At 42.5% G+C, this 72,089-nt stretch overlaps 1 protein-coding gene and 1 pseudogene across 2 annotated transcripts; both read left to right on the top strand.

Annotated features, from left to right (window-relative positions):
* The first annotated feature begins 9,168 nt into the window (after positions 1–9,168).
* On the top strand, positions 9,169–10,411 carry LOC137224402 (14-3-3 protein gamma-like; annotated as a pseudogene).
* A 25,207-nt stretch (positions 10,412–35,618) lies between these two features.
* CLDN18 (claudin 18) lies at positions 35,619–57,772 on the top strand. Of its 2 annotated transcripts, none has more exons than XM_067737215.1 (5): positions 35,619–35,838; positions 53,350–53,514; positions 54,134–54,251; positions 56,259–56,369; positions 57,363–57,772. In XM_067737215.1, exons 1-5 carry the CDS (start codon positions 35,619–35,621, stop codon positions 57,532–57,534), a joined length of 786 nt encoding a protein of 261 aa, XP_067593316.1. In that variant the 3' UTR covers positions 57,535–57,772. The 2 variants fall into 2 exon arrangements, with proteins under 2 accessions (XP_067593316.1, XP_067593315.1); XM_067737214.1 differs by lacking the exon at positions 35,619–35,838 and adding an exon at positions 45,099–45,395.
* Positions 57,773–72,089: the final 14,317 nt, after the last annotated feature.

Genomic DNA, 72,089 nt, shown 5'->3' with positions numbered 1-72,089 from the left:
CAATGACAATGAACCCCTTTAATTAGGCTTCAGGGTCCTATTGTTATGACCCTGGTAGTCTTTGATAGCTTCTTTGTTATCTATTGTGACAGATGTTCCAGGCTCATTTTGTACATTTTCTGCCCCAAATCTGGACTCAGCAATTCTTCAAGAAGCTGTGATTCCTTTCTGTGGGAATGATATTTAGAGAAATGTATTTTTTTAATGGACAGATTGGAAATAAATTAGTTATGTGGTCATTTTAAGAAGCTAGAAGCAAAAAGCCCTTTAAAAAATAATGGAAGAAAATAGTAAAGTTAAGGGCAGAAATTAGGAACTAAAAGATGGTTCCTTGCAAAACTAACAAAAATAGTTTAATAATAACAAAACAGACAAAATTTTAACCAGAATTTTAACAAGACTAAGTAAGAATGAAAAGGCAGAAATAAGCAATACTGTGGAGGAAAAAAAGAAGAAAAAGGTACATCTACAACAGAGTCTAAAAATCATAATTTAATACTATAAATAATTTTCTCTCAATATATTAGTAAGCAGATATATTAGAAAAGTTCCTAGGAAGAATCTAAAAAACAAAGTGAAGACGAATAGGAAACCTGAATAAACCGAAAAACTATGAAAGAAATTGAGTTGAAAAGGGGAAAACTCTTCTTCACTCCCAAAGACCCGGAGCCAGCGGCGTTTGGTCAAAGTATTAAGGAATGTGTAAAGTGAGACTTTTGCTTATCCGTTACCATATCGCCAGAAACTAGAAGAGGGCCTGGCACATAGTGAGTACTCAATAAGTACGTGCTAAATAAACAATGTTGATCACACATAAACTGTTTCAAAGAATGGAAAAATATGGAATGATGGAAATTAACTGATGGTGTTACCGACTCCAAGCTCATACTGCTCACCACATGACAGCCCAATAAACCAAGAGACAAGTTGCTGGGGCAAGGAATGGCAACTTTATTCCGAAAGCCATCAGACTGAGAAGATGGTAATCTAGTGTCCATCTTACCCGAGTTAGAACTCAGGCATCTTTTATACTAAAAGGGAGGGGTGTGGCTAGTTGTTGCAAACTTCTTGGTGCCAGAATCCATTGGTCCTGCCGCTGTCCATGTAGGTCTGGTCACAATGTTCCTGTAAACCTTCAACAAGACTATCATTATTTTCTGTTCTGCAACTTTTTATCTCTACATGAATGGAAAAGTGTTATACCATTAAAGGTCAAGCCTGGGAAGCAGAGCCCTGAGAATGTGCTATTAGGTATATTTCAGGCTACAGGCAACATTACTTTACAAAGGTGCAGAGCCAGCAGACTAAGCACAGGCAACAGAGCACAAAGGTGAGAGCTAAAGGAATAGGTCCAATATGGAGTCAGGCTTGTTCTTCATTGTTACAGTGGGGGAGGACACAGGCTCAGCACTAAAATGAGGGATGGAAGGAAGGAAGGAAGGGAAGAAGGAGGGAGGGAGAGAGAGAGGGAATTATAGATCAATCTCATTTATAAAACTAAATGGAAAAACTTAGGTAAAATACCATTAAATTGAATACAACAGTATAATCTGATAAGATAGGGCATATCCCAGGAATGCAAGGAAGTCTATTCATATAATATACCACAATACCAGATTAAATGAGAAAAACTATGTGATTAGCTTAGTAAATACAGGAAAAGATTTGATGAAATTTAACACTTAATCAGGATTAAAAGTAACTTCTAATAAAATAATTATTATTCTTTTAGAAAATAATTTCTTTAACACGTGACAGGGCATTTATCAAAACCTAACACAAATAATATGCTTAATGGTGAAACATTACAGGTTGTCCCTTTAAAATCAAGAACAAGGCAAAACTGCCTCCATCATCGCTTCTATCCACCATGGTACTGAATACAAGCAATTCAATTCATACAAACATAGAACTGAAAAGAGGAAATTAATTTGCAAATGAGAGAATTCGGCAAGCTTGCTAGAGCTAGGAGTTATATGCAAAAATCAATTGAAATTCTATGCAATAGCGATAATCAAATAGAAAACATAATAGGAAAAGTTCACAGTACCAAAAGATTCAAATCTGTAAGGAGCCTTGGAATAAAGAGATGTGCTTTACGAAAAAATTATAAAGTATTATTGAAGTACATGAAAGGAGACCTGAACAAACAGAGAGATACTCCACGTTCATAGACAGGAAGACTTCATCTCATAAAGATGTCAAGTTTTCCCCAAAGTAACCTATAAATTTAATGTAATTCCAATCAATATCCCAGCAGGGGTTTTATTTATGGAATGTGACAAGCTCATCCTTAAATTCACATGTAAGAGTAAAGGGCCAAGAAAATCATTGATTGTTCTGAAGAAGAGGAGTGAGGTGGGTAGGTGTGGAGAGGGTGGGACTGAGAGATGGCAGCGGGGCAAGGCAGGAAGTTACTTGCGCTTCCATTTATCAGACTTTCTATAAAGTTATCGTGATTAAGAAATAGTGTTACTGGTGCCAAGATGGACAAGTAAATCCAGCTCTGCCACTTATTAGCTATGTGACTGGGGCAAAATTCTTAGCCCTCTGAGCAACTTCTTTCATCCTATCTGGAAAGTTAATTTTATATCATCTACATCATAGGTGGGTTATAGAAACTACATAAAATAACAGATTTCATTACTGTCATTGCCTTTCATTTCTTAAGACATAATTTTCCTCACCAGAGCCAAAATTAGGTCAGAGAAACCAGGACTTTGTTACTAAGGAACAAGAATTATAAATAATTTCTTTTAATTGTGTGAGTTTTAAACTTATTACACGTAGCATGTATGCCTTTAACAGCACAGAATTAAACTGAGGCTATTAACTCAGAATATCCAGTTAGAATAGCAGGCCAAGGTCAGCCAGAATGAGGATAGCAACTAACACTTTTTACTGCTTCTCGGAGGCCAAGAACCACTTTTTACAGCTCTGGTCTAAAGTTGGTGAGCAGGGCTCTGGGACACAGTCCTGACTGGAACCTCTAGACCCCAGAGATTCTCACACCTTTTTTCCCACCACTACACACATGATCCATGATGTCTCCTTGAGGGTCAACGCCATGGATGTACTCCGATTATGGGCAGCAGCGAGATAAAATCGACTACGGTTTATGAGTAATGCCTAGCAATTCCTTTCTCTCCTTCTCAAGAAAGTCATTAAAAGCAAATGAGATGGGTTTTAAGGGGAAAACTCTGAAACGGCTCTAATTTTTATGAATTAGACTGCTCAAATGAATTAGATTGCTCAAAACTTTATTACAGAGTCCAAGCTCGCTCTGCTTGCCTCATGACAGGCCAATAAATCGGGGTCAAGGTGTTGAGGCAGGGAAGACGACTTTAGGAAAGCCCCGAGAAGATGGTAGACAAGTGTCTCAAAAGAACCATCTTATCAGGTCTGGATGCCAGTTTCTTTTATAGAATCAGAGAGGGAAGTGAAGTAAAAAGGCAGAATAGAGAGGGCGAGGTGGGGAGGAAGTAAAGTAAAAAGAGCCATCAGCTCCTGGAATGGCCAGCCTTGGGGAGGGGATGTGTTAATTTCTTCTTTCTTGCAGCCATTCACAGGTGGGTAGGGTTCCCTGAGGCAGAACATTATGTATGATTATAATAACAAAAGCAACAAAAAGCAAGGGTTAAAGTCAAAGAAACAGATCCAACATGGAGTCAAAATTGGCTCTTCCCTGTTACAGCTTCACACCTTTCTTACAGCAATCATTACTGTCACAAGAGCACAGCTGAGCGCTCTAAACATTTAGCCTCAGGTATCACCTCTCCTAGTGACACTGCCTTCCAATGGCAGGAACAACCTTCTTTTCTCAGTCTTCACAAATCTCCAGGAGGAGCCTGAACTCTCTCTCTCTCCCCACCCCCTGGGTGGCGGTGGTCACTTCCAGCAGGTACCACACATCTCTGTATCGCTTGGGAACTCTCATCACGATGTCTACGTTTCATAAAATGAATTCTGAAGGTTGGAAATCAAAATCCTATCTGGGTTGAGTTTCAGGTTTCCTGGTTCAAAGAGGAAACGGGAATCTTTTGGTTCAGTGGCACTTTTCAAAAGAAGTGTAATTGAAGTCTGAAATGTTGCATAAATGGAAGATATAAGTTTTAATTGAAAAATAATTATAACCACTTAATCATTTTTAAATGAGGGCTGTAATTGCAGTCAGCGCACAATAGCCACATACAGACACTGAGATTTGCGCAATAAAACAGGGATGGTACAGCTCGATTTGCTAATAGCACTTCCACTTCTCCTCCCTTTGTCTCAAAGATTAATTCAGGCAAGGGCTATTAGTGCTGTTAATTGGTTCTGCAATTTAGACCTTGTGCCTGTGAATGAATGACTGATGTAGTCGCTCAGCCAATAAATGGGAGCACTCTGTCAACGCTCCCCATTGTCCAGCAGGGCACCGTCCTGCTGCCCAGCTTCCCTCCCGCCAGCCCTTGGAGACAAAAGAGGCACAGCGCCTATTCTGGGTCACAGCTTCAGCAGGACCTGAGATAGGTCAACAAGATGACTTTGAAATGAGGCTGACTTATTGAGTCTAGTGGACACTCAACTAGCACTCTTCCCCCTCACCGGAGGAAGGGTTTTCTTTTGATTTGAACCCTCCTCTTACTCCATGGGAAGGAATAAGAGGCCCAGTTGTTACGGAGCTTTGGCAAAAGAAAGCGCCAACCGTAACATTAGCTTGAAGATAAATGCACCGCAGAGCTCAGGAAGAAAACATTCTTTAATTGCCGCAGCACCTTCCTGGCATGGGCACGGCACCCCCAGGGACGCTTTGGAGAGTTATCAAACCCAGTGGGGGTCCATACAGATTGTGCCAACCCCTGAGGACTTTGGAGCTAATTGCAAGCTGAAACACCACCAAAGAGGCATCCTGATTGAAGACTCACTCACCAGCGTGGTCATTTGCAAAGCCATGCTGGATTTCAGGATTCAGAAAAATTTCCATTGCTCTACGAAAGAGTCCCCCTCTAGGACGGCAGGTCCCTCCCTCGCTGCCACAGATATTCAAATAGATGCCCTTCAGAATGAAGACATTGGGAATGAACGGGCACCTGCCATTTTAGCTCCTGAGAGCAGCCTCAGGCCAGGGATTGGCAAAGAAGATAGTGTGGAATGCCCTGAAGAGGGGAGGGGATTGGAGATGAAAGGGGCTTCTGTGACCCACTTGACATTGAGCGTGGTTGTTCCCTGAATTCTGTGCAAATCGTGTACTGAGGTTACACATTCGTGCTTCTGCCTCACCCACCCACCCCAAGGGGGGGCGGGGAAGGCTGTGCTTGGTTTGGATCCCATTTACAAAGCGATTCTTCTCTCCAAAATAAAAGTTTAAAATCTCTTCTACCCATACAACGAACTACACTATACGGGCTCAGATGAGAGAGAGAAAGGGGATCAGCAAGAACCAAGAAGCTGTTTCTGGAACAACAAGCTACAGATTTCCAGCCACACACTCAGATGTTTAAGAGAGTAACCTTTTCCATTCTTTAATAACTGAGCATAATTTTTACTTTGAGCCCCATTTCACTCAACAACCGAAACTCACATCTTCCTCCTATGTTTTCCTGAGGGTTGAATCCAAGCTCCAGAGCTGATATGGTATCAAGGCATCAGGTAGGCATCGTCTGTAGAGAATTTAAAAGCAATAATAAAGTCTAATCCACGTCAATCTGATTTTTAGCATCATCATGTGACAACTCTATAGCATGTCAGTGATAAACTTCTCCCCCAAAAGTATCTTTTGTTGGTCTAATATCTAAACAATTGCTGTGGATACTCTTGAGTACTATATATGTAGGCTCCAAATTAGGATATTTTTATTACTTCTCTTTTAATACAGAGTTTCTGCCTGGAAGTTAGTTCAGAAAGTTTCCTGCTGCCCAGTTGGCCCCAACACACTCGAACTTAGCTGCACACATTCGTTTTAAGAGTAAATTTTAAGGGTTCAGAATCATTGTGTTTGCTTCAGGCACAGTTTAATATCTCCAACTCCTGTGGTACTTCATATCCCTGCATTTAATCAGTAGATTTGAAATAAGCCATGATAGCATGGTTATTGTAAAGATAAAGAACATATGTTACTTCAATTCTGTCGTTCTCTGAGACCACTTGGAGTTTTTCTTGGTTTAAAATTTAAAGCCGAGTGCAAACTACAGTGTAATTTTTTCTTTCTTTAAAATAATCATAACCTACGTAGAAAGTATTAATTCACTACTTTTCCCCTTTCCTGTATTGTAGTATTTGTTTTATTTTTACTTACTTTTTGTTACCTGACATGATTATATATGTCATGTTTGAGAAAAGAAAACTTTGAGACATTTGAGAAAAGAAAACTTTCACTGTTGACGTTTTTTTCTTTGGCCATTGTTATTATTTGTTTCCTTTCATGATTATACTGAAAATAATTTGGTCCTATAGAGGGAGAAAATGTTGACAAGTGATCCTCTGTGGGTGTCAAATAACAGTGGACACACACCGTAGTTAGAGTGGACATAGTGATCACTGAAATGGGACCTTTTCTTGGTCTCTGATTTGTGGACCTTTTGTGTCTAAGGATGATTGGGAAAGCAGGGTCTGCTTGGGATGTCATCCACGAGTAGTGGAGGACTATTCCAAGACTGGGTTTGAGTAGACACCGGGGAAGGAAAATTGTCTTAGGTTTGTAACCTGTGTATTCAGCTCCTTCACTGTATTTTGCAAAACATACTGGAGGGAAGAAAATCCCTGAGCTTTACTCTCATGATTACACTGGGCCCTTACACTGAACTGAAACATGACATACATCTCATGTAAAGATGTGTCTAGCACAGCAAGAACTATGGAGACACAAAGAAAAGGTTCCCAGAAACCCGGTCTCTGCCAAAGGGCCAGGAGTGGCCATTCTATTCCTCATCCCAGGTGAAGACTTTCAAAAACCTCCATAGTGAAGAGAAAATTGAAAGTGATGACAGAACCTATCGGTATATGCTTCATCAGATGGATATATTTAAGTTAACTGTCCAGCAAAAAAAGTTGAGTTCAATCTCATTAACAAACTTCTTTTCGGTCTTAATAAACATCCTCAAAGATTGTTTCAAATAGATCTGGATGGTCTGGCTTTTAGAATCAATGAGTAGGTCCCACAGAGAGGCAGCTCCCTTCCCTACCAAAGACCACATTAGCAACCTTATTTCTGTCTGAGTGAGCTTCACGCTACACTCAAATTCTTCTAAAAAATAAATAAAAATACCATAAAACCTTGAGTTGCACAGAAGATAAGAACCTGAAAAGTACTTTAATCTAAGACAGTAATTGGAGGCATTAATCATATATAATTGGAGGGTAGAGACCTCTGCCCACCAATTTGACATTAATTTCACTGAAAGAAGATATTAAGACACAACCTTGTAATGGAATTATTAATCTGATTAAAACTTTACTCATGAACGTGAACAAGCAAATCGAAAGAGAAGAAATAAAGATGTCCGCAAATACAGAAAAAGGTACTTGGCAGACAATAACCAAAGAATTACAGGTTAAAATGGGGCGTCACTTCCATCTATTCTTTCTTGAAAGTAGTAAATTATTGATAATCCTGTTTTTGAGGGTATGGAAAATTGTCATTTAAATATACTGTTTTTTAGCAGGAGTGTAAGCTGATCTAACTTTTTGAGAGGACAATATGATCAAAATTTTAAATATGTATTTTTTTTTATGCTCATACCAGATATTTCACTTCAGGGAGTTTATCCTAAGGAAATAATGAAACGAGGGGGAAAAGATTAATGTTCTAAGATATCAATATCATTGATGTCATTATAAATAATTATAATTTAAAAATTGGAAACAACTGGGCTTCCCTGGTGGCGCAGTGGTTGAGAGTCCGCCTGTCGATGCAGGGGACACGGGTTCGTGCCCGGTCTGGGAGGATTCCACATGCCGCGCAGCGGCTGGGCCCGTGAGCCATGGCCGCTGAGCCTGCGCGTCCGGAGCCTGTGCTCTGCAACGGGAGAGGCCACAACGGTGAGAGGCCCGCGTACCGCAAAAAAAAAAAAAAAAAAAAAAAAAAAAATTGGAAACAACTAAATATACATTATATGCGATTGATTATTTTTTAAACTAGCTGAATTTTTTCCTTTTTTTTTTTTTTTTTTTGGCGGTACGCTGGCCTCTCACTGTTGTGGCCTCTCCCGTTGTGGAGCACAGGCTCTGGACGCGCAGGCTCAGCAGACATGGCTCACGGGCCTAGTCGCTTTGCGGCATGTGGGATCTTCCCGGACCGGGGCACGAACCCGTGTCCCCTGCATCGGCAGGCGGACTCTCAACCACTGCGCCACCAGGGAAGCCCTTTCCTTTTTTTTAACTGAAGTATAATTGATTACAATGTTTCATGTGTATAGCAAAGTGATTAGAAGATATATATAGATATATAGATATATAGATATACATATATTCTTTTCCATTATAGGTTACCACAAGATATTGAATATAGTTCCCTGTGCTATACAGTAGGTCCTTGTTGGTTATTTATTTTATATATAGTAGTCTATAACTGTTAATCTCAAATTCCAAATTCATCCCTCCCCCCCTCTTCCACTTTGGCAATCATAAATTTGTTTTCTATGTCTGTGAGTCTATTTCTGTTTTATAAATAAGTTCATTTGTATTATTTTTTTAGAGTTCATATATAAGTGATATCATATGATATATGTCTTTCTCTGTCTGGCTTACTTCACTTAGTATGATAATCTCTAAGTCCACCCATGTTGCTGAAAACGGCATCATTTCATTCTTTTTTATGGCTGAGTAATATTCCATCATACCACATCTTTTATCCATTCATCTGTCAATGGACATTTACATTGCTTCCATGCCTTGGCTCTTGTGAATAGTGCTGCTGTGAACATTGGGGTGCGTGTATCTTTTCAGGTTATAGTTTTCTCTGGATATATGCCCAGGAGTGAGATTGCTGGATCATGTGAAATAAATTACAGTATAGACAAATGATGCAATACTACACAGGGTTTTAAAAGACTGGGGTAAATTTTGATGTAATAGCATAAAAATTATCCCATTATATTAAAAAAAATGAAAATAAAGAGGTTAAGAGCCGCCTCGCGCCGGGTCCCGCGGTCTCAGCTTGAGCCGCAGCCTTCACGCCGTCACCTCAGCCGCTCGCTTCGTGGGTCGGTCCTTCCGGCACACAGGCTCCAGCCGCGCCCGCAGCCACCCTCCAAGCCCTTCAGGCCGCCCCGGTCTCCTCGCCTGGCCCGACCCAGCCCGTGAAGATGGTGGACTGCGAGCAACCGGTGCAGAAAGCCCGGCTGGTGGAGCAGGCGGAGTGCTACGACGACATGGCCGAGGCCATGAAGAACGTGAGTCCCCCCACCCCCGCCACCCCACCCTTCGCAGACACGGGTTTTCGCTGGGTCGACTTGGGGACTAGTCGTCCGTCGCTCCTGCAGGTGACAGAGCTGAATGAGCCACTGTCCAATGAAGAAAGAAATCTTCTCTCTGTGGCCTACAAGAATGTAGTTGGGGCACGCCGTTCTTCCTGGAGGGTCATTAGTAGCATTGAGCAGAAGACATCTGCAGATGGTAATGAGAAGAAGATAGAGATGGTCCGTGCTTACCGTGAAAAAATAGAGAAGGAGTTGGAGGCTGTATGTCAGGATGTGCTGAGCCTACTGGATAACTACCTGATCAAGAATTGCAGTAAGACCCAGTATGAGAGCAAAGTGTTTTACCTGAAGATGAAAGGGGACTATTACCACTACCTGGTCAAAGTCGCCACTGGAGAGAAGGGGGTGACCATCGTGGAGTCATCTGAGAAGGCCTACAGCGAAGCCCATAAGATTAGCCAGCAGCACGTGCAGCCCACTCACCCCATTAGATTAGGCCTGGCCCTTAACTACTCCGTTTTCTACTATGAGATCCAGAACGCCCCAGAGCAAGCCTGCCACTTGGCCAAGACCGCTTTTGATGACGCCATTGCTGAGCTCGACGCTCTCAACAAGACTCCTACAAGGACTCCACGCTCATCATGCAGCTCCTCCGCGACAATCTCACGCTCTGGACAAGCGATCAGCAAGACGACGACGGTGGAGAAGGCAACAATTAAGGCCCCCAGGTGGGCTGGCAGCACACGCTGATGCTACTACTGCAGTCTTTATTTTTTTCCCATGAGTTGTGGGTCGGGTGGGGGAGGGAAAGGGAGCGATGACCTTCCTAGGGAGAAACCCACGACCTGTCCTGTCTTTGATCGCCTCTTTGACATTTTTGCCAAAATACCACTAGTGGAAAGTCAGGCTAGCTGTGCTGGTATTGGAATAGCAGCCTCACAGTGGCATATGGACTGTTCTGTAGACTAATGCAAGTGGAGCTGTCCTTAATTTAACTTATTGCTAGAAAATAGGGGTTTTTTTTAACATCTTTATTGGAGTATAATTGCTTTACAATGGTGTGTTAGTTTCTGCTTTATAACAAAGTGAATCAGTTATACATATATATATGTTCCCATATCTCTTCCCTCTTGCGTCTCCCTCCCTCCCACCCTCCCTATCCCACCCCTCCAGGCGGTCACAAAGCACCGAGTGGATATCCCTGTGCTATACAGCTGCTTCCCACTAGCTATCTACCTTATGTTTGGTAGTGTATATATGTCCATGCCTCTCTCTCGCTTTGTCACAGCTCACCCTTCCCCCTCCCCATATCCTCAAGTCCGTTCTCCAGTAGGTCTGTGTCTTTATTCCTGTCTTACCCCTAGAAAATAGGGTTTTAAGATGAAAAGAAAACGTAAACGGAATAGCCCCCATTCAATAAGTTCTGTGGTTCCAGTAAGGATTTTTATGTACATATGCTCTTGTCTTTTAAGTTCTGGGTACTTTCTAGCTCATCCGTTTTAGCTGTGCATTTTGTTTTTCAGGGTGTACTTTACCAGACATGGAATAGTTAAAATCCCAAACTGATAGACTTAGAACATAAGGTATATTTATCCTTGTGGTTTAGGCCTTGCCAGTTTTCAGAAGTTTCTGATTAGTTGACAGTATTAACACTAAATTGCAGTTTACAGTATTTCTACATTACAGCCATATATGACATCAAGCCATTGATTGTGTGTTTTTTCTTATTTTGGCTTTTACATCCTTATTCCGCCTCATCCAGGTTGGTTTTGCTGTTATCTGTCTCCTAGGCCAAAAGGCTTGCCTGAGGAGAATCAAAGCTACTTTAGGTTTTGTTGAATAGGTGCTTGGCAGGTGGCTGTGGGATTTTTGTCCTTCTTTCTTCTTAACTTAAATCCACCACAAAAATGATTAATCACTTTAATAGAAACGTTAAACACCACAAAAATAGAGGAAAATTCAGGTCTGTATGTCATTTATTGTGCTGATATTTCCAGAGAGATCCTGATTTTTTTCAGCTGCCATAGCTCCTTCCTCAGGGACTGCACTGCTGTCTCACTCCTCACCTGAGTCTTCCCTACTGTACCTTGTGCCCAGGGTATGCACTCGGGTGGGTTGAAAAGCTGTTGGGTCATAGAAGTTGGTGGTCGTTTTGAGAAAGTTTGTGGTGCAGTGTGTGAAAATTCAGGTGCTAGGAGCTTACTGGTAGAAAAATCCTAAAGGAAGAGCTCTATTCATAAACATTCTGTCCAATTTTGGGAGCCTTGGGTGTCAGTTTTTCCTCCCTGAAAACACTCCTTCCCCAAATAATCGTTGTAGGAAAATAAACTAAAATCATTATCAGATAATAAATATTTAACTCCTATTTGACCAAAACTTTTTCTATGTATTTTTTTTCTTTTTAATGAAAGCGTAGAAGTTGGAAATTGATTTGTACCATCTGTACACGTTTTAGAATTGAAGGAACCCACGACGCTATTTCCACAAGTTTGTTTCAGTTAGCCTTAGGTCCTTGGTTCTCATTTTGGATAAGTCTTAACACACGACCTGTTGCGTGTGCATTCAGCCTTTTTTATAAGGTCAGTAACAGCGTGAACTGCTGAGATAGGTAATGACACCAGACTTGTTTGTTTCTTTGTTTTATTTAGGCAGGGAGAGGAATGAATAGTAATTGAGGAAAACCTGACAGTTGCTTTTGCTAAAACCAAAAGGGAGCTTCCAGTTGTGAAATGCACGTGTTGACCAGGATCTAGGTGACGGTGAAGATAGAAGGGTGTGCCTATCCTCTGTAATGTGGCACAGTTACCCAGCATGACTTTCCTTAGAAGGCCCCCTCCATGTGCTAGAGCGGAAGTCCCAACAAACCAAACCTACCAGAAGAACTAACAGAAGAGAGCTTTATAGCTTCTGTGCCCTAACAGGGGCCTGAGGTCAATGGCACGGATGGGAACAGATTTGGTGGTGGGGGGGGGGAGCGTAAGTGGGGATTTCCTTAATTTATCTTCATGCCCTGTGAGCAGTGTTGGGTCCTTCCTTGTAGCGTTTGGAAATGATTTACTGGAACTACAAAACCTATTTTTCTTTTACATTTCAGTTTAGCTCTGGCTGCTTTTTAGAATAATGCAAGATAAAACCATATCTGAGGGCTAAAAATGGAGGGAATGGGAGACCTGATTTTTTTTTTGCGGTACGTGGGCCTCTCACTGTTGTGGCCTCTCCCGTTGCGGAGCACAGGCTCCGGACGCGCAGGCTCAGCGGCCATGGCTCACGGGCCCAGCCGCTCCGCGGCATGTGGGATCCTCCCAGACGGGGCACAAACCCGTTGTCCCCTGCATCGGCAGGCGGACTCTCAACCACTGCGCCACCAGGGAAGCCCGAGACTTGATATTTAAGCAGCTTGAATGGTTTATTTTCTTTTCTTTATTTTTAAAGAAATGCACTTGCCTATGATGCTGTCTCTCCAGTGAAATGATTACTCCTCCATTACCCTATTGATACAATACTGTGCATGCTAGTGTTGTAGTTCTATACAGTAGCTTGAAATTTAGTAACTTATACTGTAGGTGTTATGTATTCCTATGACAAAAAAGAATTAAGTCTTCAAATTTTTAAAAGTTTTTTTAATTTAATTTTTCCTTTTGGGGGTAAAGTTTGCTCTACCGAATAGTGACCGTAACAAATTGATCTGTTTTGGATGTTGCTATAGTGACATGCAGTTATATATTTTGTTTTTAAGGGGGGGGGGGAAGCAAAAGAAACACCAGTGTTAGCTTAATCTTAATGTCTGGTGTTTGTCATGGTGAAATTATAACTATTATAGTGTAGGAGAACAACGAATATATTCTCTGAATGAGGCTTTTTGTCATGTTATGCAGGTCTAATCAGTGATTTTTAAGGTCTATTCAGTGATTTTAAGGTCTAATCAGTGATTATTTTTCCAACTCCATGTTTCTCTAAGGAATTATTTCACACACGGACCATCCTTAGCAGTTTTCCTCAGTGATGGAAGATCATGAATGTGACTCATTATGTAGCTGTTGTACATTGAGCAAATAAACTTACAGATCTGAAAAAATAAATAAATAGATAAAGAGGTTAAGAATACTGGGTATGACCAGTACATTGAATAGTTACCAATGCTGACATAATAAAAATGCAATTTTATTTTGGGTCTGGTATTGTCACTTTAAAGTTTGGTCAGTGAGTGTAAATTTCCTCTACAACTAGATGAAAACTGTAGCAAGCCCTTGATTTTTCTGCTCACTCTTGGTTGACAATCCTACAGTCACTTTAAGATACAGTTACTGTCTCAAGTGTGAAAAATCAGAATGTTTAATCCATGATATGAATCAAAACTGCAAACTTCATTTAATATCATTTATATATGAGACCTGGTAAGATATTAACCTTTGGGCATTTGTCCTCTAGCTTTGTTTTTGATAGGTTTGCTGTAGAGCAAATCTGTTTCAGACCAAAACCTGCAAAGGTTGTCTTCTTTGTTCTTTCCCACATGGAACTTCTCCTCTTTCCTTCCTCTATGGCACACACCGCCTCCCATGAAGACCTGTCAGCTAAGTCCGGCTCCTTGGGGCTGAGTGAAGTGGGAGACAGGGTGGGGAGTAGGGTGGGAAGAGTGGTGAGGAGATAGAAAAGGCCACATTTGAATTAGCCTAAGGATAAACTCATTGCTCCATCAAAGAAACTGAATCCGAAACCAGGGTGGAGCAATAGGACACCAAAGACAGAATCTAATAAGTCCAAGGGAAGCAAGAAGCGCTGTTGGTTTAGCTGGCCCAGCTCGGACAGAGAAAGAAGCGGAGGACATCCCAATAACAGAAAAGGTGTGGAGTGGTTGGGAGGTGAGAAAGAATGGCCTGTGCAAGAAACAGTAGGAAGGCCAGGGACTTGGGAAAGAGGGGGCATAGGAAGGGATGGGGAAAGGATGGAGCATGGCTGCCCAGCCCTTACTCTGCCTTATATATCTTACCACCCCCTGGGCAGGGGTCTTATACTGTCTCCTTTAGCAATGGTATGACAGAGGCTCAGAGAAGTTAGGTAAACAGCAAAGCATGAAGTGAAGCCCAGGACCCCTGATTCCAAATCCCCTGTTCTTTCCACATGTCAGTCCCACACGAGCCACGAAACCAGTACCAGGCTGGCTTCTCAGAATCACCTGGAGAACTTCTTTAAAATTCATAATCCATAATCCCTGGCCTCATCCCAGAGCTACTGGAGCAGAATCTCTGGGAGGATCAGGAAATAGGATTTATGCGTAAGTTTGTTCAATGATCCTGTGGTACAGCCAAGTTTGGGAGCTAATATGTCAGGTGTGTCACATTACCTCCAACACATCTGCAGGGGGGCAGGCGGGGAATGAACCGTTACTCCCTGAGCACCTACGTCGCTTCATTTTCTTAGGAGTATCTCCTGGACACTAAGTATATCATCACACGTTGTCCTTTCTCGACATGCTTATGAGATTGATAGTATCTCCACACTAGTGAAGAAGCTGGCAACGGTTATGGGAAGCCCTGAAAGGGCGCTTGGCTCGTCAGTAGCAGAGCTGGAATACGACCCCAACCTCTAGGACCCCTGGTTCCTAGTTTTCGTACCTTACAAACTGCTAAGGGGGGAAAGACCTTATGATGGTGGGAGAGGGGAGATCAAGATACAGCCGAGGAAAGGGATAATTATGGAGCAACTTAACAGAGAGATCTGCAATAGCGGCTCGGGCTGTGGGAAACCTTGGCTGGGAAAGCGAGTGTAAGGGAAACTGAGGAACAGGTCCAGCTCGTGGATTCGTCCAGGTTTTCCCGAGTCCCTGCCTAGTGAAGACCGGGCAGCTTTGAGAAGCCTTTATTGCAAAGGGCTGGCTCCCTCTTGTGGCCGCTGCCGCTCATCACGGAATGATCTGTGACCAGGCAGCCCTGAAGAGCAGAAGTGGTAACCAGGCTGCACATTGGAATCACTGGAGCTTTTAAAGTTCATGCCGCAGGTCAGTGAAATAGGAATAGCTAGGGAGATTTGGACCTGAGCTGTTCAACACAGTAGCCATTAGCCACACGAGGCTACAGAGCACTTGAAATGTGGCTAATTCAAAATGAGATGTAAGTGTAAAATATACACTGGATATCAAAGGCTTAGTACAAAAAAGAGAATGAGAACTATCTCATTAATAATATTTATATTAATAATATGCTGAAATGGTATTTTGGATATATTGGGTTAAATAAAGTATATTCTTTAAATTAATTCACCTACCTCTTTTTACTTTTTAAAATGTAGCTATTAGAAAATTTTAAATTACATATGTGATTCACATTTGTGGCTCAGATCATATATAAGCTTTCCAGATTTAGGAAATAAAAATACTGGATGCCCAGATTAGTTTGAATTTCAAATAAACACAAATTTTTTTTAGTATATTTAGTAAATTTTTAGTATAAATATGTCCCATGCGCTATTTGGGACATACTTATTCTAAAAATAAAATTCATTGTTTATCTGAAATTCATTAATTAAACTGGGTGTCCTAAGTATTATCTGGCCACACTAACATGTCTATTGGACAGCACTGATCAAGACTCTTGCTACACAGAATGTGGTCTGAAGACAAGAAACATAGATCTAACCTGGGATCTTGTCAGAGATGCTGCATCTTAAGCCTCACCCATAGCTACAGAACCAAAATCTTTCATTTAACAAGATCCCCAGGTTATCTGTGCGAACATCAATAGTTGAGAAGCACTTAGCTTGAGAGCCACCAGCCAAGCAGAGGTGTATAGGAGAAGGAAGATGGGTCTGCCCAGTGCCCTTGACCAAAGCAGACAGTTCTGAATTCCAGACTCTGAACTGATCCACCGCTCTTCTCTATCCCCACAATGACCAACACATAAATGTCAGTTGAGTAAATGAGTTAAGTGGGAACGTGTGAGTGAATGAATGAATGAGTAGAGTATGAATGGATGAACGAATTAATTAATAAATGAATGAATAAATAAATACGTAGCTGAATGGGTGAATAAAGTATGGGCACGTTTGAGATAGTAAATAAATTCAAGAGCAACTAGAAGGATGATTGAATGGAGGATTTCATAGTGAACTCTGGACTACACAAGGCCCAGGAGAAGGAGGCAGATGGCTCAGAAAGAAAAGTGACCCAAAGGACTGTCCCTTCCTTGGCCCAGGATGAGCCCATGAAAGGAGGAAGGAAGGAAGGAAGGAAGGAAGGAAGGGAGGGAGGGAGGACGGGAGGAAAAGAGGGAGGGAGGGAGGATTAATTGAGTGAGTAGAGAATGAATAAATTCAAGAGCAAATAGAAGGATGATTCAATGGAGAAATACTTAATGGCCTCTGAACCACACAATACCCAGCTGAAGGAGGCAGTGGCTCAGAAAAAAATGAATTAAATGAATGAATGAATAAAAATAATTGAATGAATGAATGTCTCCTCTCTCTCTCTCTCTAGCTGTCTAAGCTCTGGCTTTACCCCTTCTATCTTCTTAGGGACTTCAATCTCTCAATTATCCCCTCTCTCTTCTGAACCTTATTCCTCTTCCTCTCTCCTGTTTATCAGCATTTATACACTAGCCATGCCTTCTCACCCACCCCCCATATTCCTTCAATCCCATATCCCTTTCTCATCTCTCCTTTCATGGCCAAACTTATGGAAAGAGACGTCTACTGCTGTCCTCTCCTTTTCCCCACATCCTATGCACTCCTCCGCTCCCTACATCTGACTTTCTTCCCTCTCACTAGACTTAAATTGCCCTCAAAAGAGAACAGAAGAGAAAAGAATGACCTCTTTATCATTCAATCCACTGGACGCCACTCAGTCCCCCATTTGCTTGACCTCTAGCAGCATTCGACACTGTCACACTCTCCCTTCTCTTCCAAACACTCTTTTCTCTTGCCTTCCATGACCAACATTCCAACTTCCTTCCACCTCTCTGGTCAATGCTTCCCAGTTCCTTTGCTGATGGCTCTTGCTCTGCCTGTCCTCTAGTGTTGGTAGTATTCCCAAGGTTCTTATCTTTGGCCCTCCATGCTACAGTTGCTGTACTCTATTCCCATATGATCTCATTCCTCTAATGACTGTCTCGTCTCTCATCAGGTGCCATCCATATACTGATAACTCATTAATCGATACCTCCAGGTGCCTACATCTAACTATCCAGGGGTCACCTTTGTACATACAACCCACAGATATCGCAAAGTCAATCCCTACCCCAATGAACTTATCTCTCCTTTCTCCAGCCTCCAAAGAGGTCCTCCTTCTGCCATGTTTTTACTTTAATAAAAATCTACCATGATACTCTCAGGATCTAAGCTAGAATTAGGGGCTTTTCTTAATACCCTCTTCTCTCTTACTCTCCACAAAATCATTCACCAAAGCCTATCAGCCCTGCCACCTTTGAAACAGGTACTGCAGGTTGACTCACTCAATGCCATTCCAATTACTTTCTAGCATGACTTCCTGTACAGAGATTGTACATTTCTCTTGCTTCCTTGCCACTAGGCGGGACCTATGTGATTAAGGTTCTTCTCATCAGATAAAGTTGCATGATGCTTTGATCAAAACTGAGTTATGTAAAAGAGGCAGGACGTGGGGCATCCATGTTGCCGATGTGGGTAGCAGCAGAGACAATGTAGTTCTGAGTTTGATAGTGACAGAAGCAGCTGTAGCAGAGGGATTTCTCTACCACCTCCTCTAGCGGTTTTTCTGGAAGCTCAGCCTAGAGTCTATTCCCTGAGTCTTCCTATACATTTTGTGAGCTACTTAATATCTTATAATAAATCCCTTCCTGCTTAAATCACCTGGAATGATTCTGTTTTCTGCAATTAATAACCCAGACTAATACAACCTTTTAAGTAAACCTCAAATCCATCTACTTCTCGCCATTGGCATTGCCACTCCTTCAGTCCAGGCCACCGTAAGTCCAGGCCACCATAAAAGGCTCCCTCAGAAGCCTTCTGGATTGCCTGTTGTTAGTAGTTGCCCACTAGTCAATCCCATTCTCCATACGCAACCAAAGTAAGTAAGCAAGATGTAAAGATGAGCTTATCCCTCCCCTCTCAAGCCCTTCATTGACTTGCCACCACACTTGGGATGGAGTCCAAAATCCTTAAGAGACCTATTAGACCCTTCATGTTTACTCCATGGCCTACAAGCCCTCCATGTCCTGGCTTCTGTCCAACTCCCCAACTCCCTAGCCCCTCTCTCACATTCACACACAGCCCTCTGTGCTGCAGCCATTCCCAACCCCCTTTAGCACCTGGTCCTCCCATACTTACTTTTCATTCTCAGCCTTTGCACAAACTACTCTGTACCCAAACCACTCTTTACCTCGTTCTTCCCACTTCCCACTTTTATGGCTCACTTCCAATCATCCTCCAGGTCTCTATTAGTTGCCATTTCACTCAGGAATTTTCCATAAATAAAAAGATTAAATGAAATTTTCTGGAGTATCACTCTGTACTTCATCTATTTCGTGTTTTTGGTAATTTGATAATTGTCTTAATCCTTCCTCTAGACCATGAGCTCTCTGATGGCCAAGACCACATCTGTATTATTCACCATTGAATCCCTAGCACCTTCCAGAATTATTAGGATGCTTACTAATTTTTAAAATAAATTTATGCTTTAGTAAACATACTTGAACATAAATTGTACCTAATCTCTCAGTGTCTCAGGTTCTTCATTTCTAAAGTTGGGATATTCCTATCTGATAGAGTTGTTATGAAGATTAAATTAGGCAATACCTCTGAAGTTCTTATAATAATGCTTGGTACAGTGTAAGTGCTCAGTAAATGTCGGTGGTCATTATTATTATTTCTCTACATAAGGATGCTCTATGTGAGTTAGTATCATGGAAATTGAGGAAGAAGCTGAATCTGAGATCTGAGTATACATGGTATGGGACAGGAACAGCTGCAGGGGAGCAGGATCCCAGAGGCAAAATTGATACAAGAACATAAGACTGTCAGGAAATTGCAGAAATTGCGGGCAGGGCTTTGGAGACCCAGGAGATGCAGAATGAGTGATAGAACCAGTCTTATTTAGATCGCAAGAGGCTGAGTGCTCCAGGTAACCACAGCATACACACACACACATGCATATTCATATCCAGGGAAACAACCAGCCTTCAGGCAAAAAGCAGTTTCATTCTAAAATGAGGGAAAAAAAAACTTTTTTTTTTCTTACTCCATTAACTTCTCCTTACAAAAAAAAAATAAAAATTCTACAGAGACAAGATTCTGACTCAGGCATACACCCAAAATATGTACTTTACCCATCAGGATACTTGGATTCTCAGTCTACAAACATCTATATTATGGTTGGTGGTGATACCACATTTTCTCCAAGAATAGTAAGTGAGTACTTTACATTTGTGTGATTATATTGTTAATTCCAGTGGTGCCCAGAACAAAATGCAGCCTGTCTTGAAGGAGTATTAGAGCCTCTATCGCTAGTGAAACAGAAAACTGCTTACAGTTTTCAGTGTTAGTTTTTTTAAACTTCTAACCATCAAGATTTCAAAAATCAGAGATTCTGGTTTTTCAAAAATCATATTACATGTAAAAAGTAAACACTACTGGGCTTCCCTGGTGGCGTAGTGGTTGAGAGTCCGCCTGCCGATGCAGGGGACACGGGTTCGTGCCCCGGTCCGGGAAGATCCCACATGCCGTGGAGCAGCTGGGCCTGTGAGCCATGGCCGCTGAGCCTGCGCGTCCGGAGCCTGTGCTCCGCAACGGGAGAGGCCACAACAGTGAGAGGCCCGCGTATGGCAAAAAAAAAAAAAAAAAAGTAAACACTACAAATAACCTAAATACTCAACAGCGGGGGGAAAGGTTAAACAAACATGGTACATCCACATGATAAAGTATTAAAATTTACACTTACAATAAATTTTTGATGAAGTATGAAAATATTTTTGACAGATATAAAGTTAAATAAAAAAGCTTGAGTAAAAACTATACATGTAGTATGATCCTAACTATTTAAAAACCATGTATTCAAGGAAAGAAGACTAGAAGGAAATAAAGCCAAAATGTTAACAATAGTACCTTTTAGAGATAGAGTCACAGTTTATTGTTTTATTCTCTGTGCTTTTCTTGGTTTTATTTTTTTGGATTTTTAAATTTTTTTCTTTTTCTTTTTGAAAAAATTTTATTACATTTTATTTTTTTAGAGCAGTCTTAGGTTCACAGAAAAACTGAGGGGAAGGTACAGAGATTCCTCATATAACCTCCCCCCCACACATGGATAGTCTCCCCCATTATCAACATCCCCCACCAGAGTGGTACATTTGTTACAATTGATGAACCTACACTGACACATCATTAGGGTTCACTCTTGGTGTACGTCCCATGGGTTTAGACAAATATAAACTGACAATATAGGATCCTACAGAGTAGTTTCACTGCCTTAAAAATCCTATGCTCCACCTATTCTTCCCTCTTTGGATTTACACATTTTTTTTATTCTGTAACATTTTCTACATTTTATATTACTTTTATAATAATAATAATAATAAAATACTGTCATTTAAAGAAACTCTTTTTTAAAGGAAAATGCACATTGGAGCTTTCATTTTCCCCAACTCAGAAACACTTTGAGAATAGTTTCAACTCCACTGAATAAAAGCACCAAAAGGTGAACATGCAGTTTCTGTGTGGAGTACCAGGAGAAGTCAGGGTACCTCTGGGCCCAGGCTAATCAAACAGAAACCAGCCAGCCCTCCCACCTTGTTTACTCTCTTGCCTCATTCTCTTTCGGAGAGCAGGAACCACAGAGTACCACTGCTTCCTGATTCTGAGTGTCAGCTCAGATAAGGTGTGTGCCAGTGGTGAATGAAAACTCCTACGACCATATCACTCCAACCACTTGCCATGTAGGGGGTGTCTTCTCATCTCATTGTATACATTAACTAAAGGTGACTCATTTATATTAAATTTTTTTCATTAAAAATTTTCGTTTAAATCAAAAGCGGGGGTGGGGAACCTGCCTCAGTTCACGTACATAATCTCTTTAGTTTGGAAAACAGTCACTGTACAGGACCTTTATCAGGAGTGTTCTGAAGCATCACTGCACTCCCTTTTACTAGCCTTCTCTCCTGGGAGGACTAACAGTATACTTACCTTTAGCATTCTTCAAAGTGAAAATTGGATTTCAAATTCTTAAAAAAGATGATTTCCACAGTACCACATTCCACTGGTTCATCTCACTTTTCTTGATCCTGTCCTTTGACACACAAAAATTTTATTCTAATCAAGTCCAGTTTCTTTGTTTTCTTTTGTTGCATGTGCTTTTGGTGTCATATCTAAGAAACCATTGCTTACTCCAAGATCACAAAGATTTATGTCTATGTTTTCTTCTAAGAGTTTTATAGCTTTAGCACTTAACATATAGGTCCATGTTGAGTTAATTTTTGTATGTAGTGTAGGTAAGGGTCGAACTTCATTTTTTTCCATGTGGATATCCAGTTGATCAGCACCATTTGTTGAAGAGATTATTCTTTCCTCTATTGAATTGTCTTGGCACTCTTGTCAAAAACAAGATTTTTGACTTATGACATTATGGTGAGGGTTTATTTCTGGACTCTCAATTCCATTCCATTATTCCTGTACCACACTGTCTTGATTACTGTAGATTTGTAATAAGTTTTGAAATTGGAAAGTGTGAACTCTTCAATTTTGTTCTTTTTCAAGGTTCTTTTGGCTATACCAGATCCTTTGAATTTCCATATGAACTTTAGGATAAGCTTATCATTTTTTATAAAGAAGTCAGCTGGAATTTTTATAGAGATTGCATTGAATTTGAAGATCAGATTGAGGAGTATTGTCACCTTAACAATATTAAGTTTTCCAAGTCATGAACAGGAGTTGTTTTTCCATTTATTTCAATCTTTTTAAATTTATTTCTATAATGTTTTGTAGTTTTCAGAATATAAGTTTTATACTTCTTTCATTAAACTTATTCCTAACCCTTTTGCTCTTTTTTATGCTATTTTAGATGAAATTGTTTTCCTAATGTCCTTTTCAGATTTTTCATTGCAAGAATATAGAAATGCAATTATATATTGACCTTGTAGCCTGTAACCTGCTCAACTCATTATAAGCTCTATTAGCTTTTTAGTGGATTCTTAAGGATTTTCTGTATATGAGATCATGTCATCCGAAAATAGAGATAGTTTCACTTCTTCCTTTTCAATCTGGACATGTTTTATTTCATTTTCTTGACTAATTGCCCAGATTAGAATCTCCAGTAAAATGTTGAATAGAATGATGAGAGTAGACATCCTTGTCTTGTTCCTGATCTTAGGGGGAAATCATTGTCTTTTTAGATATGATGTTAGTTGAGGGTTTAATAGATATTCATTATCAGATTTCAGGTTTAATAGATACTCTTTATCAGATTTAGGATATTTGAAATCACTATTTTTACTGTCTACAAAATTCCTTCAGAATTTCCTTAGTTATAGGTCTGCTAATGAAGAACTTACTCATTTTTTGTTTGTTTGAATGCCTTTTCTTTATCACAAGTCTTGAAAGATGTGTTTGCCAAATATAAAATGGTAGGTTGGCAGCTATCTTCTTTCAGCCCCTTGGAGACATCATTCCACTGTCTTCTGCCTTCCATTGTTGCTGACAGTCTACTGCTGCTCCTTTTAAATTACTCTCTTGTTCATCAGCTGCTATTAAAAAACTCTCCTTATCTTTGATTTTCAGTAACGTCATGATATGTCTAGGAATACATTTCTTTTTATTTATCTTGCTAGGGATTTGGGGATTTCTTGAATCTGTGCAATGGTGTCTTTAATCAGTTCTGAAAAACTCTCAGCAATTATCTCTTCACATACAGCATCTGCTGCATTCTCTCTCTCTTCTCTTTGGATTGCAATTATACATATGTTTATGCCTTATCACTGTATCTTGCAGGATTCTTACCCCCTTTTCTTTCTCTCTCTCTCTCTCTCTCTCTCTCTCTCTCTCTCTCTCTCATCTCTATCTCTAACTCTACCTCTATCTCTGTCATCTCTATCTCTCCCTCATTTTACCTCATACAGTATTGTGAATAATTTCTTTAATGGGTCTATCAGTTCACTAATTCTTTCTTTGACTATGTCTAATCTGCTGTTGTGTTTTGTTTTGCTTTGGTTTTTGGCTGGCTCTTTCTCATGGAGTCTTATTTCTATGTGTGCCTGGTTATCTTTGGCTATATGTTATATATTATATATTTTTTAATTATTTGAAGAAATAATTCAAGGCCCACAATAAAGAGATGTTCTGCAAGGAAGAATTTGAGTTTGCTTTATGCCAGGTGCCTGAGGTTATTGCCAGTCCAAAACAACCTTAAATCAAACTATCTGGAATACCAGGGAATTTTTTTATAGCTTAAGTTCTAAACTTCAGGTACACTCTTATCTTGAGGGTTTAGATTTTTGGATTCCCAGTTAATTGTGGGATAGTCTCTTGAGTCCTCATCTTTAGCTCTCATGGAACTTGGATTTTTCTTCTCCACACATACCTCACTAGGTTGTCAAAACAAAGGTTCTAATTTTGAAAGGTCAGCAAATGCCCTCAATTAAAAGTCACTTCCATGCTCAGTTATTTCCCAGGGTTCTGGTTTTCTTTCACTTTTGGCTGGTGATCCCTTTATTTTTTAAGAACCCTTTTTCCTAATATTTTATTCAGCTTTTTAAATAGTTTCCAGTGGAAGGATTGATCAAATTACATAGCTCACCATTTCTAGAAACAAGGAACCTCTCCACCTGGCATTTCTACCATTTCTACTGCCCATCCTGAGGACAACAGACCAGTTTTCTTACTCTTTTTTAAAGCATCCTTTCCTGAAGACTCAGAGATCCAAATTCTTCTCCCCCTCAGTATCTGCTACCATGTTTTCTCTCCAGAGCTGGATTAGGCTAACCAGGCAACTGATAGTGATGACAGTCCATATGGGATATTACACCATCACTGAATAAATTGGAAATATGATGTCATTTAACTCATGTTTCCTCACACAACTCTATACCTTGTTGGTGAAAAGTTAAATAGTCCCACTGCCTCCAAACTACAATGTGCCCTCCAGTAAAAGTTTTTCAAGTACATCTCTCCAGCACCTCTTTTGCTCTTGACTGTTCCAACCCAAAGCCAGCCTGCTAATGGCCACCAAAGGTCTCTGTCACAGAGAAATGAAATTATAAAACTGAATCATGCATAGCATAGTGCCATTTACTGAAATTTATTTTTAAAATTTTAAACTTTGTAATAAGCCTACCAAGGAGATGTCTGCTTCAGTAAATCATAAAACTATAGGGAAGAATGAGAACTACAAAAACGTTTTATGGAATGTTTTTAGGACAACTTTAATTAACAGAAGTAAATTTTTAATAAATATGTTTTCCTCATCACTTCTAAGTAAGTGTTGAACAAATACATAAAGACTTTTGGTTGGACAGAGGGCTGTAAATTATTATTCTCACTTGATTTCTTCTTCCCCTAGCTTACCTGCTCCCCAAAAGATGCTTACAAGCTAATTTTTAATATTTTTTTGAAGATTTTAATGTTAATCACTCTGCACAGAGGAATAAATAAAAATAAAGTAAATATAATGGAGTGACAAAAATCTAGAATTTTCCAAATTTCTTGTAGCACTGGTTCTGCACCCTTCTTGACTATTTTCTGAAATACTAACCGAGTTCCATTAGACATCAGTTCTCCACTTTTATTCCTGACTATTAAACTCCACACAACTACTAATTACTTCTTTTACCTTAGAGGAGGGCTAACAGCTATTTGTACCCCTTACCCCAAGCATCAAGATGCAGAATGAAAGATGTCTTCTGGATAGAACAATGTATATTTCCTTGTCTCTATCTGATCACCACAAGCTGTATTTGTCAGGACTCTATCAGTTAAAAGTTAGAAAAACCTAATTCAAATTGGCTTGAGCAGAGGGTGGGATGGTGGGGATGGCGAGATTTGTTGGCTCACATAACTGAAAAGTTTAAGTGTAAACTCTCTTTAGGCGGAGTCTGGTAGAGGGAATCAGACATCATCAAGATCATCAGTATCTCTCACTATCTCTCCTTTCTACTTTTTTCTAAGTTGATTCATTCAAGATTCCAATAAGTGTTTCCAGAATCTTCAAGTGTTCATCAGACTCAATGCCTGCAGTCCCAGTGAAAACAGCCCCTTTTCTTTCCCAACAACCCAACAAAATGCCTAGAATTGAGTCTCACTGACCTGGTTTGTATTTTGTGCTCATTCATAATCCAACCACTGTGACCAAGGAGGTGAAAGATACTGATTGGCCAGCTTCAGTCACATGTCTACCCCTAGAGAGGAAACCACTCTACTGGAACCTAATGGACTGAAAGTGATAAGAGGTCATTCCTCAAAAGAGCGAGCAAGATGCTCTAACTTAGGGTGATCAGCTGTCCAAATCTTCCCCAAACTGAGGGGTTTCCCAGAACCTGGGACTTTCAGTGATATAACTGGGACACTCCCAAGCAAACCAGGATGACTGGTAACTCCAGTGCTGGTATCAGATGATTCAAAAAGCTATCATTGAGCCACAGTGCCTTGTGACCTATATATCAGCAGCAGTGCAAGGTTCTCCCTGAAGACTTCTGGTTTTTCTTTATTTCAGGTCTCATGGAAGCCCTTCCCACCCAGTCCTCTGTGGTTGAGCACAGCCATCAGTCATCACTGTATTACTGTGTGGGGCTGAGTGGCTAAATCGCAGACCCAGCCTCATGCTGCTCACTTAGCTGGGTCTAAATGAGCCTGATCCACCCCACCTAAAGTTTCAAGCTCCCTTTCTGTTGATAGGCTCTGCCTCAAGGGTCATTCAACAGGTTTCTTGACCTCTCTACTTTCCTCCCAGGCCCAAGCTACATATTCTTCTCTCTTCTTTTTGCTTCATTTCACTTTTATTCACTCTTTCCCCCTTCTTTTCTCTTTAATCTTAAGGAACTTGGGCTACTCTCTTTGAGCCCCGTGTCTATTCCTCAGCCTTGTATTAATACTTCTCTATGCAAAGCCATCATCGCTCTGACTTAACAGTCTCTCTCTCAACTTGCTCACAGCTGATTTGGCCAGTAATTTCCAAATAGGGAAGCACAGAGTGCAATGACAGACAAAACAATACACTGGGATACAGGAAGATTATTTCAGAACTTATATTTACAATCACTTTGTATTATCCTCCTTTAATTTCTTGTTAGGCTATGTTTTGCAATGTAATACATAAATATAGTAGCACATATATATCATTTATAAATAATTTTACATATCTGGGAACAAGGACTGAATCTTATTTATTTCCAGATTTCCAGTGCTTAGTGTACACCTGGCTCCGCAATTCCTTTTTAGGCAAATGCATCCATAAATGAATCAAATAGGTCACACAAAATCAATCAATGATGTTCCTTAGTCTCTGTCTACAGAACATTCTAAATAAGTCCTTGTAAGGTTATAGTCACTGTCTTTAGGAACTTTTCATTGCTTTTCTTCCACGCCTGATGAGAATGATTTTTTAGCAGACACACTGCCCTTCCACCCACCTTAGTCTGTACACCCCCCACCAGATCATCCTGAATCCTCAAGATCTCCCATCTTTGCCCATATATATCTCCTCCCAAAGCTAACAACTCCCTTCAGGATCACCAAAACTCCCACCCTCACCTTCTATTCAATAATCATGCTTCTAGCCCCTATATCCTGGCATTGCTTCCCTTCCAGAAACCTTAGCAGTGAGCATCTCATTGGCTATAGGAAAACACCCAGTCCTCCAGCTCCAGGCTTCTGCAGCCATGCTGCTCCATGGACCATGCTGATCCATGATGATGGTTTTCCCATCTGAAAAGAAATGAGGGCCTTCCCTGGTGGTGCAGTGGTTGAGAGTCCGCCTGCCGATGCAGGGGACGCGGGTTCGTGCCCCAGTCCGGGAAGATCCCACATGCCGCGGAGTGGCTGGGCCCGTGAGCCATGGCCGCTGAGCCTGCGCGTCTGGAGCCTGTGCTCCGCAACGGGAGAAGCCACAACAGTGAGAGGCCCGCGTACCGCAAAAAAAAAAAAAAAAAGAAAGAAAAAGAAAAAAAGAAATGAGGGAAGAAATGAGGACAATGTGGATCATAAATCCAAATATATATATATATATATATATGCGCATATATTTCTGAGATTGTGGTTTTCTAGCTGTGTGTGACTGTCCTTTATTCTGAGATTATGTTTTTTTATATTTTTTATATCAAAATATTTTTCTCTTACGAATGATGGTGATAATAATTAGTTATTGTCTTTACTGGGAAAAATTAAAATTTGCTGGTCTCCTTTGTGTCCTGGAATCTTTTATATGAAAATTTACTCATTCATACAATCCAAAAGACTGGAGATCACCAAACCATTAACAAAAACACAATGTTTTGTTTTATTTGTCTTTTTAGGGGGAGAGAGGAGAAGTTGATTCATGGGGTAAAACACAGAGTCCGGAAGAGGTTACAAACTAAGCTTTGCCATTCAATCGTCATGCCTTAGCACATCTTTTTCCTGATAGCAGCTCTTAGAGCTGGGAGTGAGTTTGAGGAGCCTGGGGCACGGAGCATCAATGAGCATCAATGAGGAAGCGACATAGGTGAGGGCAGGGGAGTATGAGGATCATCTGTGACATCATCACACCTGCATGAAGGGCTGATTCTGTCCTAGAACATTTGCCCTAAAAGTGTTTCCTATATTTCAGGGGACACCTTGATATTGGTTTGTGCTGGCAACAGAAAAACATGGACACTGTGGATGTGTCCATATTCCTGCTGCATTTTGCTTTATCACCAAAGAAGGAAGGTTTGGGTTTCCCAGCTAAAACCCTGCTTGGCAGACAAATAGGGACCTAATTCTTGTCTAGCCTGAAATGATCCATACTGTCCAAATTCTTTTCCAGGTATGTTAGGCAAATTTTTTATTAAAAATCCATATGCAATTAGTCACTCCAACTAGGACTCAAAAATATAGCCAGGTCTAGAAAGCTGATGAATGCTGGGCAGTATATTGATTATTCTTGCTTACTGGCTTTAGAATTGAATCTTTAAACTCAAATGGGGTGGAGGACTTGAGTCGTTTATACCCACCACAGTCAAGGGAGTATAATCTTTTTACTCCCACAAGCCAAGCCAAATGGAAATGAGTCACCGTGTGGCTGAGTCCTGTCCTTGGAACACCCACATTAGGCTGAAACTCAGGGTTCAGCAGTCATTTCTCTGAGTCATAGCTAACTCAGGAGCATAAGCTTATGACAAGGACATGCTGAGTTTCTCCTGCAGAATCTGGGGTAGACATTTTACCTGGAAAGAGCAGACTGGCTCTCTCGGGAAATTTGAGTTTGTTTTCTCAGAGCCTACACTCAGTGCCAGAGATCTCTGCACGTAGTGGTATGCAGCCTGTTATTCTTCAAAATATTCCTTATTTCTCTGGGGGAGAGAGGTCCAGTTTTGGTAAAATGGTGTAAGTAAAACCACACAATGTTAGAGTTAGGACATGAACTTCTTCATATGTTAGCGTATATACTGAGATTGCTTTGCCTCTGATTCCAAGATTTTTTTTGATTTTGTTTGTTTGTTTTACATCTTTATTGGAGTATAATTGCTTTACCATGGTGTGTTAGTTTCTGCTTTATAACAAAGTGAATCAGTTATACATATATCCCCATATCTCTCCCCTCTTGCATCTCCCTCCCTCCCACCCTCCCTATCCCACCCCTCTAGGTGGTCACAAAGCACCGAGCTGATCTCCCTGTGCTATGCGGCTGCTTCCCACTAGCTATCTACCTTACGTTTGGTAGTGTATATATGTCCATGCCACTCTCTCACTTTGTCACAGCTTACCCTTCCCCCTCCCCATATCCTCACGTCCATTCTCTAGTAGGTCTGTGTCTTTATTCCTGTCTTACCCCTAGGTTCTTCATGACATTTTTTTTTCCTTAAATTCCACACATATGTGTTAGCATACGGTATTTGTCTTTCTCTTTCTGACTTACTTCACTCTGTATGACAGACTCTAGGTTCATTCCAAGATTTGATGATAAAAAAAATTCCTACAAGTTTTTTAAAGAATCCTTGACCACTGACCACCTGGACAGAAGGTTACATATAAGGAGTGTTCTCTTGGTCACAGACCTTAAGGTGTACATCTGGCAGCCAGAGGGTCAGAGCTACACGGAGCCAGTCTTGAAGTCACTGAGAATGTTTTGAGTCAGAATTCTCTCTTCCCAATTCAAGACTCACAATCGCCCCGTTACCCAGAGTTTGAAAGTGTTCTGACTTATGTCCTCCCCATGACTGAGCACATCACCAAGATAGTGTCCTTGCTTCTTCTGCTTGTCATGTAACTGAGATTTCCCCTAGGGGCTCCCCTGTCCCTGAAGACCTAAATGAGACTGTTTTGAGCTCTCATGCCACACCTTGAGAAAGTCTACTGCCCACTCCAAGATTTCTCAGAATTCCCAGCGATTTTACCTTTTCACGAGCACTTCTCATTCCAGCTCCCTGCCCCTGTGGAAGTCTTGTTCTCTGCTCTGCACTTCCAGAGCTGTTCTTCTATCTCCACTCAGATATCATCCCAAATACGGAACTCAGCCCTTTTATTAAAAAGAGACTTTATGTTTAAGAGCAGTTTTAGGCTCACAGCAATATGGAGAGAGTTCCCATATAAGCCCTCCCCCCCCACAGGCACAGCCTTCCCAACGACCTACATTCAACCCCAGAATGGTACCTCTGTTACAATCAATGAACCTACACTGACACATCGTTTTCACCCTAAGTCCATAGTTTACATTAGGGTACACTCTTGATGTTGTACATTCTATGGGTTTTGATAAATGTATAAAGACAGATACCCACCCCCCATTATAGTATCATACAGAATAGCTTCACTGCCCTAAAAATCTTCCGTGCTCCTCCTATACATCCCTCCTGAGCCCCGAGACCTTGGTAACCACTAATCTTTCTTACTGCCTCCATAGTTTTGCCGTTTCTAGAATGTCATATAGTTGGAATCATACAGTATGTAGCCTTCTCAGGTTGGCTTCTTTCACTTAGTAATGTGCATATAAGGTTTCCTCATGTCTTTTCATGCCTTTATAGCCCATTTCTTTTTAGCACTAGCTAATATTCCATTGTCTGGGTGTGCCACAGTTTATTTATCCATTCACCTACTGAAGGACATCTTAGTTACCTACAAGTTTTGTCAATTATGAATAAAGTTTTTATAAACATCTGTGTGCAGGTTTTTGTGTGGACATAAGTTTTCACCTCACGTGGGTAAATACCAAGGAGTGTGATTGGCTGGATCATATGGTAAGAGTATGTTTAGTTTTGTAAGAAACTGCGGAACTGTCTTCCAAATTGGCTGTACCATTTTGCATTATCACCAGCAATAAATGAGAGTTCCTGTTGCTCCACATCCTTGTTAGAATTTGGTGTTAGTGTTTTGGATTTTAGCCATTCTAACAGGTAGGTAGTAGTATCTTGTTGTCGTTTTAATTTGTAATTCCCTAATGACATATGATGTTGAGCATCTTTTCAGATGCTTATTTGCCATCTGTATATTTTCTTTGATGAGGAACTCTTCAGATCTCTTGCCCATTTTTTAATCAGGTTGTTCATTTTCTTCTTGTTGACTTTCAAAAGTTCTTTGTATATTTGGGGTGAGTCTGATTCAAAAATTTTTGGGATAAAAAATAATTTGCAGATATTTTTCTTTCATAAATATGTTCCTTTTGCAAATATTTTCTCTCCATTTGTGGCCTATCTTCTCATTGTCTTGAGGTTGATAGTTATTTTTATTCTCAATTTTTAAAGATATAGTTCTTTCACCTCCTGGTTTCTATTGGTGCAATTGATATAATGGCTATAATTCTCTTCTTTCAGATTTTTAAAAGGTTTCTCTCTTTATCTTTGGTATTTTTGCAATAGTATAATACATGCAGCTATTGTTTTATTTTTATTCACCTTTCATGGAACTACTGTACAACCTTAACATGAAAGTAATGCTCTTCACCAGCTATAGAAAATTCTTAGGCAGTAGCTTAGCACATATTGTCTTTCTCTCATTCTCTTTATTCTCTTCTTTCAGTACTCATACATTGGATGAATGTTGGAACTTCTCATTCTATCCTCCATGCCTCTTACTGCTATTTCCTGTTTTCTACCTCTTTATTTGTGTCTAATTTTGCATACTTTCCTCAGTTCTATCTTTTAGTTTATGAATGTTAACTTTAGGTGTATTTAATCTGCTAATTACCTGTTGTTAGTTATCGCTGCCATAACAAATTTTCAGAAACTTTGCAGCTTCAAACAACATCCATTTATTATCTCACAATTTCTGTAGGTCACAAGTCTAGCATGGTGTGGTTTGATACTCTGCTTATGGTCTCACCAGGCTTAAATCAAGGTACCAGCCATGGCTGTGGTTCTTATGTGGGGCTTGAGGTCCTCTTCCAAGATCACTGTTGGTTGGAGGAATTCAGTTCTTTGCAGCTGTAGAACTGAGGTCCCTGTTTCCTTGATTTATGACTCCTTTCATCTTCAAATCAACACTGGTGCATTGAATCCTTCTCATTCTCCTAATCTCTGACTTCCTTTCCGCTGTATTTCTCTCACTTCTCTCACTATCTGTCCTGCATTCCTCTTTTGCTTCTTAGGGCTCATAGGAATACATTGTGCTTCCTATCCTATAATCTAGGATAATCTCTCTATTTTAAGGTCCCCTGATAAGTAAATTGACATCTGTAAAACTCTTTTTGCCATATGACATAATATAACCATGGTGTAACCTAAAAGGCAGAAATCATCGGGCCAAAAACTGCACCTGTTACACTATCCACTGAGTTTTTTGTTTCACTGACTACATTTTTAATTTCTAGGAATTCTAGGTGGGTGGATAGTGGTTAAATCTTCCTGTTCTTTTTCTCATGGTGTCTTTTAGTTACTTGTGATTTTTGTTCCTTCTTTTATGTCTTTAACCAATATTATCTGATTTTCTTAGGGGGTCCATTGTAACCGTTTGTTAAGTCTTGTGATCTTCGTTGTAATCAAGTGATGTGCTGGAGTCAGCTTGTGGGAGCTGATTCATGCATCTCTTCCCACTTTTGCATTCAGTGGCCTCACGATGGTAGCTTGAAGTCAGCCATAATGGGAGTAGTTACGCCATGCAAATTGGCAAATGTTATAAAGTCAGCGATTTTTTTAAAGAGTTGGTTTACCACTGTTCATAATAGACTTAGAATTTTTGAGTTCAAGTTTGACAGCCTTAAATGTAGAAGTCTATTCAGTCTTCACTGAGGGCTGTGCAGTTGCCTCTGCAAGTCGTTCCTGAAGTTTTTTCAATCTGGAATCACCTTGTAATGCTATTTTCTTAGTGTGGGAGTTCCAGGACCATGATGTGGGATGTGTCCATTCAAACCCAGTCACATATGAAACAAAGTCTCATAGTCATATATTCTCAGAGGACTTTTTCTTTTTTTTTTTTCCATATGGAGACCAAGTCAGACTAAGCCTAACAAGCTTCTTTGTTTTCTCCCTGGGCCAGGGAGCTGAATTTTCTAGTCCATCCCTTCACTGTATAAATTGTTGAATCGATTATTGAAAGAATCTTGTCCAGTGGTTTTCAAACTATGTCCCCAGATGCCCTGAGGGATTCTAATAAATGACCCAAGCAGCTGCTTCAGGGAGCAAGAGAAAAGTGGGCAGATTCTTCCCTCCTGCTTCAAAACCAGGGTAGCACACCCCTCTCCTCTCCTTGCACTGCCACACAAGCATACACACACACACACACACACATTTTACCTACACGACATATTAGTCTTCCTGAAAATATCACAGACAACGAAAGGGGTTCCTCTTTTTTTAAATTATGAGATTTCTGAGATATTCCAAACCTTTTACATTATTTTTTCCTGGTACACAACATAGTGATCCAATACTTCTATACATTACAAATACTTTAATAATTTGGGGAAACTGAGGCACAGAGGTATTAGCCAACAATGTATAATATAGTTCTGTGAGTTGGTAAGAGAGTTGAGACTTGAATCCAGGGTCAAAGTAGGTAGAAATAATATTTGGACCAAAAAATTGTAAAACCTCTCTATAACTAGAGATACTTTGTGTGAGAGGCTGGGGTTTAGTTTCTGATCAATGTGAAGAAACACAATGCAAAAGTGATCCGTAAATTACTAAAGCTTTTAATTCTGCTACTATCAGTTTGCCCTAGTAATATTTGCTATTATTTCTGAGTTCAGAGCTCCACATGTAATACCTAGCATTTCACATGCATTATCACATTGAAGCTACAAAACAATCCAGGGAGATAATCACTCTTATTATCTCATTTTACAGATGAAGACAACGAGACTCAGAGAGGTTAAGCGATTTAGCTGTTGTCTCACACAGCTAGTGCCGTGAGGGTGAACCCAGGCTGCTGACTCCAGAGCCCAGGACCGTCCTGCTTCTTCCCTCTGCCATCTTCCCTCCCCCATGGTCTCTGGGCTGAAGGTGGAGTCAGTGCCACAGAAGCTGCAAACAGCTTGACCACAGTCACTACTCAGTTCCATCACATAACTAGTCGATTATTTGCAGATTCATATTTGACAGTTCACCTATTCACTAGAATGTACTTTAATCAGTGCTCAAGGTGCTTCCTCAGTGGTCACCCGACATGTGCGTATGCAGACGGCAAGATATATTGGGCGGTGGGAGGTACATGTTCCCAGGTGATGCGAAACAAGCAAGGTTTTGCCTTCTTGTTTCAGCTCATCCTGTAAACAAATGCCTCTCTCGCAGTATTTTAGTGCCATGTTTTTCACGTCTTTGTGCTTTTATTTGGTGATTTCTCTATTTAAAATGGCCCCGGGCTTCCGGTGGCACAGTGGTTGAGAATCTGCCTGCTAATGCAGGGGACACGGGTTCGAGCCCTGGTCTGGGAGGATCCCACATGCCGCGGAGCAACTAGGCCCGTGAGCCACAACTGCTGAGCCTGCGCGTCTGGAGCCTGTGCTCCGCAGCAGGAGAGGCCGCGATAGTGAGAGGCCCGCGCACCGCAATGAGGAGTGGCCCCCGCTTGCCACAAGTAGAGAAAGACTTCACATAGAAACGAAGCCCCAACACAGCCAAAAATAAATAAATTTTAAAAAAATACTACTCATCAATGTCCAATGGATCCATTAAATTGGATGAATTCTAAAATGAAAAATTAAAAAATAAAAATGGCCCCAAGCATAGTGCTTGAAGTGCTGGTTAGTGGTCCTAAGGCGGGAAGGCTGGGATGCGCCTTACAGAGAAAAGGATGCGTTAGACGAGCTTCAGGCGTGAGTTCTAGTGCGGATGGCCACGAGCTCAATGTTAATGAATCAACGATGTAAATTAGGTGTCTTTAGGCAGAAACCCATATATAACAAGGTTATGTATTGATCGGTTGATGGAAATGTGACCCGAGGCTCACAGGAACAGAACCCTGTATCCTCTCAGGAGCAACGATTCGGTATTCGCTAATTCAGTGTTCCCGGAAACCTTACAGAACGTTAGCAACGTGCTTAAGGAGAATCGGCTGTATTTCATCCTGCCTCATAACCTGCCTTACCTAGGTTTTTAACTGAAGTGGCAGCAGTACCTTGGGAGAGCCACAAGGATGAAGCCCTTTCACCTCCAAGTATTTTTTTTAATTGAAGTATAGTTGATTTACAATGTTGTGTTAATTACTGCTGTACCACAAAGTGATTCAGTTATATGTGTCTAGCTATCTATACATATATGTGTACATCTCCAAGTGTTTTGACATCTCCAAGTGTGTTGTGACTTAGCCACTAGGAGCCCTGCCTGGCCAGCCTGTGGGTCTTGTAGGCATTGCCCTCTGTTCCTGCTTTACTCTCCACAGACGGGAGCCTGGCTAATCAGAAAACTCCCTCAAAAGGTAAACAGTGAGTAGAGTGTACATATGGTGGAAAACAAATGGCTCTTGGTACCATGTTATGGAAATTATCTCACTCAGGTAGATAAAGGAGCAGGGTGAGCCCAGGTGGCACTGTTGAATCCCCTCCTTACACGGCCCATTCGTGACGTGTGTGCCAGCCTCTCTGAGAAAACTCCATCCCTACACTCAGTGCTCTCAGAACTGGACTGGCCTCCTGCTGAGTGGCGCTCTGTGTCAACTCTGCATCCCACCATGTCCGTGACCGCCTGCCAGGGCTTGGGGTTTGTGATTTCACTGCTTGGGGTTGCGGGCATCATTGCCGCCACCTGCATGGACCAGTGGAGCACCCAGGATCTGTACAACAACCCGGTGACAGCTGTATTCAACTACCAAGGGCTGTGGCGCTCCTGTGTCCGAGAGAGCTCTGGGTTCACCGAGTGCCGGGGCTACTTCACCCTGCTGGGGCTGCCAGGTAAGGGCTGGTACCTGGCAGGATGTGGGGGAAGACAGAGGTGGACAGGAGACAGTGGCCTCTGTCTGGCGCACCACAGAAGGACCACGGGGGAGGGAGAAGCAAAAGCCTCCACCACCAAGGTAGGAACAGGAGTGCAGGAAAATTAGGGAGAGGAGCTTCCTAGAGCTGGTAGGGCTCCTGTATCCCTAACTGGATGGTACCCAGTTCTCCCCATTGGGCACATTTTTAAATAACTCCTATGCAAGCAATAGCATTGTCTCAATCACCAACAGGAAGAGGACTCAGGAGGCCCAGATCATAGCCACTTCCTTCCTTTAGCCCTAGAGATCTCCCCTCCCTGAGTTGGGGACTGTGAATCTCCTGAACGGAGTTCCATCTCCAGCCCCCCCTGTGCCTGGTCCCAGCTTCCAGGGGACACCTCAGCATGTAGCAGCAACAGAAAGGGAGCAGAGGAAAGGGACAGAGAAAAAGAACTGGGTGCTGCATTTCTCAGGGACGGAGGCGCCAGATACGCCCCTTCTCTGAGTCTCCCGACCTCCAGAACATATTGCTCACATGGAACCAGCTTCAGGGCACTCTCTGCACAGAGGACCCTTGTAGAAAGTGCACTCCACTGTGCGGGGCAAAGGGGTGTGGGTGTGATGTCCAGACTGGCATATTAGCCACACAAGGATTTGTTTTCAAGGATTTGTAGATGGGTCATGTTAACTTGAAGAAATTCAAGTCTCAAGAGTAGAGAATGTTAAAAGTATCTTTCACTCAGGTAACAGAGTAAGACAATGAATACACGTGTCATTTTTATTTCTTAGTTCTTTTTTCCTTCCATAAATATACATCAAAATTTTCCTTCCATAAATATACATCAATTCCATAAATATACTTTTTCCTTCCATAAGTATATATACATCAAATATACTCTCTCTGGAGAGAGGCATTTCCTAAGGTGGACACAGTAAAGAGGGTCAGAAATAGAACTAGGGCTTCTCCTGCAGGAATTCCCCATTTGGCTGCAGGGTCAAGACTTAGACCCACACAGAAGGTAAGAGGTAAAGACTCAGTGACGCAGTGACTCAGTCTTTTATACATTCCACACCTATGGATGGAGAGCTCACTACGACCTCAGGATTCTGTGGGCCTGGCGCCCCCCCCCCCCAAAATGTGAAAGTGCTCTGCGGGCTGGGTATGACAAGGTGACAACGAAGGAGGACAGAAGGCCGGTGCTGCAGTAGATGAGATGAAGATGACCTGCTCAGGAAGAGACCCACCGAGAAGGAAATCCCACAAGTGACCCTTGAAAGGTAGTTAAGAGTTAGAGGGGCAGCATCCCAGGAGGAAAAACAGCATGGGAAAAGGCATGGGGGTGCTTCCACCCAAGTCTGACTTGCGAGAAAATGAAGGAATGACCTTGGCTGGAGAAGAGGGTTTTTACGGAGATGATGATGAAGAGCATCGAATGCCAAGCTAAGAGATGAAGGGCCTGGGTACAAACAGGAGAATGTGAACCAGATCCATGGGTGACCAGCTGCCAATTCAGTGAGGTCTCCCTCCACCAGGGACTGGAGGAAGGCGAGCCACTCCCACATCCCTATGTCCTACTGACCCCTCCTGAGCTTCGGGGCTAACCATCTGCCCTAGGGATTCTCACTCACCTCAAATGCAAAACGCCCCAAATCTCTCAGAGGTCTGGTCCATGGACCTGTGTCCATGCAGAGCTAGAGGCCACGAAGGAGAGAGTCAGCCTGAGGCTGACCTCTCGTGCACAGAGCGCCCACGTGACATCTGAGGAGTCATACGGCTTCACAAAGGGCAAATAACTATGGCAGACCTGGCACTAGCACTTGAGCCGACAACTGCCTTGCAATATTTTGTGTAATCTCTACAAGTCACCCTGTGAACTTGGTGCTATCACTACCACCTTTTTAGAAACAAGGAAGCTGAGCTGGGGTAACTTGCCCAAAGTCACATGCAAATGGAGCCAAGGCTCAGACCTGCCTGCACCTAAGCCCCAGCTCGCAGCCCTAACTGGTAGCCCCAAGGCTCTCAGACACAAAGCAGGAATTCCCAGTGCAAAGACACCTTTCCTATCCTCCCCCCTTGCCTAAGATTGGGGCTGCAGTCTTGGGGAGTGTCCTGGACTAGCAACAGCTGTCAACAACCCCGGTACTTATTTTGCAGGTTAAGAGAGGGAGACTTAGAAGGGCAAAGTGACTTGCCCACGTGCACAGAGCTAAAACTGAGCCAGACTGAAACTGCTCTAGGGCCTTCTCTTAGAAATTTTGTGTGTGTTCGTATGTGAAGATCCTGCAACTAGATAGTTCAGAGAAGGATTTTTCAAAGAGAATTTTGTAGGAATCGCTTTTAAAAGAAAGAAATTCTTGCAGCCCCTCAATGTTGATTTCAATTATATTCATTTTAGTGTCACTTTAATATAAACACGTATAACAATAAATTTAAATTCCTAATGCATATAAATCTTATACGAGGACCAAAGCCACACTTGCAAGTGTAATGTAAATACCACTAAAACACTAATAAACACAAACGTCAAAATTCATCTGGTGTTAGGTATATTGTTGGTTTTCGTTTGGAGTTTAACAAGACAGAGACAGCCTCAAGTCCGATTTTGTATTTCACCTTTCTCAATGTTTTGCCTTTAGTATTATTAATGCAGATTCTCTATTCACGTGGGTTTGTTTTACAAAATGGTATTAATAAATTCGAGGTACTCACATGTTACACGTAGGCACCACCCCATCAGAGAATCATCCTCTTGAGTCTGTAGTGATGAGGCATCTGTGACTTGCTGCTTTTTGCAATGGTCTTGTTCATTTGAGGTGAGATTGGGATGTGTAACTACTGAATGTGGCTCTAAGGCTATCAACCCAATTATTTATGGAATTGGGGTGGAATAGTTCTCTGCTGTGTATTTACCACCACTAACTGTTGCAATCGGGTTTATGCAAAGACAGGACAGAATATTGACCACCAGGGCACAGTTGTCTGAGCTCATGGTGCCAGTGCCACAAGGTAGGGAGAAATTCCCCTGACTCCATTTCTATTTGAGCTGGAATGAACCCTTTGTTCAAGTAGCAGCTGAGGCTATCACTTCACTGACCCCTGATATAAACATGATCATAGACACCAAAATGAACCCAAACCGTAAGTGGCTAGCCTGAGGATCTGGAACATACTTGTTTTAACTTCCTTTCCATTGCCATGTAATGGCATGTAATGTAAGCACAGAATATTTTAATTTCCATAGAGAAGCTATATACTCCCAAGAACGCAAACACAGATACTCAGGCTCAGAGGGAAGAAGTCAGGCACAGGCAAACCCTCCAGAGAAATCTGAGCCATAGGACTGGCAGCCAACCTTCCTAGGCAAAGTCTTTTCACCAGAACCATCACTGGCAGCCACCCTGTCCTGGGCTGACCGGGTTTGGACAAGGTCTCCTCTTGGCAGGGATAAGGAAAGAAAGGCAAAGCCTCTGGTCCCGCTACACAGGCAGAAATAATAGGAAATAAACAATAACACAAAATAAATGTGTTAATTAATTAAAATTTGAAATTAAAAAAAATTTTTTTTTAATTTTAAAACCCAGTAACACAGAAATCGTGGCGCTAGAAAGAACGTTTATTTGTTCAACAAACATTTATTGAGCACCTACTATGTCCCAAGCTGTCTGCACACGGGGAACATAGATATCAAAAGGCTCACAAATCTAGAAAGAGAGACAGAGGATGAACAAACCATTGCAATGCAAGGTTTCTCAACCTCGGCACTACTGACAGTTTAGGCCACGTAATTCTTTCTTGTAGGGTACTGTTCTGTACATTATAGGCTATTTAGCAGCATCCTTGGCCTCCATCCACTAGATGGGAGTAGCAGCACCTCTCCCTCCCCAGTTGTGACAACAAAGATGTCTCCAGACATTGCCATGTATCCCCTGGGGCAAAAGCAGCCCCAGTTAAGAATCACTGCAATAAAGCATAGTCAGCAGACATGACGGAAGGGAATTCCTAAAGGAACTGACAGCTGAGCTGAGTTACTAACAAGAAGTATGAGTTACCCAGGAAGATAAAGAGGTAAAGAATTTTCCAGAAAGAGAGGAACATCATTGGAAAAGACACAGTGGCATGAGAGAGTGTAGTGTATTAAGAGAATTAAAATAACTTAGACCTCCTTGTGAGGCAACACAATACAATATGTGTTAAACACTTAGGAATAATATCTTTAAATATTAGGCAAGGATCGCTTCTCGGCCTTTTGGCTAAGATCAAGTGTCAATATTAGGCAAGGATAAAGATGAAAAAAGAGGTTTACTAAGAAAATTTTAAATGTCAATTAAATGGAAATATATACTACAGGTTCCTAGATAGGAATATTATAAAGATGTGAATTTGTTCCTAATTAATGTATAATAATAAATAATATAATTAACTAATTACAAAAATAATAAAATGTATTAAGACCTTACCCTGTGCTAGGCATTGGCTCAAGGAATTAGCATATGTTCATTTATATTTTAAATATAATTTACATGGTTGTATAAATTTACATAAATTACCTTACACTTAACTTTAATTTTCACAACAACACTATGAGGTAAGTAGTGGTATTACCTCCATTTTATAGATAAGGAAACTGAAGCACAAAAAGGCTGTAGAATTTGCCCAGTGACACTGTAGTAGTAAGTGGCAGGTGAGAATTCAAACCCAGGAAGAATTTCTGCAGAGCATAAGCTTGTGTGGATAATATTACAAGAATTCTAATCAAAATGCTAGTAAGAGTTTTCCTTTGGGAACTTGACAAAGTGGTTATCTATAAGAAGAAAGTAGATGAAATTAACTTTTAAATGTTTTTTTTAAGAATAATACAAAAGTAAAGAGCTAACTCGGCCAGATATTCAACCAAATTCTAAAGCTGTGATAATTAAAAGGGTGCTTCGGCCCAAAGATGGACAGAAGGTCAATGGAACAAAGTCTAAAATTAGAAAGACATATACGTGAATTTAATATAGATAGAGGAGGTTTTACAAAGCATGGGGAGAGGGAAGGTTATTCAGTGAGTGCTGTAAAAATTATTGATTAACTTTTTTTGAGGGAAAAAAAGAATCATAGACGATAAACCAAAATAGATTCCAGATTAATTAAATGTAAAGATACATAAAATACTTTTAAACTTTCTATAATTCTAATATCATTTCTAAATGGAAATTAAATTCCTAAGCATAGAAAAGAACAGTCATTTTACTACATCATTCAACAGATTTTTATTAAGCACGTATTATTATGCACCATGTACTGTGAACCTATAAATGGAACATATAAATAAAATATAAATGGAATACGCTGTATTTTTTCTAGAACCATGAAAAACACTAAAAAGGAAATAATCGATGTGAAAAGATCTTTTTAGTAATCATAGCAATATATTAAGATCCTTAACAAATAAATAATTCATATAAATTGGTAGAAAAATGCTAAAATTCCAGCAAATAAATGAGGAAGAAGTACAAACTGACAACTCAAGAAAAGGGAAAAACAAAGGCTCCATAAATATTTGTTTAAAAACTATAGTTTCACACTCATTAGTAATCAAAGTAATGCAAATCAAAACAAGTGATCGTGTATAACTTACCAAATTCACAGTGTAGGTAAGGGTACGATGAGGCAAGATCTTTCAAATACTGCTGCTAGGAATAAAATTCATAGAAAAAAAAATCTGCTTCTACATAAGAAAGATTTTTTAAAACCTCACACCCTTTGACATCTTAATTCCTCTCTTAGGAATCTGTCCTAAAAGAGTAATCAGAAATGCTAGCAAAGAGTTATGTGAAAAATGTTCATCATAACATTGTTTTTCATACAAAAAAAAAAAACTGGGGAAGGGATATAATCTAACTATATAAGAATAGATGCTGTTTTAGTGAATAGTAGTACTTCTATTAATGGGATATTAATATACTAAATTAAATATATTAAACAATGTATGCAATCAAGTGAAAAGCACAAAACATGAAATCGTATAATCTCTTAATCATGTAAAAATATATACAGAGAATGGATTAAAAAGAAAGTATGCCAGATATTTTGTCTAGGATTTAAAACTGTAAGATTTTTTTAAATTTTCCCTACTTCTAAATTTTCTATTTTGAGCACCAAAAGGTAGAGTCAGGAATTAAGAATATAAAGTGTGTTAACAGTTTAAAAGAAAAAAATCAATAGATGTATCAATCATTTGTCTTGCTAATAATACTAATTTTACTCCTCCTATATTCCTAGCTATGATATTTTATATTGCTATTTGACCACCATTTTGCCTAATTGCCATAGATGGTGTTATATTAATATTCCTAAAATGAGATAAAGAAAAGGTAGGGGAAATGTTTTCTCCAATGTCAGTAAAATAATACAAGCTCCTGGAAATTTACAACCTGAAATGCCACCACCAGAACCAAATTTAAAGTTGAATATAGGGACGATTCCCCCTAAGAAGTCAGCAAAAATTTTTGCTCTATTTTAAAGGTGATTAAACAAAGTTGTAACAACCTCATTATTGTTAAACACATACCGTGAATTATTACCATTATTATTATATACTATTATAATCAGACCACAAACTATCACTATCATTAGAGATACATTTAATATATTTTAACAAAGCCTGTTGCCATGAACAAGAAAGCCAGATGTTCCTCTGCGGACCCCCATTCACTCTTTGGCAGTGACAGCTAAAGCAGTGGTCCACTCATTTTGGAGCACAGAAAACTCACCAGGAAGTGAAAAATCCCATCTTTCACATGTTTTAAAGCATGTTAGTACTTATTTCATATTTTAAAAAGCGTATAGACTTAGAATTTCTCTCTACTCGTTCAGTATTCTGCCTAGGTAGAGGGAACTTTAGTTTATCCTTTAAACTTAACTTTTCCTTCCTCCAAAAACATAAAGCCACTGTCGCCATTTCAAGCAAGAAAGAAAGCTTAATTCCTTATTACCTGAATAACTTTGTTTTTTCTGTCCTGAAATTTTGCATAAAAACATTTGCATAGGAGAGTGGGTGGGGAAACCTCCATGAATCAGAATAGATAACTATAATAACTTTTTCGTTTTAATGTTTCCATTTTCAATCTACTGTTCTGGTGGTATTGTAGTCAATGTGTGGGGAGGGGGTAGACAGATGTCATAAAATGAACAACTGGAAACCAAACTCTTACAGATCTCTTTGTGGATAAAAAGCCTGCCTCTTAGTTGAAAAAAGAGTAAAATGAGCTCTGTCCACAGACACAGTGGCAGAGTCATTCCTGACTTACTCCAACATTTTCCAGTTGAATCGGTCGATCCCTGTCCACAAGCAGAGAACAGTCACTTCTTCTAGCTGCCTTCTACCTACATTTCAGACTTGGCCTTGTAGCTCAGTTCAGGGGATACAGAGCCACGACTTGACTTTAGTCATGTAACTCTTGCCTGCTCTCGTCTTCTGGGTTTCCTGACTCATTCTTTTTCCTCTACAAACACTGATCACAGAACCTAAAGCAAGGTGTGCGGTTGAGGGGAGCATTGCCTCCATTCAAATCAGAGGGGAGACCTTGCATATTTGCTTTCTGTGTTTACTGGGAATAAAGCCGTGGGAGTGGTGGCTGGGTGCACCCAAGATAACATTGAAATGTCCAGATGCACAGGCCTGTTTCCGGGAGAACCTGTCTGCAGGCTAGAGATTGGGGCATGGGTGTGTGGGGCTGTGTATCAGGGCCCTGACATCCAGATTTGGGGAAAGTCTCATTAAAATGTGTCTGAATTCGGAGGCCAGACACACACCACCTACGGGAAGCAGCAGGTCCATCAGTTCCCTAACATAATTCTAAAATCAAATTATGTAGACAAAACGCCATGGCTGATCTCCAGCCAAGTCTCTCTTTTGTGTGACTATATAATCCTGATATTTTGACCAACTGTAGTGAAAACCGCTTTTGCAAAATGTAGAAGGTGACAGTGTGTGAGACCTGAATGGGCTCTGAAGTGTTCTAGTTTAATCTGTCCATGTTACAGATGAAAAAACTGTGACCCACAGAGGTTGAGCCATTTGTTCCAAATCACGCAGCACACGGCGTGTTAGGGACAGTGTCAGGAGCAGATGCTAGGCCTCTCAGTAACCAGGTCAGGGTCTCTGGCCCAGCCTGCCCTGTTCCCTCCTCCTGGCCTTTGTGGAACTTCCATGTCTGCATGCCACGTGGTCTTCACGTGGTTCTTGCAACAGGAGTGAAAGGGTGAGATGGCCGTCAATACAATGCCCTGCTTCTTCTCATCCCAGTTCCAATATCAGTGGACCGAGAGCCTATCTCTAGGATTTGGCTTCCTGTTCTCAAAAGAGGGGACAACTCTGCCTGCCTCTGCCACTCCATATGGAAACAGAGAAGGAGCCCCAGATTGGAAGTTGAGATGGGAGCTCCACCTTTGTCATCTTTAAAGTAGCTGTGGGGGCTTCCCTGGTGGTACAGTGGTTGAGAGTCCGCCTGCCGATGCAGGGGACACGGGTTCCTGTCCCGGTCCGGGAAGATCCCACATGCCGCGGAGCGGCTGGGCCCGTGAGCCATGGCCGCTGAGCCTGTGCGTCCGGAGCCTGTGCTTCGCAACGGGAGAGCCCACAACAGTGAGAGGCCCGCGTACCGCAAAAAAAAAAAAAAAAAGTAGCTGTGGCTCAAGGCACTTGGGCAAGTTTCTTAACCTGTTTGTAGGTCGCTTGACTCACAGCCCCCCCCCAAAAAAATGGGTGGGAAATAATAATACCTGCCCCACCCATTTCTGTAAGATCAAAATGGAACTGTCAGTGAAACGTGGTTTTAGTCGTGAGGAGAAAATGTTAACATCTGGTGTAAGAGGAGATTCCTGGAGCCTTTTTTTTTTAAGTGAGGTCAGGCGAAGTGGTTTCCTGTGATGAGCAGAGCCTAAAGGAAGGGCTTTTTTTTTTTGGTGGTGGTGCGGGGCGGGGGGGGTGGGGGGGGTGGGGGGGTGGGGGGGTCTCAGCTGCGCTTCTTCCCCAGAGGGTGGTGCCCTCTGGGCAGAGCCCGAGCCAGGATGGGGCGGGGGTGCACTCAGACTGCCTCGCCCTTAAACCAGCTGGGCCTTCGCGGTGCAGCGGGACAAGTGCCTCTTGGGGCTGCTTCCCTAACAAATGAAAAAATAATGCCCTTGAACCAAGAGTGAAACTGAACTATCTAAGGAAAACACTGTGAGCAAACACTAAGGGCTGAGGGAAACCATCTAATCAGAGCAGCTCCCCAGGAGCACAGCAGGACGAAGGAGGCAGCTGGGTGGGAGGACGGTGACCCAAGCCATGTCCACCACCACATGTCAAGTGGTGGGCTTCCTGCTGTCCATGCTGGGCCTGGCCGGCTGCATCACTGCCACGGTGATGGACACGTGGAGCACCCAGGACCTGTACGACAACCCTGTCACCGCCGTGTTCCAGTACGAAGGGCTCTGGCGCAGCTGCGTGCAGCAGAGCTCCGGCTTCACCCAGTGCCGGCCCTACTTCACCATCCTGGGCCTGCCAGGTAGGCGAGGGCACAGGTGAGGCAGGGAAGGGCCTGCTTCTCTCACCGCAGCCAGGAGGGACTGGTGAGATGCGCGCAGGGCATGACCCTTGCAGCACGGGCTTCGGATCGGAGGTGTGAATAAGAGGAGAAGTTGACCCGGTGTCAAAGAGGGCTATAGTCGTAGCGGTGAATATCGGAGACTTCGTACTCAGGTCAAAGGAATTGCTAGTAAGGAAGCAAGTCTTGAAAAGAATGGGTCTATCGTGAGGACAAGCTCATGGTACTAGAATAGACAATGTTTCTCAAGGAGAAAAGTAATCGTGTGCATGTATGTGCATTGCTCTTGCCTGCACACACATGGGAGTAGGTAGGATGGTGAATATTTTCTTCCAGTCCAAAAAGTTTATTGGGAGCTAATATCATTTCATTATCAATTCAATTAATTTTTCCTTTGAAAAGCTGGAGTTCTCTGTAGGTGCCAGAAAGTATACATTGCCATTAAACTATAAATATATTTTCTCTGCATTTGTGTTGAGAGGTTCTGGTCTGCACTCCTAAAAAACAATGCATGTCAAAATATAATTATAGAACTGTAATGATATTATAATAATTTCAGAATATAAGTATAATTATAAATGTGACATCGTTTCACCCCTGAAGATAAAATCAGCTAAATCCCTGTTTCTCATACAGATAATTATTTCAAATAGGAATCACAGGAACTTTGCATTCTAGATATTATGGAAGCTCTACTTGCATTTGTTTTTTAAAGCAAAAAGAAATAAAAGGTCAGGCTGATCAGTGGCTCTAAGGAGCGGCCCAGATGTGAGTTTGGTGAGGAAAGGAAAGCAGGGCTGGGTTTTGCCTCTCTGAAACAAACACTTTGTGGACAGGTAGAGGGGAATAAGTTTGCACAAAACTGTTAGGAGCCTGTGAAGCCCTTGAAATTGAATTGTAAAGAGCAATTCAATTAATTCATCTCCATGTGTAGAAAGAAATAGAAGGTGGGTGGCAGAGTGGAAGAATTGGGGTATTGACTCCATTTTTAGAAGCCACTTGTGTTGCAGGACAGACCCATCCCTGACTGAGACCTGCTTAGAGAATCAAGGGTGGTAGAACCTGGCCGGAGGGAAGGAAACCCTGGAGGAGGGATGATGCTATAGCGCGAGGGCAAAGGTCAGAAGGGAGGAGATGTGAGACCGTGGATTGTTGAGTTGCTAGCTAATTTTAACTATTAAATGAAAAAATAAGATTGACCTTATGTTGAAAATTAAGGCATGACATTCCATGACTTCAGCTCATTAACCCAGGGCCCCATCACCTGTTATCGATCTCTTGCTCATTCTGTATTTTTCTACACATGGGGCTCCCGAATACCCCCACTCCCCTAAATGGCCAGACCCCATCGCTGCCACTCTCATGGTCTTTCCCGTTCTATCGAGGGATCCCATCCTCCCTGAGCCCTCCCAGAACCTCTCCTCATCTCCCCACCTCTCTGCAGAACAAGATCCCCTCCCTCCCTCCCTCCCGCCCAAGGCCGACCTCTCCACCCCGGCTCTGAAGGCCCCACGCCCTCCTGTCTGGCCGTCACCGCTGCTCAGCCCCTCTCCTTTCTGCCTCTTTCATCTTCCCTCCTCTCTTATGCTCATATCCTCCTTTACTGGAAAACCTTCTCTTGATGCGGATCATCGTCAATTTCTGTCTCTCCCCGGCTCACTGACAATCAAATTAAAAGGCTCAATTTTTCTACCACCCCTCACTCTTAACCTCTGGTTTCTATCCTTCATCTCTTTAGAGTGTTTTCTGCTTTGATTGTGACAGAAGGTCGGGCACAATCTTCCAGTCACCAACTTCCAGTTCTCACCTCTCATCTCCCTGGATATTTCAAGACCTAACCAGCTTCCATGGTTCCCCACTCCCAGCTTAATTAGGTGCAGACATGACAGCCTGACACCCACACCCTCCTGCATTGCTCACCTCCCTTCCCTGACCCATCTCTTACCAGCCCTTTGCCCACAGCCTAAGGTTTTCCCTGTCCATTTACTAGGCCTTGGGCTTGGTCCTGGATACCCACTGCCCCTACTGCCCAAATGTCCCCCCCTTACACCCCAACTGCTACCTGCACAAATCTTCCCATATGTGAGGTCCAGCTCAATACCATCTCCTCCCTGAAGCCCCCTCACATCCCCAAATGAAAAAGGATCCCACAGATCTCTGTACCACTCCCGACAACTGCTCACAAATCTGAAACTCTGAAAAGCTCCAGGCAGCCTTCACAGAGGGGGACCCCAGCCCTGCCGGTCTGCATCGGGGAAACAGGATCCCACCAAAATCCAGGAAAGACATTTCTTGGGACTGAGTGTGTGGGAGAGGAGATACTTTAAATCGTTGATCATGTATGGCCTTGGAGAACAGTGTGGATTTAAGAATAGCCAGTCCTCAAGGCAGCAGGAGTGACTACAGTGTCAACTGGCATCCTGAAATATTGTGAATAAGAGGAGATCTTCCCCCCTACCTTGGTCCAGGCCTTTCTCTTCCTCCTCTTCCCAAGTCTTCTTCCATTCCTGCCCTTCACACTCTCTCACCCATGGCTTTCAAATTCTCAACTATATTAATCACCATGTGAGAGGATTCAGGTTTGTACACGGTTAACACAAATCAAAGCCATGTCAGGTTGGAGAGAGATAACTGCTTTTTTTCAAATTGTTTTATTGTTTTAAATTAATTTTTATACAATTTTTAAAGCTTACTTTCCAGTTACAGTTATTATCAAATGTTGGCTACATTCCCCGTGTTGTTCAATACATCCCTGTAGCCTAGATTACACCCGATAGTTTGTATCTCCCACTCCCACACCCCTATATTGCCCCTCCCCCGCTCCCCACTGGTAACCACTAGTTTGTTCTCTATGGAGAGATAACTTCTTTTTAGGGAAGGGGAAGAAACTAAAACTTACTGAGGCTGGTTTAGTTCCATGCTGGGGCCAAGCAGCATCTGATCCTCACAACACTTCTTTGCAAGAAATATCTCTATCCCACTCCAGAGTTGAGGAGACTTGGCTTCCGTGAGGTTAAAAGACTTGCCTAATGACACTCACCTGGTATCATGAAGTCTGCAGGTTTTCATGAGATACCCAGGACCTCCATATCAGTTCCCTGGGATCTCTAGAGAATCAAAGCCTTCCCACCTTGTTCTGAAGGGCTTTCCCTCTGAGGTCTGGCCTTAGACTTCCTTCCTCTGGGATCCCCTCCTTTGGGCTCCTCCACCAGCCATTCCTGCCTTCAATCTGAAGCCAAGCTGTGCCTGAAGATATGGGTCCTCCCCCTCCCACCCCAACAAAGGCCCCATTTCCAGTCTTTGGCACTTTGTGACTTGCGGTCTCATCAGCCCCACCCACACCCCCTAGCCAGCTTAGTGATGTCAGCCACTGGGAACTCTTTCCTCTCAACTCCCCATTCTGAGCACCTCCTCCGAAGCCCTCTTGAGGGCTGTTTTCCCAGATTATTCCTTGCAATTTTATGTCACTGAACAATTAAATGAAAATCCCTAGGGATCAAGGCAAAACATTAACATTTCTTTAGAAGTTTCCCCAGGAGAGGCTAAGGTACAGCCAGGATTGGGAACCACGCCTTGCCTGTCAGTTCATAGCTACTTTGGGGGAATAAGATATATTGCAACGGTGGGGGGTGGGGGGCGGAAACTGAGTTCCCATTTTTCTGTTTGCTTCTGTCAGCCCTGAATCCTGCCCACCTTTCAGGTCTGATAATACGTCTTTGTTCATTGGAAAGAATGCTGTAGTCACACCTTTGGTGCAGGGAATCAGTCTATAGAACCCGTTGACTCACCTGTTATCAGCTGATAAGCCTATGCCCCTTGCTCAGAATATCAAATAAGAGACAGAGAGGCTAAAAGAGAAATCTTACCTCCTTTGGAAGCAGTTCCTCTGGTGACTTATCCATGGAGACGGATTAGTATTCCAGGTGGTAGAATCTTCCAGATGGAAAGGAAGTTCGGGTCACCACCATGCATCCCCATGGTCATTACTAGACATAGGGGGGTTCCAGCAATGAGTAGTGAAGAACATTTCCCCTCGCTTCCTGACAGCTGCCCCCATCACAGCTCCCACCCTCAGAAGAACACCCACAAGGGGTCTCCAAAGCAAGGAAGATCTTGGTTCATCCATCCAGGTCCAGAGTTGTGGCTCTGACAGTGGCCCCGCAAGATTTAAGACAGTGTGTCTTTGCCCAACCACAGGCTAAAAGAAAGTGGTAATCTAACCCTAACCCTAGAAGGAGATTCTAAAAAATAAAAAGGAGCTCAGGGTCAGGGTGGACCCCTGGTTCAAAGCAGGTACCAGTGTTCATCAGAAATCCAGAGATCAAGAGAGAGCAGTAAAGAATGAGGTCTTGTCATGCATACCTGACCCAGCAAAGGCAAGAGGGCATCTGAGAGCCTGAGGCAAAGGCTGTCTTTGCAAAGGCAAAGACAGGCTGGCTACGGCTTCGGTACCCAAAGAATCCTGTGGCACACACAGCAGCAGCTGCTCTCCACATCAGGCAAGCCCGGTGCTTTCACCTCCCACCAGCTGGCATCACCATCCCTTCTAATCCAGCAATGTCAGGGAAGACCACATACTTCAGCCACAGCCATAGCACATACATGGTATGTTTTCAGGAACAAATAGTAGAACCACTCAGTTAAAGAGATTCAGTGACCCCATCCTTGCCAACAGTCCAGGATGAGTAAAATTTTGCATAGAATGAGGAAGGGATATTTTTTATCCTACTTGGTTAATATTGTTTATTTGGCTGGTTGATTGGTTGATTGGTTGGTTGGTTGGTTGGTTGGGTTTTAGTTGTTTTAACCAGATGCCTTGCCAGGTGCTTCTCAAAAGGGATAAAGGATTTTGTTCTCTGAATGGCTTAAGGCTTAAAATATCAGAACAAGAGCAGTTTTTAAAACCTTTAACAGGTTCCTGAGTAGATTTGAAATTCATAAGAGGCCCATGAGGACAAGACGGAAGGAAAGTCAAAGTCCCTTCCTCCTCTCATAGGTCCAGTTTTCTGGTAGCAAAATGCAAAAATAGAAGAGCCCTGAGGGTATTTCCTGAAGTCTGGGGCTGCCCCACAAATGTCCTCTCCACAGCTGTCCTGAACCACAGCCTTAGAGTTTAATTGTGTGTGTGAAAGAGAGCTAGAACCACACGATGAGTGACTGTCAGAAAGGGGTTCTATTATGATTTCTTAGCCAAGGTACTCCCAAGGTGAAAAGAAATTTGAGGTTCAGGATTTCCAGTGAAAATATAATCTTTCCAGGTTGTAAGCTGCTTGAAGACAGAGATTATTTCTCATGAAATTTTATTCTTCCTACAGCATCTGGCAAAGGGCTTTGCAGAGAATTTGAGCTTAAGAATACATGATGGATGAATGAATGGATGAATGAATGAATTCATGGATGAGCGCATGAATCTGTTAATGTTTGACTATGAAAGTATACCAACATGTGCTGGATGAATACACAAAGGTATAAATAAATACACAAGTAGATGTCACATGCCTGCATTTGTTAATGAGGGAATGGATGAGGTGTTTGTTCCCAGTATGTGTGGGGTCAACAAAGCCATTGGGCGAGGCTTTGGAAAACAGAGGTGACACACTAGGGTCCTCTTATATTAAGGAGTGGATCCAGAGGTCACTCTTAAGCCCTCATGAGTTCTTTTCACCTTACTGGGGCCACCGTGGCTCTAGCATCAGGAAACTGCAAGCCCAAGACGCTAATGTTCAGCAATTCTTCTAGGAATGAATGGTCAGATCCTGGAAGATTGGTCCACACCGTACACCAACACATCTACCCCCAGAATAGAGTGGTTAATAGGACCAAGACTGATGATGGATGCTTATAGAAATCTCTTCCCAGCAGGGAAGCAAAGTTAAAAGCAGAAGTTTCTTTAGGGAGAAGAGAATCAGAATTAAGTGAATGGAAGTCAATGGCACAGAACTAGAGTAGCTGGTTACCATTGTCTCACTACCTGATGAGAAAGTTGCCGGGGCCTCCATTCCTCAGACACTGCAGAAGGCTCTTTAATGAACTGTGCATGACCTACCTCTCCTGTTTTCAATATCTTTCATTGATTTCCCATTCTTCCATCATGACAAATTGCTTTATGATACACACGTTAGAGTGAATAAGCAGGCAGCTCCCCTGATATCGGCCATATTTGAGATGAAATCTTCCCTAAGAGACTGGAGAGAATTCCTCCCAGGGCTCCCTTGTCTTGAGAGTCACATTTATAAATAATCTCCTGGGACAGGCAATTCCCTGAGATGACTTTTGGAGAATATTCCTCTATACATTCTTAGCATCCATTTCAGAGGATGACATTTTATGGTCTAGTCTCCAAGTTTGAAGGATACATTCTGTTAGGAGCTTACAGACCCCCATACCTTGCTGGCAGCCAGAACTCTACCTGTTTTTCCAGGATAAAGTATCTCAGAGCAATGTATTGTGATGGGAAAATAACCATTTTGAAACAGTTCCAGGTTTGCCTTTCCCTTGATATGTGTCTTTGGGCAGTTATTTAACCTCTGAGTCTCAATTTTTTCAATCATAAAATAGAGATAATAATACTACCTACATTGCAAGGGAGTTTTTATATGGATTCAATCTCTTAACGTTGAAAAGTCCCTAATAGCTTTCAATTAAATGTAGAAGTTGGCGGGCTTCCCTGGTGGCGCAGTGGTTGAGAGTCTGCCTGCCGATGCAGGGGACACGGGTTCGTGCCCCGGTCCGGGAAGATCCCACATGCCGCGGAGCGGTTGGGCCCGTGAGCCATGGCTGCTGAGCCTGCGCGTCTGGAGCCTGTGCTCCGCAACGGGAGAGGCCACAACAGTAAGAGGCCCGCGTACCGGAAAAAAAAAAGTAGCAGTTGGCTATGACAACTAGAATAGGACAGAGCTCTCTGCTTTGCTTCACATGGTTCTTCAGTTCTGCTCTACCAGAACTACCCACACTAGTGGCCTTTCCCTCTGGAAGACACAAGAACTAATTTATCTTCCTTTTGTAAAATTAATTATGCTTGTGGTGGACATGTTTAATGACTTTCTTTCCCCACTTTGGCATAAGCTCCGTGAGGGCAGAGACCATATCCGACCTGTTACTCACGGTCATCCCCATGCCTACTCATGCAGGCTCAGTAAAAAAACTGTTGGGATGAGTCACTGCACCTTAAGGATGCACTAGAAACCTCTTTGGAAATATCTGGAGGGCAGGCCACTGCAGGCGAGTCCCAGCAGGATGTACAGCTTCCATTGATTCCTGGAAGGGGAACTGCTGATAAACTGTGGTTGTGCTGAAAGGCCTGAGATTGATATAATCGTCAAACCTACAGCTCACCACGACCTTAGTAGTCTCTTTGGGAAGAGGCAACAATACAGTGCCCCTGGTATACCACCTAGTGACCTTGCTTCATTATAGGCTGTGAGTATTGAGCTTTCTGGAAGTGGACACAACCCTATGAAGCACTGAGTTCCTATGGAAAGACTAGAGAAGAAAGATGTTTGGGTTAGAAGTCAAAGCAACACAGTTTTACTATAAGCTCTATCAATAATTTTTCATGGCACCTCAGTCAAGCCATTTCCCCCTTCTTGGACCCCAGGTTATCAAGCTTTAAAATGAGGACATGAAGTAGCTAAATTCCCTTGGCCCTCCCAGCTCCAACAGTTCATAATTTTCTCATTCTATAGACTCCTGCGTGCATGTCTTTCATCAATCAGGGGAGTGTAAGCGATGGTTTTGCGTTTTTCACCATTTCATATCCCCTGAGGATGATAAGGTTCCCAGTTTATGGACTTGCCTTTTCTCAGCAGTTTGGTGCTGGTTGGCTGTAGTTGTTTGGTTGTATTACACCAGAGCCTACTCAATCACGCTGAGGTAGTCTTACTTGTCTGCTTGTGTCTTGCCCCTCGCCCCGCAGCCATGCTGCAGGCAGTGCGAGCCCTGATGATTGTGGGCATCGTCCTGAGCATCATTGGCCTCCTGGTGTCCATCTTCGCCCTCAAGTGCATCCGCATTGGCGGCATGGATGACTCTGCCAAAGCCAAAATGACACTGACCTCCGGGATCATGTTCATCATCTCAGGTAAACAAGGAGCCTGGGGTTCCCTCTCTCACATGCGCATCCAGGAATGTCAAAGCAAAATCATTCTGGCAGAGGACAGGGCTTCTCCCTAGTGAGCGTGGTTTGAACATGGATCAGAGCTTAACACGCTGGGATTCAAGATCTGGGATTAAGGCTCACTTACACTCTACAGAATTATCGTGAGTGCTGGTGTCCCTCTTAGCTGCCACCCTCGCCTCATTATGAGAGATTCTCAACTCTAGGTAGACATGTGACTCAATCCCTAAAGGCATTATTTTGGTGAGACTTTAGAAAATGATTTTAAGGGAAAAGCCCTTGACATCATCAAAGAACCAGGCCCAAAATATTTGTACTACTGACCCCTGGTCCCAAGATGGAAAATCTCTTTCTGCGCACGTACAAATCCTTCCTCAACTGGAGAGATAAAAGAGTGTAGGCACCTAGCACAGGGTCTGACTCACAGTGGGAATTCAATAATCGATGCTTGGATTGACCATCCTGTCATAGGAATAGCATATTCTGCAGCCTGCTCCTCTAAACTCGTTTAAACATACATTGCCTCACAAACAATGTGATCCATTTAAAGCTGACTCCGGAGTTTTCTTTTCCTTGCCCACAGGTCTCTGTGCAATCGCTGGAGTGTCTGTATTTGCCAACATGCTGGTGACTAACTTCTGGATGTCCACAGCTAACATGTACACCAGCATGGGTGGGATGGTACAGACCGTCCAGACCAGGTAACCCCCTGATCTAGTCTCAGTATTCCGTGGTGAACATTGTTGTAAAAATCCGATTAAACACGTATGCCTAATGTGACTGTCAGCGCCTGAAATAGCAAAAATTTATCAGAGGCAACCATGCCATATCATAAATCAACAATGATTTGTAAATTCATAAGCTTCATTTCAGTGAAATATCCTTGGCGATATGACTTGAGGCTGATCTGACATTTGCATTGAAATACAGCGACAGTTCACAGTATTTATCTACCACTCTGACACAGGCCCCATTGTGGTGGCAATGAAACAGGCACTGCTAACCCAAGCCTGTAAATGAGCGTCACCCCCACATCTCCAGTCCATGACGGGAACCCAGCTAGGGACAGGGCAAAGCTGGAATCGAAATGAGGGAGGTGCGGTACAGATGAGAAAAGTAATGTTTCTTCCTTGTACGGCTGCTCTTTCTCTCATTCATTCATTCATTCATTCTACAAATGTATCGAACATACAGGCACTCTTCTGAGGTCTGGGGATAACGACAAGGTCCTCGTTCTCACGGAGGTCACGGTCTAGTGGAGGGAGATGAAACCTCACTGTAATTTGGTGTCGGAAGCAGAGTAGAACTTTTCAAAGATGGAAGAGCAATTCCAATACCTATATTCATTTAGCCACTTCAAAGGGACGTATTTCATAGCAAGAAGCAGCAGCAAATTCCTGAAGGAGAAAGATCTTGTTCTGGGAGAGCAATGTAAATATTATACCTAAGTGACCCGTCATCTCTGGAGTGGATACACTTGGTATTTCTCTAGCAGCACCATCATGGGAGACAGATGAGCGTGAGCATGTGATAAATCCATTACTCTCTGGCTCCCTGGAACTCCACTCGCCACCCATGTTCCTGCTTTATTTCAAGAATAGGAAAAAATGTGATCCCCATAAGCTGCCCTCATCCTCCTTTACCATCCCCTCATGGTCTCTTGACTACAAGGGCTACTTAGAAGCATGTTGATCAACTCGTCCTGGTTTTCCTGGGATTTTCCCAGTTTTAGCACTGATAGTCCCAGATCCTGGGAAACTTCTCTGTCACAGGCACATCAGGATGGTTGGTCACCCTACTTTGAAGAGCTCGCCTTGACCGCAGTATCTGGGTGCCTGGTGTCACTGCCCCTGCCTGAGGAGTCACCCACCTGCCTGGCACCCAGCGCTAATGCCCGCCATCACTCTCTTACACCATCTCCTTAGAACATTCCCGTGTCCCTTGGGCAGGCAACTTCAGAGATTTTGTTCTCAGACAATTCTGTTTTGATGCAATTGAGTCCCATTGGAGGCAACCCTCCAAGGGGAAGGGCACCAGCCTTGGTGGACTGGAATTCAGTGTGGACTGGAACAGAAGCACCATGAGGGTGGGGTCTATGTCCGTTTTGTTCATCTCTTTGTCCCAGTGCCTGGCAGTGCCAGGCACATAGTAGGAGCTCAATAAATACTTGTTGAACAAATGAGTAAAGAAATGAATGAAAGAATGACTGATCTCTTCACATTAGGTCTTTCTAAACTTAATGCTCCTACCGGCATGGATGGTTACCAGGGTTATTGAGTTAGAGATTTATCCACAGTAAGAACCCAAGAGACCAAAATTCCTTCTGAAATAATAACTTGAGACTGATTCCCTAATCTCTCAAACTTCTCTTACCAAACCTTCAAGACACTTCCCTTTGCCAATAGGGAGGGAGGGGGATTTCCTGAGATGTTTCTCTGAAATTAGAAGTTTACAATTAATTCTATGCCTGAGTGATGCTAGGGGCCTAAGAATCCCACAGCTTTCTTGCTGAGTAGCTTCAGTCCCAATTCTATTCTCCAGGACACGTGATTCAGTTGACTGCGACCCAAAGGGCTGTGTTCAGGAGCGGGCTGGGATAGATGTAGAATCCCAAAGTGGGGACAGAGAGGATGGGCATGGCCAGGTTCACTGGGTAGAGCCCGGGGAGTTGAGCCAACCACATTCACAGCCACCGTCTCCCCACCCAGGTACACCTTTGGTGCGGCTCTGTTTGTCGGCTGGGTCGCTGGAGGCCTCACGCTAATTGGGGGCGTGCTGATGTGCATCACGTGCCGGGGCCTGACGCCCGAGGAAACCAAGTGAGTCTCCCCGTCCCAATGCAATCCGATGTTTTATCCGAGTCCATTTTAACATATCATTTGCAGGCAGAATGATCAGTATAGGTACACGGAAGAACTCTACTGACAAGAGGATCGTGAAGCTTATCTTTTACGAGGAGACCTAAACACGAGAACAGGCCTATTTCAGCCTGAGCAGATTTAGAAAGGATGCTATTGAAGGAAAAACCCAGCCCTCTAGGTTCCCCCCCACCCCCGCCCCGACTCCAGTATTCTGTAACTCAATGGTCCTCAGCTGGGAGCAATTTTACCCACCTCCCACCCCCACCCCCCCCTGCGCTGGTCCCCAGGAGATATTGGGCAACATCTGAAGACTCTTGATGGTTACAGCTTTGGGGTGGAAGGGTTGGGTGATCCTGGAATCTGGTGCCAAATATCCTACAGAGCACAGGACAGGCCCCTACAGCAAAGAAGTATCCGTTCCAAAATGTTAGTAGCACCGCCGCTGAGAATGCCTGTTGTGCCTCTGTAACTGGGCCTGGGGCTGGGAGACCTGGATCCCAGTCAGGTGCTCCTGTTCACCAGCCCCGTGACCTCTAGCCAGTCATTTGCCCTCTCTGAGCCTCTGTTACCTCATCCACATACTAAGCAGATTAGGGGAGATGGGTTGCATGTAAATACCTCCCAGCTCACAAATTCTGTGATTCTTTGGCATGACCATGTTCACCTGGACATCATTTCTGGTTCCGCTTCATCTTAATTGATGAACAGAGGGAACTCACTAGTCACTAACCCCCCAGCTCTAATACAAAGCAAGAAATTCTGCTCTACCACAGAGGCTGAAAAGCCAGTGTCCCAAAGCCCAGGGAAGCAACTGTCTCAGTTTGCCGAGGACTAAGGGTTTCCTGGGACACTGGACTTTCAGTGCTAAAAGTCAGACATCCTAGGGAAAATGAGTAGTTTGTCCTCCTACCAAATACATCTATGATCATAGAATATTTCTTTTGCTTTCAGCTACAAAGCCGTCTCTTATCACGCCTCGGGCCACAATGTTGCCTACAGGCCTGGAGGCTTCAAAGCCAGCACTGTCTTTGAGTCCAACACCAAAAACAAGAAGATATACGATGGGGGTGCCCGCACAGAAGATGAGGGACAATCTCATCCTTCCAAGTACGACTACGTGTAGCCCTCCAAGACACCTCGGCAGGAGCAGAAGAAATCCCCCAACTAGAGCTCACCCCAAAACAAGGACATTTTACCTTGATTTCCCATTGCTTTTGACTCACAGTTGGAAGTTAAAAAGCCTTGGTTTCACCTGTGGTGAGGCCAGATGGTCTTGGACACCGGCCTCTGTCTCTAAATGTTCCATCACAAAACAGCTGAGTTAGCAGATGTGTCTTAGAGGCTATAGCCCACATTTTCCAATCCTCTTATTTCTTTTTTTTAACATAACCTTTTTAATCTGATGATAGAATGTGGTTTGAATTCCTATCAATCACTTAGATAATTTAGGCAGACTCTCCCTCCTCCTTCTAGCCAATGGCCCATTGATGATCTATTTCCCAACTCATCCCCCAGAACAATTATGAAAGGAAAAACAGAGTCAATCAAAAGACATCATTTTCTGCTATTCGATTTTTGCCCCTTCCCCCCACCCCCGCCCTAACTTGGCTACTAATAACACCGATTGAAGGAAAGTTAGTAGGGAAAAATATTTATCGTATCTGCAGCTCATTATCTCAGTTTTCTTACACTATGATCTTGAACGTTACTTGGACCGAAGTGATTTCAGTTTGACGAAACCAACCTTTTCCACTTCTGCTAACATCTGCTAATTCTAGCTGGACTCCCCACTGCAGGTCCTCTTTCTGCCACAGGCCAGAAACTGTCCTCAGAGGAATGAGAAAAGAATTTTTTTCTTTTTTCTTTTTTTTTTTTTGGTAATCTAAATATATTTGGTTCTAAATATACTTAGAATAAATAATGTATTAGTGAAATGATATACTGTCTCTGTGAATCAGCCTCACCACTGCACATGAATAGAAGAAAATGAAACAAATAATTGCTCTGATGTTGCATTGTACTTTGTAAAATCACATTTAAGGCCAAATTTCATGAAATGCTCACTGATCCTATTTCTTTCCCTTTGAGGTCTCCTGGGCTCTGATTATAGATGATAGAATCAGTGTAATCCATGTAAAAACCAAATAATGGAACACAGCAGGTCCTAGGAAGTGAGTTGAAACTGGTTCTTTTTTTAAAAAGTGATGAGCCTGAATCTAATATTTCCAAGTGACAGGTGTCCACACTTCCATGGCTGCAGGCCGCTAAGAGTTGAGGGTAGCACTTACTTGGCACTGTGGTCACCTTGTGACACTGAAAGCTGGTCCCTTCACTAAATTCATCTTGAGTGGTTGGACCGTTGGATGTTCGAGAACTCTCTGCAGCCACACGCCTTCCTTGTGTGCATCACTACTGCCAAAAGCCTAACCTCCTTCTTCTAGGCCACCAGAATCCCATCCCAGCACGAGAGCCAGAATAGGCCCCCCCCAGGAAACTGAGGTAAGGCCAATCTCTCAAAACTACCTACTCAGGGAACAGCGCTGGCACTGGGGGAATCTGACCATTGGGTTATTCTTTGGAGGAAAAAAGTCCTCAGGCCAATAGTGCATATGAAAGTGGCCTCCAAGGAGATGGGTGAATATTCATAGGGGTCTTCAGGCTGTAAAGACTACTTGGGCGGGGGGGGGGGGGGGGGGGGGGGGGCGGGGAAACCAGATCATGGCCCATTAAACAGAGAGGACTTGTGTTCACCAAGAATCCAAACAGTAAACCCAGAGACACTTCTCAATGAGACAGCAATGGTTTTAGGCCAAACCACATAAGAGCGCTCATGAAAATCATTGTCTAAGATGGGGTAAAGGATGAACAGATAAAACTAGGATGGACCTGGAAATTATCATACTAAGTGAAATAAGTCAGAGAGAGAAAGACAAATATCATATGATATCGCTTACATGCAGAATCTAAAAAAAAAATGATACCAATGAACTTATTTACAAAACAGAAACAGACTCACAGACTTAGAGAATGAACTTATGGTCACCAGTGGGGAAGGGTAAGAGGGAGGGACAGATTGGAAGTTTGGGATTGACATGCACACACTGCTATGTTTAAATTACATAACCAACAAGGACCTACTGTAAAAAAAAAAAATTAAAATTAAAAAAAAGTCAGCAAGTGCATGCACACACACACACACACACACACACACACACACACACACACACAAAGTGGAGGTTGGGAGGGAGAAAGCTGAGCAATGTAGGACATGGAGATTGTTCAGGGTTCTCAGGGTTTGAGTGGAAGGCCATGAACACAGTGAACTCTCCCCCGCACCACCACCAAGTCCCTAGTCAGGTCTGAGGCCCTGAGGTGTGGCTCAGCTGGGCTTTTAATTAGCACATTCTCTATCCAACACTTAATTGTTTGAAAGCTTCCATGTAGTTAGAGTGCGCTTTGTAAATTTTTTTTGTTGCTGCTCTGTCTTATTGTACATGCACTGAGTATTGACCTCCATGTTTTGTTACTTAAATATTAAAGATACTGTTTTCTCACATTCGAACAGCTTCTGCTCTTTTTTCCTTAGCTTCAGAATGTGGAGGTGGGAGTCTCAGCACCTCAAAGCCGAGTGCATCTCCCTGGGGTGTTTCTGTTTGCAGAATCTCTGTCTTCTCAGCAGCAGCCTGGCTGCCTGGAGGCCAGCCAGGTCTCATCTGGTCCAGTTAGCAGTTTCTGCAACTTGGGAAGCCTGAATAAAAAGGGATTCCCAGAGCTGCCGGGCACGCAGCATGGGATCCAAAAACCAAGTTTAGCCTGTCTGACCCTGAGTGTGCCAGCCTGGAGTGTCTAATGTCATTGGTAAGCCCATGAGCTAGTAAAACAAGAGAGTCAGTGCCTGTCCCGTTGGTGACATCAAGGTCTGGCTTGACCAGCTCCATTAGCCATACTCACTGAGGCTGCATCAGGCTATGGAAACAGCATGCTCTATAGAAGCAGAACATCCCAATCTCAAATCCAGGCCGCACCATTTCCCAGCTGTGTTAGCTTGAACAAAACACTTAACCTTTCAGAATCTCAGTTTCCTTATCTACAGAATAGGTATAATAAGGCTAATGGAATAATGTGAGTAAAGGATCTATTTAAGTGAAAACATCTGACTTAAACAACTTAAGACAACCAGGGCCTTGGCTTGTGTAGCTAGCATGAGGCCAGGATTGGTTTCAGGCACAGAAGGATCAAGGAATATGCTCGAGACCCTACCTTTTTCTGCTCACGTCTCAGTTCTGCTTTCCTCTCAGTTGGTGTGTTTCTCAGGCAGGTTGTTCCCACAGGCTAGCAGGGATGGCTGATCATATTTCCAGGCATAGGCCATCTTTCGGCTCGAGAAACTTGCCAAAAAGGGGGTATCTCTTTCCTGATATCTGTAGGAGAAAAAAATCCTGATAAAACTCATTGGCCTGTTTGGGTCATGAATCTATTCCTATCCAGGTATCCATCCATCATCTCTTCCTATAGCCAGAGCAATGGTATTTAGCTTGGCCAAGCCTGGGTCTCACAGTCAAAACGTGGAGATGGGGACTTCCCTGGCAGTACAGTGGTAAAGAATCTGCCTTACAATGCAGGGGACGCGGGTTCGATCCCTGGTCGGGGAAGTAAGATCCCACACGCCGCGGGGCAACTAAGCCCACATGCCACAACTACTGAGCTCGCGCGCCTGGACGACAGCCCGCGTGCTACAAACTAAAGAGCCCACGTGCCCTGGAGCCTGTGGGCCACAACTAGAGAAGAGAAAATCCTGTGCCCGCGTGCACCACAATGAAGAGTCCGCGTGCCACAACTAAGACCCGACGCGGCCAAAAATAAATTAAATAAATAAATAATAAATAAATCTTAAAAAAAAAGAAGTGGAGATTTGTCATATACCACAAAGACTATATCCTAAGGACCCAGAGTCCTTAGCAATCAGGCACTCATTGCTTTGCCTTGATTTTATTTTATTTTTTTACCCCTTTGGTTGAAACTGAACTCCAAAAAAACCTTCAGAGGCACAACCTCTGAACCTCTCTGACCATTTACCAAATAGCACAGTATTTACAGTACAGAGAGGGAAGATCTGGGAGACTTCTTTGTTTCTCCCAGGAAACTGATAATTACAACCTAAAAATGGCAAAAAAAAGAAAAGAAAAGAAAAGAAAACAACCTTCACATTCAATTTTAAACAAGTGGGATTACCAAACTGGATAGTAGAAAACTAAGGTTAAGGACATTTTGAAGACTCTGTGCGAAAACAGTATGTGCAAGTCATAATGTACAAGCTCAAAATATGACTCATCACTGCTATCCGTAAAAATCCCTGGGGAATCCTGAGGAGTGGGCTAGTGTTTCGCTGTCATTCATGTTGAGGTCCAAAAGAAAGAGGGTTAAATCAATGTTTCCATGGGATGCCCAATTCTTTTACCTTTTTTCTTGGGTAATATTCAGCCCCATCCTGCCACCACAGATATTATACAGGGTCAACCACTGCAATGACTACAATTTGCGCCAAAGTGCCTGCTATCTCAGAGTTGGAGCATTTCATTGGAGAGAGCACTGGGCTTGGAATCCAGTCTCTGGGGAAACCTGAACTTCTGGTCCCAACTCCACGGCCAACCACTTATGTGACCTTCAGGGATCAATCACAATGATTCACCAACACGTTTTCACTGTTTTGTTTCCTTATCAAGTCCTTGGGATTATCAGTACTGCATTTAGTGCTTTACATACCTTATCTCTAATCCCCCAACAACCCTGATGTCTCCTCATCAACCTCCATCCTGTGACCAGTCTGAGTGGCCCAAAGCTCCCAGATACTTGTCAGGAACCACACACTAGCAAACGTACACTCACCGATACTCACACAGACTCAGTCAGCTGTATCTCTGGGTCCTCAGCGGCACCCACAGTTTCTTTGATTTTTCAGTTCTCAGGCGTTTGCATACACCTCGGAGCTGCTTTGGAACTATTCCATTTGTCCAGCTGAAGCCAGGCTGATTTATCATCCTTCCCAATCCACCCTGAGGAAGGAAAGGGATGATTTTCTTCAGAATAGCCCAAATGAATATGAAATGAGTAAAAGAGGAATTAGGAGTAGGGATAAACAGAGTTTCCTTTTGGTTTAGTATTTAGTGCAAGACACTATATCGTGGAGAAATAATGTCGCTCAGGTTCTTCAAAAGTATTCAAATCCTATTCTGGAGCAAAAGTATTTAATTTAGATACAGAAAAAAGGGTCTAACAGTGATGGTTTTCAGTATGCATAGCACCACAATACTCAGTACTAAAGGCAGCTACTACCTAATGATCAAATAAGATGAAAACCCTTAGCCACCCCTACTATAGGACTGCTAAAAGAAATCAGAGATTGCTTCCTTGGAGAACCTTCCAGGGAGAGTTGGGACCTGCCTGGAGATGAGGAACGTACAAGTCCCTTCTATAGAAAATATCGCATTTTGTCTTATCTTTTAACTTAGATTTTGGGAGGAAATGTAAAGATAATGTAAAACCTAATATGCAAAAGGCTAAAAATATTTGTTCTTTAATCCAGCAATTCTTTTTTTCACATCCTCTATGGAAATAATCATAAATATTTATGCCCAAAGATATATATCAATTGTTTGGAATAGTGAAACTGTATCATCCTAAAATCCAGCTAGAGGAAGACTTACATAAATAATAGTTTATACATGTAAATTAATACACAGCCATTAAATTCTTAAGATTTTTTAAAATATTAATTCTTTTAACTAGTGCATTGAAAAATGCCCTGGAAAGAAATATATTCCAAAATATTTTAAAGTGGTTGTTTTTATAGTGATATAATGATTCTTTTTCTTTATTTGTACTTCTCCGTACTTTCCAAATTTTCTTCAATGAGAATATCTTCATTTCCTATCCAGAGGAAAAACACAAACCTAAGAACTTATGAAGGATCAAAAACTTGAAAATAACATCCAGAAATGGCACAATATGAATGTACTTAACTATACACTTAAAAATAATTAATATGATAAATTTTGTTGTGTGTTTTTTCTTTACCACTATTTAAAAATAATAATAACATCCAAGCAGGAAGTCCACAAGGGCAGGTGCAGCCTGTTACCTGGAGACCAGACCATCTCAGACAGCTTGGAGGGAGGAAGCTGATAAGTCCTGGCTGAATAGAGCTCTCTGTTTATTCTGAACCAATAAAATAAAATGCTTATGAGCCCAGAAACTGGACCTCTACTGAGTTGTCTTAGTTTTTCCCCTTTGGAGACACTTTGGTATTCATTTTTCCATTTCATCACCTCTACTCAAACTTGAAGATGGGAGACAGAGGCCCATACCCCGATAGTGGGCAAGGACCAGGAGAGAGTCAGGGGGAGCTAGAACAAGTGTTGGAGTCCATACGCAGGTTTAACCTCTTACTTTCCTCCCAAGGCCACACGTTTCCACCCCATTGGCCTCCCTGGTTCCCAACGCCTTTTTCTGGACAAAAGGGCCAACTCAGAAGAGCGAGGACAAGCTTGCTGTGGGGCAGGTGATCTAATGTTGGCAGGTGGCCTGGACCTTCACTCTCCTGTGTAGGGAAGTATCCAGAGCAGACCGTCAGTTCCCAAGCCTTCAATACCTGAAACACATCAGACCTGCATCTGGGAAAGAAGGGGCTTGGTAAAAGCCATATGTCTTGTATCTAAAGAGGAAGACCTTAGGGGCCTCAATGACTTTCTCAGGGTTTCTAAAAGATAATCTGAATCTCAGTTGGTGTGTTACCCTTAGACTCCACTCAGAGATGTTAGGCAAAATTTAGTAGCCTTTTTTTAATTGGGAAAGTAACGTTTTAGAAACCTAGGCTTACATGAAAGTGAAGAAGACAAACTAAACTCCCCTTTCCTGAACAGACATTAGAAATTAAGAGAAAAGCATTGATGGCAGAACTGAATGATGATGAAAGATCTCTTCGAGACTTAAAAACTATATAGAAAATTACTAATATTAATACTACTATCAGTATCATCTCCTGAGATCTAGTAGCTCTCAGACATAGCTTCAGGCCCTTTTTGCACACTAGCTCCAATCCTCAAAATAACTCAGGAGACAAGTATTATTATCCTCATTTCACATATGAAGACACCAAGGCTCAGAGAGGTTAAGTGTCTTGCCTAAGTAAGGTGATCAACTGTCCTGGTTTGTGATAAACTGTCCTGAGTTTAGCACTGAAAATCTTGTCTTCCAGGAAACCCCTCAGTCCTCAGCAAATTAGGACATCTGGTCACCCTATGCCAAAGCTACATAGCTAATAGGAAAGCATGCTCCAACCAAGGTTCGTCTGCCTCCACACCTCACTCTCTTTCCACTATGCCAGAGTGAATCCCACTAAGGCAAAATACATACATAAATACAGACAAAGGAGGGAAGGAAGGAAGGAAGGGAGAGAGGGAGGGAGGGAGGGAGGAATAAGTCTACTTTAAAGGAAAAAGTAATTGCCTATGAAACCAAGAAGCATAATACTTAAAACAACATACTGTAAAATTTCAATCTTTAATTCTCTAATTTTAAACAAAAGGTCAAAAAAGAGCAAATCTGGTCTTCCCTGGTGGTGCAGTGGTTGAGAGTCCACCTGCCAATGCAGGGGACACGGGTTTGTGCCCCGGTTCGGGAGGACCCAACATGCCGCAGAGCAGCTGGGCCTGTGAGCCATGGCCGCTGAGCCTGCGCGTCCGGAGCCTGTGCTACGCAACGGGAGAGGCCACAACAGTGAGAGGGAGGTGAGGGAGGTGAGGTGAGGAGAGGGAGGTGAGGTGAGGGAGGTGAGGGAGATGAGGTGAGGGAGGTGAGGTGAGTTTATGGAGGTAAGGAGAGGTGTGGGAGGTGAGATGATGTGAGGGAGGTGAGGTGAGTTGAGGGAGATGAGGAAGGTGAGGTGAGGGTGGTGAGGTGAGGGAGGTGAGCGAGGTGAGGTGATGGAGGTGAGGTGAGGTGAGGGATGTGAGGTGATGTGTGAGAGGTGAGGTGAGGAAAGTGAGGGTGGTGAGGTGAGGGAGGTGAGGGAGGTGAGGTGACTGAGACGTACCGCCAGAAAAAAAAAAAAAAGAGCAAATCTACTGTAAATGGTGGACAGAAGATGGTGGTGATGGAGGAGGACATTAGGCTAGCTCTTCCCTCTGAGCTGATACATTCAGCCTCTGCAAAATTCTCAGTGTGCTGTGTGACATGGGCGCATGTTTAAGGCTGAGGAGACCTGTGGTGTGATGCCAGAGCGTCAGGTAAGGCCCAGAGCCCCCAAAGGGCATTCTCTGCAGGTGAAATCCCTGATCCCTCCAGTGGTGACAACCACCCAAAGGTCACTGAGATTGGGTTTGGGTTGAGGCACATTTCATCTCAGCACTAATCTTATGTTAGAGCTCCCCAGCACTCTGGGTTCTGAGTCAATTTCCATCAATCGAGAGTTTTTTCATTCCTTTCTTGTCTGAAGTGGAGCTGGATGTGACCTGCTCACTCTGGTCTCAGGTTTGTGGCCAGTCCAGGCTTTTCCTGTTATCAAAGCTGCCACCCTTAGCCCTCGTTGACAATAAGAAGCTTATTTATTTTGTTCAACAATCCAACTTGAATTTCCCTAAAGAATTTTTTGAAAGGTAAAATAGCAAACGTATTAATCATGTAGGACTTTGCCGCCCATACTTATTGCCCAAAGGAGGACAGTTGCTATGGCAATGGCTCTGGTAAGGAGGATGGAGTCTGGCTGAAGGGTGAATAAAATACCATAATAGGGCATAGGCCACCCAGCTAGCCCCCCCTTATGATACTGGGAGTGTTTGCCCAAGTCTTAGGAGTTAAGTCATAATTAAGAGAGAATGAGAGAAAGAAAAATGTCCAACAAGCATTTTGAGGGATGCAGGTGGGGCGTCAGAATGGGTGGGTGTATGTGACTGTGTCTTCTCCTGAGGGCTGGCAAAACCCTCCCACCACTAGCCCTTGTGCAGACAGATCAGCCCCATCCATCTGCAAAGGGGCACAGCCAACGGGGCAGAGAGAAGCCAGTGAAGGGTTCACTGGAGAGCTGGCATTGGAATGACCCTCCTGGCCTCTCTGGCAACATACTCCAAGTCACTACCGGATTCATTCTCTGTGACCCAGTGGTCCCTTCCTGGGAATCTGCCCAAAGGAAATCATCCTGACTCTAAAAAAAGCTTGTTCTGTGGCTAAGGGAACCATCAGCTGAAGGTATTTGGTAGTACTTTTGATAGTATTATCACACCAGATATACGTCTTTCCATGTGCAAGAAATACTAGTGAAATTGGTGGGAGAAAGCTGAACAAAAATAAAACTTTACCTTCTAAAAAAAGCAAAATTCAGCCCCTATGGAGAGAATAAGTTCTCCACTTGCAGAATTTGTAACATTTCTGTGCACCAACCCGCATTCTCATTACTGCCAGGGCTGTGCCTATAAAAAGAATATCTGTGCAATGTGAGGAAAAAGGGTTTGTTACCAAAACCCACCAGCAAACATCTGTCTAGATGTATTGATGCAGTTGCTGGCTTTCAGTATGATTTTACTTTCTTCTTGGACTTTTCAAGGCACAACATAGATGTTCAAGTTACAAAATAACATGTTTTAAGGCAAATAAGTAAGTTTAAAGCAGGGGAGTTGATAGGCATTCATTCTTCCGCCCTTAAGAAGTTCTGAATAGCAACAATGTAACTAGCCTTCTGCCTTAAATTGTTATTTTCCTTACAACCATTTTACTGAACTTGAATAAGTGACAAATTTAATGGAAAAAATTTCCTGCTTTATTTGCACTTTTTATTTAACATTATTCATATGATTCTTATTATCCTCTCCCTCTATTATATTTACAGATATGGCAGATGTGAGCAGGAGACAATATTTTGCTCTGAACTTGGCATCCAGACTTAAAATTCTCCCCTTATTCCCTTGTTGGTTGCACAGTTCTTCAAATCAACAGTTGCTAAATTAATTGCAATTTCACAGGGTGTTTAAATATTTGAGACCATTGTGGCTGAATGGTTGCTTGGTAATCAGCCCAGACCCAAATCAAACACAAGTTGTGTTTATGATTTTTTAATTTGTTCTTGAAGCCAAAATGTCAATACCTTCCTTTCTTTTCTTTTTAATTTTTTTAATTGAAGTACAGTTGATTTACAATGCCGAGCCAATGTCTGCTGTACAGCAAAGTGACTCAGTTATACATACATACATGTTCTTTTTTATATTCTTTTCCATTATGGTTTATCACAGGTTATTGAATATAGTTCCCTGTGCTATACATTAGGATCTTATTGTTTATCCATTCTAAATGTAAGTTTGCATCTACGAACCCCAAACTCCCAGTCTCTCCTCCCTCCCCTCTCCCCCTAGGCAACCACAAGTCTGTTCTCTATGTCTATGAGTCTGCTTCTCTTTTGTAGATAGGTGCATTTGTGCCTTATTTTAGTTTCCACATATAAGTGATATCATATGATATTTGTCTCTCTCTGACTTACTTACTTCACTTAGTACGATAATCTCCAACATGTGGCATCCATGTTGCTGAAAATGGCTTTATTTTGTCCTTTTTTATGACTGAGTAGTATTCCATTGTATATATGTACCACATCTTTATCCATTCATCTGTCGATGGACGTTTAGGTTGTTTCCATGTTTTGGCTATTGTGAACAGTGCTGCTGTCAACATAGGGGTGCATGTATCTTTCTGGTTTTCTGTTTTGTTTTGTTTAACATCTTTATTGGAATATAACTGCTTTACATTGGTGTGTTAGTTTCTGCTGTATAACAAAGTAAATCAGTTATACATAAACATATATCCCCATACCTCCTCCCTCTTGCGTCTCCCTCCCACCCTCCCTATCCCACCCCTCTAGGTGGACTCAAAGCACCGAGCTGATCTCCCTATGCTATGAGGCTGCTTCCCACTAGCTATCTATTCTACATTTGGTAATGTATGTATGTCCATGCCACTGTCTCACTTTGTCCCAGCTTACCCTTCCCCCTCCTTTCATATGAGATCAAGAACACAAGAAACACCCCACACAGGTCCAAATGAATACACCGGACTTCAGAAAAACATTACACACATCACCTTGAATTCAAACTGTCGTGAAAACCAGGAGAGCAGTGTTCATCCATGAGGATGTATAATATAAATGAATCACCACTCTTTGGGAAAGTTCTTTGAAGTAGAAACCAATTTTTTTTTTCTTTATCTCCTCCTCTCTCCCACCAAAATAGATGATAGATGATTGATAGATAGATAGACAGGAACAAAGCAGGGGGGAAGACTTTGGGCACGAAGAAGTTCAGTGCAGCATCGTTTTTAATTCTGTAAAACTGGAAAAGGGAAAACAAAAACCTTAATCTTAACAGCAAGGAAAAAGTTAAGCTATGATGCAGTAGCACAGTGAAATATAATGCAGACAATAAAATGATGTTTAAGAAATCATCATAACATATGGAGAAATTCTCATCCTTTCATGCTACAAGAAAAGGTAAAATTCATCATTGTAAACGCAATATAATTTAATCATAGGGAAAACATGTAAGAATCTGGAAGGAAATGCATCAAACTATTGACAGTTCTTGTCTTGAAGTTCTGAGACCAGGGTAAGTATATTTTCTTCTATTCCATTTTTTCCAAGTTTTCTATAACAGGCATGTAATTTTTATGTTTGCAATAACAATCAACTCTTTACAAAACCCAATACCTATCTCTGACCTCATAGCTATTCCCAACCCACATTGCTCTTGTCTACTTCTACTACAGAGGCTGAAAAAGGTGAAGTAGTCACTTTTCCAGCCACCTCTGTCCTAGCAGAAGACACCTGACACAATTCTAGCCAATAAGATGTGAGTGGCAGTCTGAGCCCTGCCTTTCCCCCTTCCTCTTCCTTCTTATCTAGAATGTAGTGACTGAGGCTGCATCAGGCATCTGGGAACCAAGCTGGATAGGCCAAGAGACTCACAGATATGCTGGCTGTAACACTGTCCGGTACTGAGCCAATGCCAGCAGCTGAGAGCTGTTAAGAACATGATGCAAAGTGTTGGAGAAAGCTCTGCAGCAGCAAGGCCAGGAGTGGAGGTTCTCACCCATTAGATTCATGGGGTGAGATTTGGTAAATACTGACGCCTGGGTCCTGACCCTGGAAATTCTGATTTAATTGGTCTGGGCTGTGCTCTGGATAGCATGATTATTTTTAAATTCCCCAGGTCATTCAGCCAGAGTTGAGAACAAAGTTCTGGAGGCATATAGAAGATGAGGTCTGAGACAACATCCCACTACCCAATGGTTCAGACTTCCCATTATGTGAAACCAATAAACCCCACTGTCACTGGATTTTCTGTAACTAGAAGTTGGATGTATTCCTAACTGATGCAATTGTACTGCTTCTTAAGGCTGGCCCAAATGTGTGAAAACATAAGCAAAAAAAATAAAATAAAATTTCATAGCACATAGTCACATAGATATTTCTCCTTCTCAGTGTGGACTTTTCCCCATTTGAAATCACACCCAGGTAAAGACAGATTTATGAAGTATGTAAAAGTACAGTTTCATTGCCAAGAGGGAGCCCCCAAACTTACAATTTCATGCCTTCTCATTCCTTCTATGCCTCCATTGGTATTGCCCCCTTTGTGGCAGAGACCAGGAACTACGGCAAAAATCCCACATCACATCCTGGCCTGGCCCCCAGGCTCCCTCCCCTTGATGTTAGCACCCGGCTATACGTCTGAACTGTAATACCTTAATCCTCAAAGTATGGTCCATGGACCATAAGTTTTGGTATTGTAACTGAGCAGGACCCTGTAAGACCTTCCCAGGAAAGACCCCCTCCCCCATATCCTTTAGCTTTAGCTCTTCTCTGAAGTACCTAGATAGTAGTATCTGAAGCACATTTCCTGAGTTGTTTTACAGATGCTAAAATCACCACCAAACGGAAAAAGTTAACTACTTGATGACCATGAGCACATAGCCCCCCTGACCTACTCGTACCTAAGGATTGATAATGTTAACTGCTGTGACACTGCGCTGTTACCTCACCATCAATCACTCAATCAGAGAATTGTGCACAAACTGATCACATACCCTGGGACTCCCCTCCCTCACCTGGCCTTTTAAAATGCTTTGCTGAACCCATCAGGGAGTTCAGGTGATTTGAGCACTAGCTGCCCTGGACTCCTTGCTTGGCGCCCTGCAATAAACACTGCACTTTCCTTCACTTTCCACCACCAGAGGACACTTCACTCCAGTGTCCTGGAGTCAGGACACTGACTTTACTGAGCATGGGCAAGCAGACCCAAGTGTGGTTCCATAACAGTGTTACCTGGGAGCTTGTTAGAAAGGCAGACTCTTGATGCCCAGACCTATTGAATCAGAATCTGCATTTTAATAAGATCCTCAGGTGATTCTTATGCTTGTTAAAATTTGAGAAACCCTGCTGTAAGAAAGCCCTAGAATTAATTATGTTTAAAGTAATGGTTCTCTCTCTAATACACTCTCCTTTTGGTTCCTCTTTTGCTGTTAAAAAGAAATGGAGGAGGGGAAGGCAGAAAGGACAAGAGAAAAGTAAAGCTGTCACTGAGGCTGCTGTGAAAAAAAATGAGTAGGGCATGCTTGCCTATGTCACCAGTGGGCTCCCCCTCTTTCCCCTCCCCAGGCTAAGGGTGGGAACTTGAGCCCCCTCACCCTCAGCCCTCTCCCCACTAGTGTCCATCCCAGGTGAATACTCCACCTACCCACCAGAGGAAATGGGAAAGGAACATATTAAATTCCTTCTTTTAACCTTTTTGCTGCAGCAAGTGTGCCAATCCCACAGCAAGTCCTTTAGGGATGTAAAATTTCAGACACAATTTCGAAAGGAAAAAATCACCACTTTTTGTGTGTATATCGAAGAAAATAGGACCCTAGGGGAAATGAAGGGATGGGAGAGGGCAGGAGAAGTGGAGCTGAGTGGAGCCTATATATCCATTGAGGAATTCTCACACAACGGAACATCTACCACGAGGGAGATCTGTTTGCAGGAGGATCTGGGAGAAAGATTGTAGATGTCTATGAGACTGACACTTAGATCCTGGCACACAACGTTAAGGCTTTAGCAACAAGAGAGGACAAAGTCTGTCTCCAAAGTTATAAAGGGAGGGGTTATACGTGGAGAGAAGAAAGTCACTCTGAGGCAGGAGGGAGGCAAGTTGTCCCTATGTGGTCCTGGAACAGTGGTTCAGCATATCTGGTATAGAACGTTTTTAAGTCAGACACAGGTTGGCATTGCTCACCAGCCCCTAGGCGCTTATGCCAAGTTTGGGGCAGAGGAGGCTAGACCTGGGTAGGTGAAGTTCCACTTGGATGAGAGCCTCCCCCCAGCTCAGACAGAGGTAGCTAAGCAAACTGATGCTTGTGTCAGCTGGAGTTATAACCCTTGCCTCTCAGTCAATGAGGCAAGCTGAGCTGACACAGGAAGCTCACCCCCACACCCAGTTCAAACACATAGGTATGCTGTATAAAATTAAACAAAAAGGGGCTTCACTGGTGGCGCAGTGGTTGAGAGTCCGCCTGCCGATGCAGGGGACACGTGCCCCGGTCCGGGAAAATCCCACATGCCGCAGAGCGGCAGGGCCCGTGAGCCATGGCCGCTGAGGCCCGCGTACC

The sequence above is a fragment of the Pseudorca crassidens genome, chromosome 5 (genome assembly GCF_039906515.1).
Source record: "Pseudorca crassidens isolate mPseCra1 chromosome 5, mPseCra1.hap1, whole genome shotgun sequence".
NCBI classification, from domain to species: domain Eukaryota; kingdom Metazoa; phylum Chordata; class Mammalia; order Artiodactyla; family Delphinidae; genus Pseudorca; species Pseudorca crassidens.
The sequence above is the reverse complement of the archived record's forward strand: the minus strand, read 5'-3'. Positions and strand labels throughout refer to the sequence as shown.

What these genes read in the sequence shown, in the direction of transcription:
- CLDN18 (XM_067737215.1), top strand. Translation starts at nt 35,619, where the DNA reads ATGTCCGTGACCGCCTGCCAGGGCTTGGGGTTTGTGATTTCACTGCTT. An exon ending in GATCATGTTCATCATCTCAG is followed by an intron (nt 53,515 to 54,133) that starts GTAAACAAGGAG and finishes CCTTGCCCACAG; the next exon opens with GTCTCTGTGCAATCGCTGGA. An exon ending in CTGACGCCCGAGGAAACCAA is followed by an intron (nt 56,370 to 57,362) that starts GTGAGTCTCCCC and finishes TTTTGCTTTCAG; the next exon opens with CTACAAAGCCGTCTCTTATC.